The sequence below is a fragment of the Sceloporus occidentalis genome, unplaced genomic scaffold (genome assembly GCF_023333645.1).
Source record: "Sceloporus occidentalis isolate IW3139 unplaced genomic scaffold, rSceOcc1.0.p SCAF_120, whole genome shotgun sequence".
Taxonomy (NCBI): domain Eukaryota; kingdom Metazoa; phylum Chordata; class Lepidosauria; order Squamata; family Phrynosomatidae; genus Sceloporus; species Sceloporus occidentalis.
The window spans coordinates 437,004-505,687 of record NW_028317100.1 but is presented as its reverse complement, the minus strand read 5'-3'; the positions used below and the strand labels follow the sequence as shown (position 1 = coordinate 505,687).

The window sequence follows — 68,684 nt, the reverse complement described above, 5'->3', positions numbered from 1 at the left end:
AAGGAGAGGGTGCCTGTGGCCCAGTTTATCGTAGGATTATGAAGCCTCAGCCAGGATAGTCCGAGAATAATTGGGAACATAGGTGATGGGATCAAGTCAAAGTTCAGATGTTCCATATGATTATTTCCCAGTAGTACCTGGAGTCGTGGTGTTTCTTGGGTGATGGGTCCAGAGGATAGCGGAGTGCCATCTACCACTTGGATATGTATTGGAGCTGCTTTGGTCAATGTTGGTATGTGCAATTGCTTGGCAAAGTCTTGATCCATAAAGCAGCTACTGGCACCGGAGTCAATGATGGCAGACACTGTAGTAGAATTACTGGTCCACTGCAGAAACAAAGGAATGGAAAGGTGAGGAGACCCGTCTCTAGGAAAGGAACTCAAGCAAACTGTAGTATGTGTGGGCTTACCCTTAGGAGGGCGTCGAGGACAGGAGTGGATCAGATGCCCGGGTTCACCACAGTATAGGCACAGATTGTTCCTCCGACGACGGGTTTTCTCAGCTTCGGATAGTGGGCCGCGTGCCAATCCGATCTGCATCGGTTCTTCCGGAGGGGGCATGATCGCTGGTAATTGGAGAGGAGGAAGGGTAGGAGCCGTAGGAGCAGTATGAGCCACAGGAGGGAAGTGGCGTCTCGGGGCAGGAACGGCTGAAGCAGCGCGTTCCAGGCGTCTTTCCCGAAACCTGCGGTCAAGCTGGATAGTCAGATATATTAAATCCTCTAATGAATTGGGGATACCCACACGGGCCAGTTCATCCTTTAAGCTCTCGGATAAACCCAGACGGAATTGGTCCAGAAGTGCTGGTTCGTTCCATGTACTTTCAAAAGCCAGGCTCCGGAATTCTGTGACGTATTCCTCCACAGGCCTTTTGCCTTGGTGTAACGCACGTATGGCTGCTTGTGCAGAGGTGGAACGAAACGGGTCATCAAACAAGGTATCCATAGCATGACTGAAATCAGCCCAGGAATTCAGGACGGAGTTATTAGTGTGAAGCAAATGATGGGCCCACAGTTGGGGTTCACCAGAGAGCAAGGAGATCACAGTTCGTACTTTAACATGGTCAGAGGCGTACGTTCTAGGTTGTAGTGAGAACAGGATCTGGCAGGATGTCATGAATGTGCGATAACGAGTTCTGTCCCCAGAGAAACGTTCAGGTAACGGCACCTTAGGTTCAGGAGCCGTAGCACCGATTTCCTCCATCACCGGGGGCGGAGCTGTTCCCGAAGGGGATCCCCCGGAGGCAGGTAGATTTGTCTGGAGTTCCTGAAGTTGACGCTGCATGTGTGCGTGGCTAGTTTGGAGGTCTTGAAGAGAACGAGTAAGGGAGGCAATTTGTCCCGTGAGAGCCGAGAGTGCGTCAGCAATTCCTGCGGATTCCATGTTAGGCTCAGTTGTTCTGTAAGGATCGTCTTACCAGAAGGAATCCGGGATGCAGGAAAGGAACACGCTTGCTCAGTACAGGACACGCACAAGGGGCCTGAGATGGATAACAGGGCACTTGGCGGTGTTGCTGTAAGCACGGGTGATCAGGACAGCGCCGTTAAGCAGACCAGGGTCAGGATACCGGAGGTTCTCAGAGTCGTTAGGAAAGCCAGGGTCAGGATACCAGAAATACACAATAACCGTTTAGCGGACCGGGGTCAGGATGCCAGAGATACACAAGTCGTAAGAATAGCCAGGGTCAGGATTCCAGAAGTTCACGATAGCCGTTGAGTAGACCAGGGTCAGGATACCAGTAATAGTAACAAGATACAGGAAAAATACGAGGGGCTCAATAGGTACGGAAGCACCAGTACAACTGAGCACCGGTGGATAGGTTAGAGAAGTTTAAATAGCCCGGGGAGGCGTTCCCCGGCGTCCCTGACGTAACCGCGCCCACCGTCGCCATAGCGACGCAGCGGAATCCAGGCGGCGGTCAGCCGCATAAATATTCATGAAGCGGCTGCGCGTGTGAGTGGCTGCTTCATGTAGCAGGGAACGGTGCCGGCGTTTCTGCCGGGAGGATGGAGAGGAACTTCCCCGCGTCTGCCAGGTAAGTGCCTTACACTGGGGTAAAAACCCTGAAAATCTACCATTGCCTCCTTGACTCTAGGACTCTGACCTTTCACTCGGAGACCCTTAGACTGATGTAAAAACCCTAATAATCTATCTATTCCCCCCGACACACTGAAACACTGCCCTTTCTCCCTAATACCATGAGACTGGGGTAAAAACCCTAAGAACTTGAGACTTGGGTAAAAACCCTAAGAATCTGCATTCCCTGTAAGACCCTGAGATTGGGGTAAAAGCCATGAGAATCTCCTCATTCCCCCCCAAAAACCCTAAGTATCTGCCCTTTTACTCTGAGACCCTGAGACTGGTGTAAAAACTAGACTTGGGCACCAGGGGGCTGTTCGTGTTCGTCTTCGTGCTCGTCTTCGGGGGGAAAAAAACCTTCGTATACCGCGAATATTCGCCGTTCCTGTCTTCTCTTCGGGCGAATATTCGCGGACATTCTTCGTGCTCGTTTAATCTTCGTTTCCTTCCCGGTTGCCTAGCAGGGGTTAATACGGGGTTAACAACACATCGGAGCAGCAGCAGCTGCCGTGAAGGAACGTGTGTGCAACTCTATTGGTCGTTTCGGCAGGGGGCTGGTCTGGCATCAACAAGTGAATTGCAGAACGCACTTTATTCGTTGATGGCAGGCCAGCCCCCTGCCGAAACGACCAATAGAGTTGCACACACGTACTGAGGTGTACTGTACACAAAATGACCTAGAGACAAATGCTCCAAGGAACTTGGCCTCCGTTTATCATACACAGTCACACATCCATAGATGTTTAATAAAAGAATAGGGATTATTTTACATTTTTAAATTGATTTTGGACCACTTGTAATACATGCCTAACATTTGCTACCTATTCACAATGGCATACTTTGCAACAACCCAACTTTTACTGGACAGGACTGGAAAAAAGCAGGACTGTCCACCAAAATCTTAGGTGTGCTGGCAGGTATGCGGATGGAAAAATGTTGGACAAGAACTAAAAAATAGCTTAGGGTTAATGTACGGTTATGTTTAAGATTAGTAGCAGTGCACTGGTTTGGTTAAAGATGTATTATGTCTAAATAATAATTTAATTTTAATTTTAATGGGTTTTAAAAAATTAAGGGGTTTATTTAAATGTATTTTAAAGTTAGATTTATTATTTAGTACTTTATTATATTTATTTAATGTTTATACTAGTGCTACCTACCGAGCTATAACTACCAACGTGTATTTGCATACCTAGATAGCTAAATTAGATGGGACAGGACTGGAAAAAAGCAGGACTGTCCCTGAAAAAGTTGGGTCTGTTGGCAGGTATGTGGATGGAAAAATGTTATAGTATGAAGTGTGAGTTATAGCGTTAATGCTAGTGAGTGTAGAAGTGAAGGCCAGGACAAATAACAAGAGGAAAGGTCCTTGTGATTTGTGCATTGTACGTGTATGTGTTATGTGTGTTATGTGTGTTGTCACTGTGTGTTATATGTGTTATGTATTATGTCACTGTGTTATTTGTGTTATTGTGTGTTATGTTTGGTTGTTTGGTTGTGTATCAGAAGGAAAATAATGAAATGGAAATGGAAAAGGAAATGGAAAAGGCGAATGAGTGGGCAATTGGCGACCCACTCACCCGTTTCACCCCAGAGCAAAGCATCCAAACACTGTCAGTCCTAGACGTTTGGCAGCGGACTTCCAGAGCTCAGACACAAGGCCCTAGCGTAAGCTGGCCACTCCGGCGGAGGTAGCAGGCGTTGCCACACCGCAAACAGACGCAGCCAGGGGGGAGAAACTGCCCTTACCATTAGGGACATTTTGGGCATGACTCTAGCCAGGAAGCGAACTGGCACAGAAGAGATGCTGGCACCACCACAACCACCACCACCACCACCAGCAGCAGCATTGAAAAATGGGAAAGGCGAATGAGTGGGCAATTGGCGACCCACTCACCTGTTTCACCCCAGGGCAAAGCACCCAAACACTGTCAGTCTTAGACGTTTGGCAGCAGACTTCCAGAGCTCAGACACTAGGCCCTAGCGTAAGCTGGCCACTCCGGCGGAGGTAGCAGGCGTTGCCACACCGCAAACAGACGCAGCCAGGGGGGAGAAACTGCCCTTACCATTAGGGACATTTTGGGCATGACTCTAGCCAGGAAGCAAACTGGCACAGAAGAGATGCTGGCACCACCACAACCACCACCACAACCACCACCAGCAGCAGCATTGAAAAATGGGAAAGGCGAATGAGTGGGCAATTGGCGACCCACTCACCTGTTTCACCCCAGGGCAAAGCATCCAAAGACTGTCAGTCCTTGGCGTTTGGGAGCGGACTTCCAGAACTCAGACACAAGGCCCTAGCGTAAGCTGGCTACACCGGCGGAGGTAGCAGGCGTTGCCACACCGCAAACAGACGCAGCCAGGGGGGAGAAACTACCCTCTCCATTAAGGACATTTAAGGCATGACACTAGCCAGGAAGCGAACTGGCAGAGAAGAGACACTGGCACCACCACCACCAGCAGCATCAGCAGCATTGGAAAAGGCGAATGAGTGGGCAATTGGCGACCCGCTCACCTGTTTCACCCCAGGGCAAAGCATCCAAAGACTGTCAGTCCTTGGTGTTTGGGAGCGGACTTCCAGAACTCAGACACAAGGCCCTAGCGTAAGCTGGCTACACCGGCGGAGGTAGCAGGCGTTGCCACACCGCAAACAGATGCAGCCAGGGGGGAGAAACTACCCTCTCCATTAGGGACATTTAAGGCATGACACTAGCCAGGAAGCGAACTGGCAGAGAAGAGACGCTGGCACCACCACCACCAGCAGCAGCAGCATTGGGAAAGGCGAATGAGTGGGCAATTTGCGACCCGCTCACCTGTTTCACCCCAGGGCAAAGCATCCAAAGACTGTCAGTCCTTGGCGTTTGGGAGCGGACTTCCAGAACTCAGACACAAGGCCCTAGCGTAAGCTGGCTACACCGGCGGAGGTAGCAGGCGTTGCCACACCGCAAACAGACGCAGCCAGGGGGGAGAAACTACCCTCTCCATTAGGGACATTTAAGGCATGACACTAGCCAGGAAGCGAACTGGCAGAGAAGAGACACTGGCACCACCACCACCAGCAGCATCAGCAGCATTGGAAAAGGCGAATGAGTGGGCAATTGGCGACCCGCTCACCTGTTTCACCCCAGGGCAAAGCATCCAAAGACTGTCAGTCCTTGGCGTTTGGGAGCGGACTTCCAGAACTCAGACACAAGGCCCTAGCGTAAGCTGGCTACACCGGCGGAGGTAGCAGGCGTTGCCACACCGCAAACAGACGCAGCCAGGGGGGAGAAACTACCCTCTCCATTAAGGACATTTAAGGCATGACACTAGCCAGGAAGCGAACTGGCAGAGAAGAGACACTGGCACCACCACCACCAGCAGCATCAGCAGCATTGGAAAAGGCGAATGAGTGGGCAATTGGCGACCCGCTCACCTGTTTCACCCCAGGGCAAAGCATCCAAAGACTGTCAGTCCTTGGTGTTTGGGAGCGGACTTCCAGAACTCAGACACAAGGCCCTAGCGTAAGCTGGCTACACCGGCGGAGGTAGCAGGCGTTGCCACACCGCAAACAGATGCAGCCAGGGGGGAGAAACTACCCTCTCCATTAGGGACATTTAAGGCATGACACTAGCCAGGAAGCGAACTGGCAGAGAAGAGACGCTGGCACCACCACCACCAGCAGCAGCAGCATTGGGAAAGGCGAATGAGTGGGCAATTGGCGACCCGCTCACCTGTTTCACCCCAGGGCAAAGCATCCAAAGACTGTCAGTCCTTGGCGTTTGGGAGCGGACTTCCAGAACTCAGACACAAGGCCCTAGCGTAAATTGGCTACACCGGCGGAGGTAGCAGGCATTGCAACACCGCAGCAAGTGCAACCAGGGGGAGAAACTACCCTCTCCATTAGGGACATTTGAGGCATGATTTCAGCCAGGAAGCGAACTGGCAAAAGATACTGGCACCACCACCAGCAGCAGCGTTGGAAATGGAAAAAGGTGAATGAGTGGGCAATTGACGACCCGCTCACCTGTTTCACCCCAGGGCAAAGCATGAAAGTCTGTCAGTCCACGGCGTTTGGGAGCGGACTTCCAGAACTCAGACACTAGGCCCTAGCGTAAATTGGCTACACCGGCGGAGGTAGCAGACGTTGCCACACCACAAACACGTGCAACCAGGGGGAGAAACTACCTTAAACATTACAGAGAAAAAAAGCTAAGAGCTGGGTAACCCAACTTGGGCAGATTGAATTTAAGAAAGGCAATCTGCTCCATCAGATGAGGTGCCATGCGTGAGCGCTGTGGACTCAGTATGTTTCCAGTCATAGAAAACACGCGATCACTTTGAACAGTGGTTGGCGGACATGATAGTAGCTGCTGCGCAACCCATGAGAGTGCAGGCCACACACTCTTCTTTTCATCCCAGTAGCTAAGAGGATCAACATTAGGCGCAGAAGGAACTTCACAGAGGTAAAGTTTGACCATTTCAGCAGCACTACTCTCCTTTCTGCTGCTAGCTCTGTCAGATGGTCCAACTATACTCCCAAGTGCCTCTTCCCAAAACGCAGCTGCTCCACTCAGCTGTGTTGTGCTGCTTGTGGCACTGCTGCTGATGCTGCTGCTAGGAGTAGCAGACCACATCATCTCTTCCTCCTCCTGCACCTCTCCCTCCTCGGACAGCATTCCCATTTTACGCTGCCAGTCACGCACCTTGTTGACCAATTGCTCCCGGTAGCTACTGAGAACATTAAATTTCAAAGCTAGCTTTCCCTTAATTCTTGGATCGCAAAGGCACGCTAGCATCATTTCGGGACTCTCTTCCATTCGTTTGCGAAGGTGTACTTTTAGCAGATCCTTCAGCTTCCTGGCTATGGCTGCTACGTCAGGATGTAGAGTGCCACCTTGAACAGCCTCACGGTTTCCAAGGAACACATCCATCTTGCTGCCTAGATGGGAGAACACTGGGATTACCTGGGCCAGACTGGCAGTGTTTGAGCTTAAATTTTCTGTGGCATCCCTGAATGGTTTAAGGACTGCCACTAGCTGGGCTATCACTGTCCAATCCTCCCTATTCAATGGAGAGGTAATCCCAATATTGTGCTCTGAGGCAAGATTATGGATTGCCCTCTGCTGCTCCAAAATCCTCTCCAGCATGTCTAACGTGGAGTTCCACCGTGTACTGACATCCTGGCGTAGGCAGTGTACGGGAAGACCTGACCTCTCTTGCTCTTCCCTCAAAAGTTGGCTAGCCTTAACACTATGGTGAAAGTGCCCAGCGATCTTTCTGCAGCGGGACAGAACTACTGCTGCCACGTTAGTTCCTTCTGACATTGCTGCCTTCACTACAAGATGGATGATGTGGGCTGCACAGCGCACACCAACAATATGACCATCTCGCAGCGCTTTCACCATATTGGCACCTCCGTCAGTTACCACAAAACCAACTTCAACATTGGTGCCCGCCTCTGCTCCCACCCAAAGGCTAAACATTTTCCTCATTGCATGCAGAATATTTTGGGAAGTGTGCTTTTCATCCATCACTTCTGCATGGAGAAGGAAAGATCGGTAGCCTGCTGCAGCAGCTTCCTTAGACACACCGGGCTGCCACCAGTGTGCTGTCAAAGAAAGAAAGGCATGCTGGCCGCTAGGTGCACTCCACAAATCTGTAGTGAAATGAACACACTGACCAGCAGCCTTGGAAAGCTCCTCTTTCACTGCTGCAACACAGGACCGATACAATGAGGGGACAATGTTCCTGCTGAAAGTGGAACGTGACGGAACTGTATATTGTGGAGCCACAGCCGCCATCAATTGTTTGAAAGGCTCCCCTTCGATCATAGAGAAGGATGCCCCTCCAACAGCAATGAACTGACCAATCAGTCGCGTTACTTTATTTGCCTGCTGTTTGGGCATTGACCTTTTGGATTGGAATGCCACAAATTGTTCCAGGGTGGGCTGGACATGCAGTGCTCCAACCTGCCTTGGTCTCTGGCTGCCAGCACTAGCTGCTGCTGCTGCTGCTACTGCTGCTATTGGCTCAGAAGAAGAAGCTGTTGGGGTTTTTCCACGGCCACCAGCTATGCTGCCTGCACTAAGTTTTACTTCTGCATCTTTCCCCAATAGCACAGCGTTGTGTTGAGTGCTGAGGTGATGCTTCATGCTAGCACTGGTAAAATGGCCAGACACTTTCCCTCTGCTTATTAGCTTCCCACAATGTTTGCACTTTCCATAGCGCCCTTCTTCAACATTTTCAAAGTGCTCCCAAATTGGGGCGCGCATAGCCTTGGAGTGTGCCTTGGGTGCTGCTCCTACTGCTCGGGGTGGATGAACAGAGGCAGAACTAGTGGTGGTGGGACTGGTGGTAACAGTACTGGCCATAGTGGGACTGCTAAATGCTTTAGATTTGCTAGGTTTTGCTGCTGCTGCTGCTGGTGGTGGTGGTGATGGTGATGATCGTAGCGGAGAAGGTGGAGGCTCAGGGGAAAATTGTGCACTAGTCATTTGGACACTGCTCCCTGAGGAATCTCATTCCTGACCACTCATCTCCTCTACTTCCTCTGGCTCATAGTCTAGCTCTTCATTAGCCAGATCGAATGGAATTCCTGCTAGGCTGGAGCTAAGACTGATATCGTCGTGAGACTTGTGACTAGTAGTAGTGCGAGCAGGAAGAATAGACTCTGCACTTGGCCTCTCAGTCTCAGGCTCCTCTGCTACCTCGCTAGGTGGAGTCCCACTATGTGTAGCCCTCTCTCTAACTGTCTTTACAAAAATTTTGTAAGGACTTGGTGGCTTGCTAGAGGTACTAGGAGGACATGGCGTGGCGGTACCAGTGGGAACAGTAGGCGCAGCACTAGTGGTGGTAGAGGCGGTGGGGGTGGTGGCGGTGGTGGTGGTGGTTTTCCCTACAAAGGAATGAGATCGCTTTTGTTTGGGACCCCTCTGAGTCTTGCTGCTAATTTGGCTCTGCTTGGTACCTTGCATGCTGCTTGTGGATGGGGAAGATGCTGCTTGGGGCAAAAGGCACTTCTTTTTAGTCACTGGGCTGGTACTACTTGTGCTACCCTTTAACTTTGAACGTGCTTCTGGTGCTTTAGGCTTTCCGTAAAAAACCATAGAGCCTGTGGGCCTAGCCGCACTACTACTGCCTGCTTTTGGTGCCTTTCCTTTACTTGATGATCCTTCAAGCAATGCTTCCCCAAATGATAAGCGAGAGCTTGGCCTACTTGGCCGACTAGACTGACGCAAAGGCTGCATCTTAGAACTGGTGGTGGTGCTGGTGGTGGTGGTGGTGGTGGTGGTAGATGGAGCTTGTCCCTCCTTAGTCCCAAAAGGAGGATCCATTTCAAATTTTGTGTTGTGTGTGTAGTGTAGTGTAGTGTTTAAAAAACTATAAAAAAAAAAAAAAAAAAAAAAAAGGAAAAATGAATTAAAGACAAAAAAATTAGAGGAAGTTCTCTTCAGTGCTACTGCTTAAAAAGTAAAACTATGCACTACTGCACTGTGCTGTTGTGTGCAATCTGGCAAAGTGCTAAAGTTATTTAAATTATTAACTCAAGATTAACTATTTAATAACTAGCAGTATTTTATTTTTAATTTGAATTTACACGGGCCTAAGAGCTTAGCCTACTACTATGCTAGCCTAAAGCTATATTTCCTTACTATAAGTCTACCTCTAGGCAGACGCTCTCAAACCCACTAAGCTAAAGTGAGGTTAAATCAGATTCAGTATGATTTATTAATTAATATTAAGTTATATAATATTAATAGATTAGAAATAATTTACTTATATATTATGTATTATAGATAGAAGAATATAGATTATGAATTAGAATTTATATTGTTATATATGATTTATAATATATTATAGATTAAGATTAAAGAAGATTAGAATTATTTTAGTACTACAGCTAGTAGCTTGAAGCTTTGCTTAGTACAGCTCGTCACAGTCAATTTTTCTTGAAAAGAATTAGAAATAAAATAAAATGTCACAGCAAAACAGTTAGCTTCACTGCTTGCTGAACAAAAACACACAGCACTTATGCGGCTGCACTCACTAGCCCAACAAGTTCACTTCACTGATGGACTGAGGTGAGCAAAACACTAAGGGTACTTTTAATAAAATTGAAATAAAATGTAAAATAAATGAGAAAATCTTTGCAAAACAGTTAACGTCACTGCTTGCTGATCAAAAAAAAACACAGCACTTATGCGGCTGCACTCACTAGCCCAACAAGTTCACTTCACTGATGGACTGAGGTGAGCAAAACAAATGAAATAAAATGAAAGATTATTAATTAAGAAAAATTGACTTGGTCTCTTGCTGTTGCTAAAACAAAGCACAAACTATAGAGCTGCAGCACCAGTACTAATAAGATTAGCTGAACTATACGCTAGTAGTAATTAATTAATATACTTTTATTTATAGCTAATTTAATTAACTATTAAGATAAGAAAGAATTATAGAATTATTGATATTACTGATTTTAGATTAGACACTAGTAGATGTCTTGAATGTCTACAGTACACTCTACACTAGCATACTATTACTAACTATAACTGACAAATATATATATAATTTTATAATGAATTCAATTATTAATTATATTAATTAATATTACTGATTTTAAATTAGACACTAGTAGATGAATGTCTACAGTACACTCTACACTAGTATACTATAGTATATATATATACTATAGTATACTAGCGTAGAGTGTACTAGTATACTATAGTATATATATATATGACTGACAAATATATATATATATAATATTATAATGAACTATTAAATTATAGACTCTATTAAATTATTATTTATAAATTCTATTTAATTTATTTAAACAGGACAGGCAGTAGGCACTAGTGCCAGCCCAGGGCAAGGGCACCCCAGTGCCACTGAGACACTGGGTGCACTGTCAACTCAACAGCACTTACACTACAGTTGATGACAAATTAAATAAAAAAAAATTAAATTAATCAAATTATTATTATTAATTATATTAAGTAGCACTGAAGTGAGGATGAAGTACACTGTGAGAAATGGCAGGCTAAGGCTTACCAGTCTCACACAGAACAGAACAATCTCTCTGTAACGCTCGGATGCAGCACAGCAGTGTTGCCAAAGCAGTCACAGCGAAAAATGAATGGATCTCTCAGGCAAGCTCTGGTCTTATAAAGGCGCCTTCAGAATTCAAAAAACAGCAGCACAGGCATTGGACGAGACCCTTAGCGTGACGTCACAAGAGTGAGCTGATTGGACAGACGAGATCAGCTCACTCCTGTTTGAAATTTTCGATTCTTCGTGGTTGTGAGTCTTCGTCTTCTCCTACGTTTTGCCGGTACTGTATTCTCTTCGGCGTGTCTTCGGAACGAACAAAAAAACGACCTCTTCGTGCTCGTTTTCATGTTCGCCCGAAGACGAATGCGCAAGTCTAGTAAAAACCCTGAGAGTAGACAATTTATGCAGAGTAGACAAATTTCTTGATGGACGTCAAAGCATCTTCATCAATCCCAATAAAATAATTACATGATACATTAATTTTGCCTCCAAAATCATGTCTTTTATTTCCAGTTGATAACAAACGTAAAGGTGATGGCAGTTAGACATGAGGCTGAACACATTTACACCGGTAATTTGCTGATGGCATCGCTGAAAGGTTTGTTGAAAGCCAAGGCAATGCCTAGAACTATCAGGAAGATTAGGAATAAGACGATGCCAAGTATCAGTGACTCCAGAGAAGTACAGAGCCACGCTTCCCACGTGTACTGCAGCTTATGGACGATCACATTAAACCTCCCGGCCAGGCGGTGATCCACGTAACATTTGTAAATTCCGGCATCTGATTGGTTGAGATTTGGAATAAGCAAGGATCCCCCGCCGGTGGCGTTATCCAAAATATACGGGCTGCTGCCACGGAGCTGTTGTAGACGTGATATAGAAACACATTCACGCTCCCAGTAAACAGGTCTGCAAAATAATGCATAGAAAGAGTAAATAAATATCCTTCATTCCATTTTATCTGCTACTCTATACAGCGCTGGGGGGTTATATTACTGTATACAGCGCTGGGGGGGGTTATTACTGTATACAGCCCTAGGGGTTATAACTGTATACAAAGCTGGGGGGTATTACTTTATACAGCTCTTGGGGGGTTATTACTTTACACAGCGTTGGGGGACTTCCGCTTTAAACATGATGAGATATAGATCATTACCTGTAAATGGAGGCCGTGGGGCATTTGAGTAATGCGTCGGCGTGGAGGTTTGTATAAAAGTTGTCAGTCAGAAGAAGCTGAACCTCATTTTCGGAAGATGTTGGTTCCTTGCAGCTGTCTTCACACATCTCTATCCTGAGTTCAGGTTTATGAGTAGGTTGAAGTTCTTTGAAGATGGCTCTCAGGAGGCCGCACGGCCAAACCTTCTCTTCCAGATCCAAGCTGATGTTCATCCTGGCGTAGCAAAAGCCAAGCTTCTTCCTCTCTCCTTGAACCCCGCACCTGTCACAGGGCTGCCATTCCTCCCAAACCGTGAACATTTCAACCGAACCCTTATCTCCAAAGTCCAAAGTGGTATTAGGTTGCACCATCTGCCCCAGACTTGCATGAGAAATGTAAATGTCTTCTACATTCTGGACATCTAGCGCGTAATGAGCTAGAACCGCCTCTCCATATCTGCAGGTATAGATTCCGGTGTTTTTCACTTCCGGGGAGAGAATCTTCAGATCGCCGGATATCAGCGTCGGGCGTTTCATCAGTTCCAGAAGCTTTGTCGGGATGGTGGAGATCGAACCTTGACTTTGGACGAGGGTAACGGGTTTTGCGCTGGAATTGGAAATATCTACATATTGCCAATAAATGGAAGCGTCCGTGGGCCTGTTCACACAGGTTAGGATGATGGGATTATGGGAGGCAACGGCTATTTTACAGGGAATTTGGGCAGAACAGGCCACAGTGATCCCTTCCTCACCAAGTGAGATAGTGGCTTGTGCTAGAAGCACCAAGCCCATCACAAACGTGATGTGTGACACCCGAATCATGGCGTCACCCGATAGTTAGTTTTCTTGTTTCTTTCTCGAAAGAAGAACCGCAGAAAAAAATCAGACCAACTCCTAGACTCCTCTCGCTTGTCTGTTAGCCGGTTTCTCAATTACCGGGGGATTTATAGACTTGTACCTATGATGTCATAAACAACACAAACATTCTAGAATGTTACCCTCGATGATGTCATAAACAATACATGCCACTCTTCAATGTTACCATCTATCATATCATGAATAATACACATCTCTGTACAATATCACCATCGATGATGTCATAAGGAATCCAAAGCTTTCTAGAATGTTACCATGTAGAAAGATACCAAATAAGTACCATCTTAATTTTCCCAAATATATGAGATGAAATGACCTGTATTCAAGCAGGGTTTCCAGCTGTGATATCGCAGTGAGAAAATGCAGCAATTGTGATGTTTAAATATAATTCAATCAGAGGAGCAAATGAAGTGATCGGCTACAGACTGTGTTACCCAGAGAAACTGCCCCTTAACCCCGACACCCTGAGAGTTTCCATATGTGGTTATATATATAATGTGTTTTGCAAAATAACCAATTGGTGCAATCTCCATAGCAACCAACAGAACCAATTTCTGGACTTGTGAGAACAAATCTAAAATGACATTAATTCTTAAAGACTGAATTGCAGAATTTAGGGGTTTAAAAAGCATTTTCTGTCTGCATATCTGTGCTGGATATTCTGGAGGGGGAGGTTGTGTGGAATATGGGGCCATTTGCTCCATTTTAATAAACAGGTTGTATGGTATTCAGCATTTTCAAGGGTCTTTTGGGGTCTTTTTGCTCTTCTATATAATGTTCTATTGATGCCCCTTAATGATTAGAAAATTAATTTCCATTGATGGGCTTTAAATCTTCTGGCTGTTGAAGAACCTGAGAGAACGTCTTGAGTCGACCCGATGGAGATACGAGTCCTCCTCTTGGTAGCCCAGCAGATATATGGACAGTGATGGTGAATGGGGATGCGGTATGGATCCTGTAATGACTTTCTGGATGTTTTTGGTTAAGGAAATTATACATTATTTACTTCAATGTCTCTTACTACAAATTATTATTATTAATTATTGTGTTATATAGGGCCATCGTATTCCGTAGCGCTGTACAATGAGTATCTCTCCTTGTTTAGAGGTGGCACAGGCGAGGTGTCTACAGTTCTGTACTGATTGGCCCCCAGGCTAGGGGCCACTGATTTCTAATGTTCCCTCTTATTCCAAAAATATTTTTTTTCTACCAATGAGAAATTGCGCAAGACGAAGCAGTAAATCTGTAAATTGGGTTTTTTTTAAACAGTTTTTGCCTGAAGGTCAATTTTTGAAGACACGTTTCACGGGTAAATATAAAAGTGTATGCAGACGGACAGAGAAAAGTGTATTATTCATATATATATATATATATATATATATATATATATATATATATATATATATATATATATTTATATATATAGCATATATTTTATTTTATATTTTTCTCTATATATATTTTTTGTGCAGTAAAGCATTGTGTGGTTGGACCTGGCCTCAGAAACCCTAGGATCCCGTGGAATGTTCTGCAGCTCGTGTGTTTGTTCACTTTATATAGAATGTATCATTTCTTTATTTACATTGAAGTTACTTTATTGCATCAAAGTTTTTTTTTTACTCCAGAACAACATTTCTTTTCCTTCTGAGTCTATGGGAGAACATCAGGCAAGTCAATTGGAAAATACTTTAGAGATGCGATTGAAATGGATGGCCTCTTGCTCCGTTGGGCGTACGCTGGTCTGGTTTCCAGTTTCATCTGCCCCTTCAGGTGCCGGGGTTGGTGGTTCCACTCTGCTGATGGTAAAAGTCAGAGCGGCTGTAAAGGGAGAAACCAGATTGTTTGGTGGAGGAGAGACAGTGATGAGCAAACTGGCCATGGTAGGGTGAAGGCCCAGGCATGCATGGGCCAAACCCTTGCTTTGCAGAGCTCCCCGATGAATCTGCCCATTTCCCCTGTGATTGGGGTAAAAACCCTAAGAATCTGCCCATTCACCCCAGGACTCTAAAACTGGGGAAAAACCCTGAGACTCTTCCCGTCAACTGCGAGGCCCTCAGACTTGGGTAAAAAGCCTAACAACTTGTCCATTCACCCTAAGACTCTGAGACTGGGGTAAAAACCCTGAAAATCTACCATTGCCTCCTTGACTCTAGGACTCTGACCTTTCACTCGGAGACCCTTAGACTGGTGTAAAAACCCTAATAATCCATCTATTCCCCCCGACACACTGAAACACTGCCCTTTCTCCCTAATACCATGAGACTGGGGTAAAAACCCTAAGAACTTGAGACTTGGGTAAAAACCCTAAGAATCTGCATTCCCTGTAAAACCCTGAGATTGGGGTAAAAGCCATGAGAATCTCCTCATTCCCCCCCAGAAACCCTAAGTATCTGCCCTTTTACTCTGAGACCCTGAGACTGGTGTAAAAACCCTGAGAGTAGACAATTTATGCAGAGTAGACAAATTTCTTGATGGACGTCAAAGCATCTTCATCAATCCCAATAAAATAATTACATGATACATTAATTTTGCCTCCAAAATCATGTCTTTTATTTCCAGTTGATAACAAACGTAAAGGTGATGGCAGTTAGACATGAGGCTGAACACATTTACACCGGTAATTTGCTGATGGCATCGCTGAAAGGTTTGTTGAAAGCCAAGGCAATGCCTAGAACTATCAGGAAGATTAGGAATAAGACGATGCCAAGTATCAGTGACTCCAGAGAAGTACAGAGCCACGCTTCCCACGTGTACTGCAGCTTATGGACGATCACATTAAACCTCCCGGCCAGGCGGTGATCCACGTAACATTTGTAAATTCCGGCATCTGATTGGTTGAGATTTGGAATAAGCAAGGATCCCCCGCCGGTGGCGTTATCCAAAATATACGGGCTGCTGCCACGGAGCTGTTGTAGACGTGATATAGAAACACATTCACGCTCCCAGTAAACAGGTCTGCAAAATAATGCATAGAAAGAGTAAATAAATATCCTTCATTCCATTTTATCTGCTACTCTATACAGCGCTGGGGGGTTATATTACTGTATACAGCGCTGGGGGGGGTTATTACTGTATACAGCCCTAGGGGTTATAACTGTATACAAAGCTGGGGGGTATTACTTTATACAGCTCTTGGGGGGTTATTACTTTACACAGCGTTGGGGGACTTCCGCTTTAAACATGATGAGATATAGATCATTACCTGTAAATGGAGGCCGTGGGGCATTTGAGTAATGCGTCGGCGTGGAGGTTTGTATAAAAGTTGTCAGTCAGAAGAAGCTGAACCTCATTTTCGGAAGATGTTGGTTCCTTGCAGCTGTCTTCACACATCTCTATCCTGAGTTCAGGTTTATGAGTAGGTTGAAGTTCTTTGAAGATGGCTCTCAGGAGGCCGCACGGCCAAACCTTCTCTTCCAGATCCAAGCTGATGTTCATCCTGGCGTAGCAAAAGCCAAGCTTCTTCCTCTCTCCTTGAACCCCGCACCTGTCACAGGGCTGCCATTCCTCCCAAACCGTGAACATTTCAACCGAACCCTTATCTCCAAAGTCCAAAGTGGTATTAGGTTGCACCATCTGCCCCAGACTTGCATGAGAAATGTAAATGTCTTCTACATTCTGGACATCTAGCGCGTAATGAGCTAGAACCGCCTCTCCATATCTGCAGGTATAGATTCCGGTGTTTTTCACTTCCGGGGAGAGAATCTTCAGATCGCCGGATATCAGCGTCGGGCGTTTCATCAGTTCCAGAAGCTTTGTCGGGATGGTGGAGATCGAACCTTGACTTTGGACGAGGGTAACGGGTTTTGCGCTGGAATTGGAAATATCTACATATTGCCAATAAATGGAAGCGTCCGTGGGCCTGTTCACACAGGTTAGGATGATGGGATTATGGGAGGCAACGGCTATTTTACAGGGAATTTGGGCAGAACAGGCCACAGTGATCCCTTCCTCACCAAGTGAGATAGTGGCTTGTGCTAGAAGCACCAAGCCCATCACAAACGTGATGTGTGACACCCGAATCATGGCGTCACCCGATAGTTAGTTTTCTTGTTTCTTTCTCGAAAGAAGAACCGCAGAAAAAAATCAGACCAACTCCTAGACTCCTCTCGCTTGTCTGTTAGCCGGTTTCTCAATTACCGGGGGATTTATAGACTTGTACCTATGATGTCATAAACAACACAAACATTCTAGAATGTTACCCTCGATGATGTCATAAACAATACATGCCACTCTTCAATGTTACCATCTATCATATCATGAATAATACACATCTCTGTACAATATCACCATCGATGATGTCATAAGGAATCCAAAGCTTTCTAGAATGTTACCATGTAGAAAGATACCAAATAAGTACCATCTTAATTTTCCCAAATATATGAGATGAAATGACCTGTATTCAAGCAGGGTTTCCAGCTGTGATATCGCAGTGAGAAAATGCAGCAATTGTGATGTTTAAATATAATTCAATCAGAGGAGCAAATGAAGTGATCGGCTACAGACTGTGTTACCCAGAGAAACTGCCCCTTAACCCCGACACCCTGAGAGTTTCCATATGTGGTTATATATATAATGTGTTTTGCAAAATAACCAATTGGTGCAATCTCCATAGCAACCAACAGAACCAATTTCTGGACTTGTGAGAACAAATCTAAAATGACATTAATTCTTAAAGACTGAATTGCAGAATTTAGGGGTTTAAAAAGCATTTTCTGTCTGCATATCTGTGCTGGATATTCTGGAGGGGGAGGTTGTGTGGAATATGGGGCCATTTGCTCCATTTTAATAAACAGGTTGTATGGTATTCAGCATTTTCAAGGGTCTTTTGGGGTCTTTTTGCTCTTCTATATAATGTTCTATTGATGCCCCTTAATGATTAGAAAATTAATTTCCATTGATGGGCTTTAAATCTTCTGGCTGTTGAAGAACCTGAGAGAACGTCTTGAGTCGACCCGATGGAGATACGAGTCCTCCTCTTGGTAGCCCAGCAGATATATGGACAGTGATGGTGAATGGGGATGCGGTATGGATCCTGTAATGACTTTCTGGATGTTTTTGGTTAAGGAAATTATACATTATTTACTTCAATGTCTCTTACTACAAATTATTATTATTAATTATTGTGTTATATAGGGCCATCGTATTCCGTAGCGCTGTACAATGAGTATCTCTCCTTGTTTAGAGGTGGCACAGGCGAGGTGTCTACAGTTCTGTACTGATTGGCCCCCAGGCTAGGGGCCACTGATTTCTAATGTTCCCTCTTATTCCAAAAATATTTTTTTTCTACCAATGAGAAATTGCGCAAGACGAAGCAGTAAATCTGTAAATTGGGTTTTTTTTAAACAGTTTTTGCCTGAAGGTCAATTTTTGAAGACACGTTTCACGGGTAAATATAAAAGTGTATGCAGACGGACAGAGAAAAGTGTATTATTCATATATATATATATATATATATATATATATATATATATATATATATAGCATATATTTTATTTTATATTTTTCTCTATATATATTTTTTGTGCAGTAAAGCATTGTGTGGTTGGACCTGGCCTCAGAAACCCTAGGATCCCGTGGAATGTTCTGCAGCTCGTGTGTTTGTTCACTTTATATAGAATGTATCATTTCTTTATTTACATTGAAGTTACTTTATTGCATCAAAGTTTTTTTTTTACTCCAGAACAACATTTCTTTTCCTTCTGAGTCTATGGGAGAACATCAGGCAAGTCAATTGGAAAATACTTTAGAGATGCGATTGAAATGGATGGCCTCTTGCTCCGTTGGGCGTACGCTGGTCTGGTTTCCAGTTTCATCTGCCCCTTCAGGTGCCGGGGTTGGTGGTTCCACTCTGCTGATGGTAAAAGTCAGAGCGGCTGTAAAGGGAGAAACCAGATTGTTTGGTGGAGGAGAGACAGTGATGAGCAAACTGGCCATGGTAGGGTGAAGGCCCAGGCACGCATGGGCCAAACCCTTGCTTTGCAGAGCTCCCCGATGAATCTGCCCATTTCCCCTGTGATTGGGGTAAAAACCCTAAGAATCTGCCCATTCACCCCAGGACTCTAAAACTGGGGAAAAACCCTGAGACTCTTCCCGTCAACTGCGAGGCCCTCAGACTTGGGTAAAAAGCCTAACAACTTGTCCATTCACCCTAAGACTCTGAGACTGGGGTAAAAACCCTGAAAATCTACCATTGCCTCCTTGACTCTAGGACTCTGACCTTTCACTCGGAGACCCTTAGACTGGTGTAAAAACCCTAATAATCCATCTATTCCCCCCGACACACTGAAACACTGCCCTTTCTCCCTAATACCATGAGACTGGGGTAAAAACCCTAAGAACTTGAGACTTGGGTAAAAACCCTAAGAATCTGCATTCCCTGTAAAACCCTGAGATTGGGGTAAAAGCCATGAGAATCTCCTCATTCCCCCCCAGAAACCCTAAGTATCTGCCCTTTTACTCTGAGACCCTGAGACTGGTGTAAAAACCCTGAGAGTAGACAATTTATGCAGAGTAGACAAATTTCTTGATGGACGTCAAAGCATCTTCATCAATCCCAATAAAATAATTACATGATACATTAATTTTGCCTCCAAAATCATGTCTTTTATTTCCAGTTGATAACAAACGTAAAGGTGATGGCAGTTAGACATGAGGCTGAAAACATTTACACCGGTAATTTGCTGATGGCATCGCTGAAAGGTTTGTTGAAAGCCAAGGCAATGCCTAGAACTATCAGGAAGATTAGGAATAAGACGATGCCAAGTATCAGTGACTCCAGAGAAGTATAGAGCCACGCTTCCCACGTGTACTGCAGCTTATGGACGATCACATTAAACCTCCCGGCCAGGCGGTGATCCACGTAACATTTGTAAATTCCGGCATCTGATTGGTTGAGATTTGGAATAAGCAAGGATCCCCCGCCGGTGGCGTTATCCAAAATATACGGGCTGCTGCCACGGAGCTGTTGTAGACGTGATATAGAAACACATTCACGCTCCCAGTAAACAGGTCTGCAAAATAATGCATAGAAAGAGTAAATAAATATCCTTCATTCCATTTTATCTGCTACTCTATACAGCGCTGGGGGGTTATATTACTGTATACAGCGCTGGGGGGGGTTATTACTGTATACAGCCCTAGGGGTTATAACTGTATACAAAGCTGGGGGGTATTACTTTATACAGCTCTTGGGGGGTTATTACTTTACACAGCGTTGGGGGACTTCCGCTTTAAACATGATGAGATATAGATCATTACCTGTAAATGGAGGCCGTGGGGCATTTGAGTAATGCGTCGGCGTGGAGGTTTGTATAAAAGTTGTCAGTCAGAAGAAGCTGAACCTCATTTTCGGAAGATGTTGGTTCCTTGCAGCTGTCTTCACACATCTCTATCCTGAGTTCAGGTTTATGAGTAGGTTGAAGTTCTTTGAAGATGGCTCTCAGGAGGCCGCACGGCCAAACCTTCTCTTCCAGATCCAAGCTGATGTTCATCCTGGCGTAGCAAAAGCCAAGCTTCTTCCTCTCTCCTTGAACCCCGCACCTGTCACAGGGCTGCCATTCCTCCCAAACCGTGAACATTTCAACCGAACCCTTATCTCCAAAGTCCAAAGTGGTATTAGGTTGCACCATCTGCCCCAGACTTGCATGAGAAATGTAAATGTCTTCTACATTCTGGACATCTAGCGCGTAATGAGCTAGAACCGCCTCTCCATATCTGCAGGTATAGATTCCGGTGTTTTTCACTTCCGGGGAGAGAATCTTCAGATCGCCGGATATCAGCGTCGGGCGTTTCATCAGTTCCAGAAGCTTTGTCGGGATGGTGGAGATCGAACCTTGACTTTGGACGAGGGTAACGGGTTTTGCGCTGGAATTGGAAATATCTACATATTGCCAATAAATGGAAGCGTCCGTGGGCCTGTTCACACAGGTTAGGATGATGGGATTATGGGAGGCAACGGCTATTTTACAGGGAATTTGGGCAGAACAGGCCACAGTGATCCCTTCCTCACCAAGTGAGATAGTGGCTTGTGCTAGAAGCACCAAGCCCATCACAAACGTGATGTGTGACACCCGAATCATGGCGTCACCCGATAGTTAGTTTTCTTGTTTCTTTCTCGAAAGAAGAACCGCAGAAAAAAATCAGACCAACTCCTAGACTCCTCTCGCTTGTCTGTTAGCCGGTTTCTCAATTACCGGGGGATTTATAGACTTGTACCTATGATGTCATAAACAACACAAACATTCTAGAATGTTACCCTCGATGATGTCATAAACAATACATGCCACTCTTCAATGTTACCATCTATCATATCATGAATAATACACATCTCTGTACAATATCACCATCGATGATGTCATAAGGAATCCAAAGCTTTCTAGAATGTTACCATGTAGAAAGATACCAAATAAGTACCATCTTAATTTTCCCAAATATATGAGATGAAATGACCTGTATTCAAGCAGGGTTTCCAGCTGTGATATCGCAGTGAGAAAATGCAGCAATTGTGATGTTTAAATATAATTCAATCAGAGGAGCAAATGAAGTGATCGGCTACAGACTGTGTTACCCAGAGAAACTGCCCCTTAACCCCGACACCCTGAGAGTTTCCATATGTGGTTATATATATAATGTGTTTTGCAAAATAACCAATTGGTGCAATCTCCATAGCAACCAACAGAACCAATTTCTGGACTTGTGAGAACAAATCTAAAATGACATTAATTCTTAAAGACTGAATTGCAGAATTTAGGGGTTTAAAAAGCATTTTCTGTCTGCATATCTGTGCTGGATATTCTGGAGGGGGAGGTTGTGTGGAATATGGGGCCATTTGCTCCATTTTAATAAACAGGTTGTATGGTATTCAGCATTTTCAAGGGTCTTTTGGGGTCTTTTTGCTCTTCTATATAATGTTCTATTGATGCCCCTTAATGATTAGAAAATTAATTTCCATTGATGGGCTTTAAATCTTCTGGCTGTTGAAGAACCTGAGAGAACGTCTTGAGTCGACCCGATGGAGATACGAGTCCTCCTCTTGGTAGCCCAGCAGATATATGGACAGTGATGGTGAATGGGGATGCGGTATGGATCCTGTAATGACTTTCTGGATGTTTTTGGTTAAGGAAATTATACATTATTTACTTCAATGTCTCTTACTACAAATTATTATTATTAATTATTGTGTTATATAGGGCCATCGTATTCCGTAGCGCTGTACAATGAGTATCTCTCCTTGTTTAGAGGTGGCACAGGCGAGGTGTCTACAGTTCTGTACTGATTGGCCCCCAGGCTAGGGGCCACTGATTTCTAATGTTCCCTCTTATTCCAAAAATATTTTTTTTCTACCAATGAGAAATTGCGCAAGACGAAGCAGTAAATCTGTAAATTGGGTTTTTTTTAAACAGTTTTTGCCTGAAGGTCAATTTTTGAAGACACGTTTCACGGGTAAATATAAAAGTGTATGCAGACGGACAGAGAAAAGTGTATTATTCATATATATATATATATATATATATATATATATATATATATATATATATATATATATATATATATATATATATAGCATATATTTTATTTTATATTTTTCTCTATATATATTTTTTGTGCAGTAAAGCATTGTGTGGTTGGACCTGGCCTCAGAAACCCTAGGATCCCGTGGAATGTTCTGCAGCTCGTGTGTTTGTTCACTTTATATAGAATGTATCATTTCTTTATTTACATTGAAGTTACTTTATTGCATCAAAGTTTTTTTTTTACTCCAGAACAACATTTCTTTTCCTTCTGAGTCTATGGGAGAACATCAGGCAAGTCAATTGGAAAATACTTTAGAGATGCGATTGAAATGGATGGCCTCTTGCTCCGTTGGGCGTACGCTGGTCTGGTTTCCAGTTTCATCTGCCCCTTCAGGTGCCGGGGTTGGTGGTTCCACTCTGCTGATGGTAAAAGTCAGAGCGGCTGTAAAGGGAGAAACCAGATTGTTTGGTGGAGGAGAGACAGTGATGAGCAAACTGGCCATGGTAGGGTGAAGGCCCAGGCATGCATGGGCCAAACCCTTGCTTTGCAGAGCTCCCCGATGAATCTGCCCATTTCCCCTGTGATTGGGGTAAAAACCCTAAGAATCTGCCCATTCACCCCAGGACTCTAAAACTGGGGAAAAACCCTGAGACTCTTCCCGTCAACTGCGAGGCCCTCAGACTTGGGTAAAAAGCCTAACAACTTGTCCATTCACCCTAAGACTCTGAGACTGGGGTAAAAACCCTGAAAATCTACCATTGCCTCCTTGACTCTAGGACTCTGACCTTTCACTCGGAGACCCTTAGACTGGTGTAAAAACCCTAATAATCCATCTATTCCCCCCGACACACTGAAACACTGCCCTTTCTCCCTAATACCATGAGACTGGGGTAAAAACCCTAAGAACTTGAGACTTGGGTAAAAACCCTAAGAATCTGCATTCCCTGTAAAACCCTGAGATTGGGGTAAAAGCCATGAGAATCTCCTCATTCCCCCCCAGAAACCCTAAGTATCTGCCCTTTTACTCTGAGACCCTGAGACTGGTGTAAAAACCCTGAGAGTAGACAATTTATGCAGAGTAGACAAATTTCTTGATGGACGTCAAAGCATCTTCATCAATCCCAATAAAATAATTACATGATACATTAATTTTGCCTCCAAAATCATGTCTTTTATTTCCAGTTGATAACAAACGTAAAGGTGATGGCAGTTAGACATGAGGCTGAAAACATTTACACCGGTAATTTGCTGATGGCATCGCTGAAAGGTTTGTTGAAAGCCAAGGCAATGCCTAGAACTATCAGGAAGATTAGGAATAAGACGATGCCAAGTATCAGTGACTCCAGAGAAGTATAGAGCCACGCTTCCCACGTGTACTGCAGCTTATGGACGATCACATTAAACCTCCCGGCCAGGCGGTGATCCACGTAACATTTGTAAATTCCGGCATCTGATTGGTTGAGATTTGGAATAAGCAAGGATCCCCCGCCGGTGGCGTTATCCAAAATATACGGGCTGCTGCCACGGAGCTGTTGTAGACGTGATATAGAAACACATTCACGCTCCCAGTAAACAGGTCTGCAAAATAATGCATAGAAAGAGTAAATAAATATCCTTCATTCCATTTTATCTGCTACTCTATACAGCGCTGGGGGGTTATATTACTGTATACAGCGCTGGGGGGGTTATTACTGTATACAGCCCTAGGGGTTATAACTGTATACAAAGCTGGGGGGTATTACTTTATACAGCTCTTGGGGGGTTATTACTTTACACAGCGTTGGGGGACTTCCGCTTTAAACATGATGAGATATAGATCATTACCTGTAAATGGAGGCCGTGGGGCATTTGAGTAATGCGTCGGCGTGGAGGTTTGTATAAAAGTTGTCAGTCAGAAGAAGCTGAACCTCATTTTCGGAAGATGTTGGTTCCTTGCAGCTGTCTTCACACATCTCTATCCTGAGTTCAGGTTTATGAGTAGGTTGAAGTTCTTTGAAGATGGCTCTCAGGAGGCCGCACGGCCAAACCTTCTCTTCCAGATCCAAGCTGATGTTCATCCTGGCGTAGCAAAAGCCAAGCTTCTTCCTCTCTCCTTGAACCCCGCACCTGTCACAGGGCTGCCATTCCTCCCAAACCGTGAACATTTCAACCGAACCCTTATCTCCAAAGTCCAAAGTGGTATTAGGTTGCACCATCTGCCCCAGACTTGCATGAGAAATGTAAATGTCTTCTACATTCTGGACATCTAGCGCGTAATGAGCTAGAACCGCCTCTCCATATCTGCAGGTATAGATTCCGGTGTTTTTCACTTCCGGGGAGAGAATCTTCAGATCGCCGGATATCAGCGTCGGGCGTTTCATCAGTTCCAGAAGCTTTGTCGGGATGGTGGAGATCGAACCTTGACTTTGGACGAGGGTAACGGGTTTTGCGCTGGAATTGGAAATATCTACATATTGCCAATAAATGGAAGCGTCCGTGGGCCTGTTCACACAGGTTAGGATGATGGGATTATGGGAGGCAACGGCTATTTTACAGGGAATTTGGGCAGAACAGGCCACAGTGATCCCTTCCTCACCAAGTGAGATAGTGGCTTGTGCTAGAAGCACCAAGCCCATCACAAACGTGATGTGTGACACCCGAATCATGGCGTCACCCGATAGTTAGTTTTCTTGTTTCTTTCTCGAAAGAAGAACCGCAGAAAAAAATCAGACCAACTCCTAGACTCCTCTCGCTTGTCTGTTAGCCGGTTTCTCAATTACCGGGGGATTTATAGACTTGTACCTATGATGTCATAAACAACACAAACATTCTAGAATGTTACCCTCGATGATGTCATAAACAATACATGCCACTCTTCAATGTTACCATCTATCATATCATGAATAATACACATCTCTGTACAATATCACCATCGATGATGTCATAAGGAATCCAAAGCTTTCTAGAATGTTACCATGTAGAAAGATACCAAATAAGTACCATCTTAATTTTCCCAAATATATGAGATGAAATGACCTGTATTCAAGCAGGGTTTCCAGCTGTGATATCGCAGTGAGAAAATGCAGCAATTGTGATGTTTAAATATAATTCAATCAGAGGAGCAAATGAAGTGATCGGCTACAGACTGTGTTACCCAGAGAAACTGCCCCTTAACCCCGACACCCTGAGAGTTTCCATATGTGGTTATATATATAATGTGTTTTGCAAAATAACCAATTGGTGCAATCTCCATAGCAACCAACAGAACCAATTTCTGGACTTGTGAGAACAAATCTAAAATGACATTAATTCTTAAAGACTGAATTGCAGAATTTAGGGGTTTAAAAAGCATTTTCTGTCTGCATATCTGTGCTGGATATTCTGGAGGGGGAGGTTGTGTGGAATATGGGGCCATTTGCTCCATTTTAATAAACAGGTTGTATGGTATTCAGCATTTTCAAGGGTCTTTTGGGGTCTTTTTGCTCTTCTATATAATGTTCTATTGATGCCCCTTAATGATTAGAAAATTAATTTCCATTGATGGGCTTTAAATCTTCTGGCTGTTGAAGAACCTGAGAGAACGTCTTGAGTCGACCCGATGGAGATACGAGTCCTCCTCTTGGTAGCCCAGCAGATATATGGACAGTGATGGTGAATGGGGATGCGGTATGGATCCTGTAATGACTTTCTGGATGTTTTTGGTTAAGGAAATTATACATTATTTACTTCAATGTCTCTTACTACAAATTATTATTATTAATTATTGTGTTATATAGGGCCATCGTATTCCGTAGCGCTGTACAATGAGTATCTCTCCTTGTTTAGAGGTGGCACAGGCGAGGTGTCTACAGTTCTGTACTGATTGGCCCCCAGGCTAGGGGCCACTGATTTCTAATGTTCCCTCTTATTCCAAAAATATTTTTTTTCTACCAATGAGAAATTGCGCAAGACGAAGCAGTAAATCTGTAAATTGGGTTTTTTTTAAACAGTTTTTGCCTGAAGGTCAATTTTTGAAGACACGTTTCACGGGTAAATATAAAAGTGTATGCAGACGGACAGAGAAAAGTGTATTATTCATATATATATATATATATATATATATATATATATATATATAGCATATATTTTATTTTATATTTTTCTCTCTATATATTTTTTGTGCAGTAAAGCATTGTGTGGTTGGACCTGGCCTCAGAAACCCTAGGATCCCGTGGAATGTTCTGCAGCTCGTGTGTTTGTTCACTTTATATAGAATGTATCATTTCTTTATTTACATTGAAGTTACTTTATTGCATCAAAGTTTTTTTTTTACTCCAGAACAACATTTCTTTTCCTTCTGAGTCTATGGGAGAACATCAGGCAAGTCAATTGGAAAATACTTTAGAGATGCGATTGAAATGGATGGCCTCTTGCTCCGTTGGGCGTACGCTGGTCTGGTTTCCAGTTTCATCTGCCCCTTCAGGTGCCGGGGTTGGTGGTTCCACTCTGCTGATGGTAAAAGTCAGAGCGGCTGTAAAGGGAGAAACCAGATTGTTTGGTGGAGGAGAGACAGTGATGAGCAAACTGGCCATGGTAGGGTGAAGGCCCAGGCACGCATGGGCCAAACCCTTGCTTTGCAGAGCTCCCCGATGAATCTGCCCATTTCCCCTGTGATTGGGGTAAAAACCCTAAGAATCTGCCCATTCACCCCAGGACTCTAAAACTGGGGAAAAACCCTGAGACTCTTCCCGTCAACTGCGAGGCCCTCAGACTTGGGTAAAAAGCCTAACAACTTGTCCATTCACCCTAAGACTCTGAGACTGGGGTAAAAACCCTGAAAATCTACCATTGCCTCCTTGGCTCTAGGACTCTGACCTTTCACTCGGAGACCCTTAGACTGGTGTAAAAACCCTAATAATCCATCTATTCCCCCCGACACACTGAAACACTGCCCTTTCTCCCTAATACCATGAGACTGGGGTAAAAACCCTAAGAACTTGAGACTTGGGTAAAAACCCTAAGAATCTGCATTCCCTGTAAAACCCTGAGATTGGGGTAAAAGCCATGAGAATCTCCTCATTCCCCCCCAGAAACCCTAAGTATCTGCCCTTTTACTCTGAGACCCTGAGACTGGTGTAAAAACCCTGAGAGTAGACAATTTATGCAGAGTAGACAAATTTCTTGATGGACGTCAAAGCATCTTCATCAATCCCAATAAAATAATTACATGATACATTAATTTTGCCTCCAAAATCATGTCTTTTATTTCCAGTTGATAACAAACGTAAAGGTGATGGCAGTTAGACATGAGGCTGAAAACATTTACACCGGTAATTTGCTGATGGCATCGCTGAAAGGTTTGTTGAAAGCCAAGGCAATGCCTAGAACTATCAGGAAGATTAGGAATAAGACGATGCCAAGTATCAGTGACTCCAGAGAAGTATAGAGCCACGCTTCCCACGTGTACTGCAGCTTATGGACGATCACATTAAACCTCCCGGCCAGGCGGTGATCCACGTAACATTTGTAAATTCCGGCATCTGATTGGTTGAGATTTGGAATAAGCAAGGATCCCCCGCCGGTGGCGTTATCCAAAATATACGGGCTGCTGCCACGGAGCTGTTGTAGACGTGATATAGAAACACATTCACGCTCCCAGTAAACAGGTCTGCAAAATAATGCATAGAAAGAGTAAATAAATATCCTTCATTCCATTTTATCTGCTACTCTATACAGCGCTGGGGGGTTATATTACTGTATACAGCGCTGGGGGGGGTTATTACTGTATACAGCCCTAGGGGTTATAACTGTATACAAAGCTGGGGGGTATTACTTTATACAGCTCTTGGGGGGTTATTACTTTACACAGCGTTGGGGGACTTCCGCTTTAAACATGATGAGATATAGATCATTACCTGTAAATGGAGGCCGTGGGGCATTTGAGTAATGCGTCGGCGTGGAGGTTTGTATAAAAGTTGTCAGTCAGAAGAAGCTGAACCTCATTTTCGGAAGATGTTGGTTCCTTGCAGCTGTCTTCACACATCTCTATCCTGAGTTCAGGTTTATGAGTAGGTTGAAGTTCTTTGAAGATGGCTCTCAGGAGGCCGCACGGCCAAACCTTCTCTTCCAGATCCAAGCTGATGTTCATCCTGGCGTAGCAAAAGCCAAGCTTCTTCCTCTCTCCTTGAACCCCGCACCTGTCACAGGGCTGCCATTCCTCCCAAACCGTGAACATTTCAACCGAACCCTTATCTCCAAAGTCCAAAGTGGTATTAGGTTGCACCATCTGCCCCAGACTTGCATGAGAAATGTAAATGTCTTCTACATTCTGGACATCTAGCGCGTAATGAGCTAGAACCGCCTCTCCATATCTGCAGGTATAGATTCCGGTGTTTTTCACTTCCGGGGAGAGAATCTTCAGATCGCCGGATATCAGCGTCGGGCGTTTCATCAGTTCCAGAAGCTTTGTCGGGATGGTGGAGATCGAACCTTGACTTTGGACGAGGGTAACGGGTTTTGCGCTGGAATTGGAAATATCTACATATTGCCAATAAATGGAAGCGTCCGTGGGCCTGTTCACACAGGTTAGGATGATGGGATTATGGGAGGCAACGGCTATTTTACAGGGAATTTGGGCAGAACAGGCCACAGTGATCCCTTCCTCACCAAGTGAGATAGTGGCTTGTGCTAGAAGCACCAAGCCCATCACAAACGTGATGTGTGACACCCGAATCATGGCGTCACCCGATAGTTAGTTTTCTTGTTTCTTTCTCGAAAGAAGAACCGCAGAAAAAAATCAGACCAACTCCTAGACTCCTCTCGCTTGTCTGTTAGCCGGTTTCTCAATTACCGGGGGATTTATAGACTTGTACCTATGATGTCATAAACAACACAAACATTCTAGAATGTTACCCTCGATGATGTCATAAACAATACATGCCACTCTTCAATGTTACCATCTATCATATCATGAATAATACACATCTCTGTACAATATCACCATCGATGATGTCATAAGGAATCCAAAGCTTTCTAGAATGTTACCATGTAGAAAGATACCAAATAAGTACCATCTTAATTTTCCCAAATATATGAGATGAAATGACCTGTATTCAAGCAGGGTTTCCAGCTGTGATATCGCAGTGAGAAAATGCAGCAATTGTGATGTTTAAATATAATTCAATCAGAGGAGCAAATGAAGTGATCGGCTACAGACTGTGTTACCCAGAGAAACTGCCCCTTAACCCCGACACCCTGAGAGTTTCCATATGTGGTTATATATATAATGTGTTTTGCAAAATAACCAATTGGTGCAATCTCCATAGCAACCAACAGAACCAATTTCTGGACTTGTGAGAACAAATCTAAAATGACATTAATTCTTAAAGACTGAATTGCAGAATTTAGGGGTTTAAAAAGCATTTTCTGTCTGCATATCTGTGCTGGATATTCTGGAGGGGGAGGTTGTGTGGAATATGGGGCCATTTGCTCCATTTTAATAAACAGGTTGTATGGTATTCAGCATTTTCAAGGGTCTTTTGGGGTCTTTTTGCTCTTCTATATAATGTTCTATTGATGCCCCTTAATGATTAGAAAATTAATTTCCATTGATGGGCTTTAAATCTTCTGGCTGTTGAAGAACCTGAGAGAACGTCTTGAGTCGACCCGATGGAGATACGAGTCCTCCTCTTGGTAGCCCAGCAGATATATGGACAGTGATGGTGAATGGGGATGCGGTATGGATCCTGTAATGACTTTCTGGATGTTTTTGGTTAAGGAAATTATACATTATTTACTTCAATGTCTCTTACTACAAATTATTATTATTAATTATTGTGTTATATAGGGCCATCGTATTCCGTAGCGCTGTACAATGAGTATCTCTCCTTGTTTAGAGGTGGCACAGGCGAGGTGTCTACAGTTCTGTACTGATTGGCCCCCAGGCTAGGGGCCACTGATTTCTAATGTTCCCTCTTATTCCAAAAATATTTTTTTTCTACCAATGAGAAATTGCGCAAGACGAAGCAGTAAATCTGTAAATTGGGTTTTTTTTAAACAGTTTTTGCCTGAAGGTCAATTTTTGAAGACACGTTTCACGGGTAAATATAAAAGTGTATGCAGACGGACAGAGAAAAGTGTATTATTCATATATATATATATATATATATATATATATATATATATATAGCATATATTTTATTTTATATTTTTCTCTCTATATATTTTTTGTGCAGTAAAGCATTGTGTGGTTGGACCTGGCCTCAGAAACCCTAGGATCCCGTGGAATGTTCTGCAGCTCGTGTGTTTGTTCACTTTATATAGAATGTATCATTTCTTTATTTACATTGAAGTTACTTTATTGCATCAAAGTTTTTTTTTTACTCCAGAACAACATTTCTTTTCCTTCTGAGTCTATGGGAGAACATCAGGCAAGTCAATTGGAAAATACTTTAGAGATGCGATTGAAATGGATGGCCTCTTGCTCCGTTGGGCGTACGCTGGTCTGGTTTCCAGTTTCATCTGCCCCTTCAGGTGCCGGGGTTGGTGGTTCCACTCTGCTGATGGTAAAAGTCAGAGCGGCTGTAAAGGGAGAAACCAGATTGTTTGGTGGAGGAGAGACAGTGATGAGCAAACTGGCCATGGTAGGGTGAAGGCCCAGGCACGCATGGGCCAAACCCTTGCTTTGCAGAGCTCCCCGATGAATCTGCCCATTTCCCCTGTGATTGGGGTAAAAACCCTAAGAATCTGCCCATTCACCCCAGGACTCTAAAACTGGGGAAAAACCCTGAGACTCTTCCCGTCAACTGCGAGGCCCTCAGACTTGGGTAAAAAGCCTAACAACTTGTCCATTCACCCTAAGACTCTGAGACTGGGGTAAAAACCCTGAAAATCTACCATTGCCTCCTTGGCTCTAGGACTCTGACCTTTCACTCGGAGACCCTTAGACTGGTGTAAAAACCCTAATAATCCATCTATTCCCCCCGACACACTGAAACACTGCCCTTTCTCCCTAATACCATGAGACTGGGGTAAAAACCCTAAGAACTTGAGACTTGGGTAAAAACCCTAAGAATCTGCATTCCCTGTAAAACCCTGAGATTGGGGTAAAAGCCATGAGAATCTCCTCATTCCCCCCCAGAAACCCTAAGTATCTGCCCTTTTACTCTGAGACCCTGAGACTGGTGTAAAAACCCTGAGAGTAGACAATTTATGCAGAGTAGACAAATTTCTTGATGGACGTCAAAGCATCTTCATCAATCCCAATAAAATAATTACATGATACATTAATTTTGCCTCCAAAATCATGTCTTTTATTTCCAGTTGATAACAAACGTAAAGGTGATGGCAGTTAGACATGAGGCTGAAAACATTTACACCGGTAATTTGCTGATGGCATCGCTGAAAGGTTTGTTGAAAGCCAAGGCAATGCCTAGAACTATCAGGAAGATTAGGAATAAGACGATGCCAAGTATCAGTGACTCCAGAGAAGTATAGAGCCACGCTTCCCACGTGTACTGCAGCTTATGGACGATCACATTAAACCTCCCGGCCAGGCGGTGATCCACGTAACATTTGTAAATTCCGGCATCTGATTGGTTGAGATTTGGAATAAGCAAGGATCCCCCGCCGGTGGCGTTATCCAAAATATACGGGCTGCTGCCACGGAGCTGTTGTAGACGTGATATAGAAACACATTCACGCTCCCAGTAAACAGGTCTGCAAAATAATGCATAGAAAGAGTAAATAAATATCCTTCATTCCATTTTATCTGCTACTCTATACAGCGCTGGGGGGTTATATTACTGTATACAGCGCTGGGGGGGGTTATTACTGTATACAGCCCTAGGGGTTATAACTGTATACAAAGCTGGGGGGTATTACTTTATACAGCTCTTGGGGGGTTATTACTTTACACAGCGTTGGGGGACTTCCGCTTTAAACATGATGAGATATAGATCATTACCTGTAAATGGAGGCCGTGGGGCATTTGAGTAATGCGTCGGCGTGGAGGTTTGTATAAAAGTTGTCAGTCAGAAGAAGCTGAACCTCATTTTCGGAAGATGTTGGTTCCTTGCAGCTGTCTTCACACATCTCTATCCTGAGTTCAGGTTTATGAGTAGGTTGAAGTTCTTTGAAGATGGCTCTCAGGAGGCCGCACGGCCAAACCTTCTCTTCCAGATCCAAGCTGATGTTCATCCTGGCGTAGCAAAAGCCAAGCTTCTTCCTCTCTCCTTGAACCCCGCACCTGTCACAGGGCTGCCATTCCTCCCAAACCGTGAACATTTCAACCGAACCCTTATCTCCAAAGTCCAAAGTGGTATTAGGTTGCACCATCTGCCCCAGACTTGCATGAGAAATGTAAATGTCTTCTACATTCTGGACATCTAGCGCGTAATGAGCTAGAACCGCCTCTCCATATCTGCAGGTATAGATTCCGGTGTTTTTCACTTCCGGGGAGAGAATCTTCAGATCGCCGGATATCAGCGTCGGGCGTTTCATCAGTTCCAGAAGCTTTGTCGGGATGGTGGAGATCGAACCTTGACTTTGGACGAGGGTAACGGGTTTTGCGCTGGAATTGGAAATATCTACATATTGCCAATAAATGGAAGCGTCCGTGGGCCTGTTCACACAGGTTAGGATGATGGGATTATGGGAGGCAACGGCTATTTTACAGGGAATTTGGGCAGAACAGGCCACAGTGATCCCTTCCTCACCAAGTGAGATAGTGGCTTGTGCTAGAAGCACCAAGCCCATCACAAACGTGATGTGTGACACCCGAATCATGGCGTCACCCGATAGTTAGTTTTCTTGTTTCTTTCTCGAAAGAAGAACCGCAGAAAAAAATCAGACCAACTCCTAGACTCCTCTCGCTTGTCTGTTAGCCGGTTTCTCAATTACCGGGGGATTTATAGACTTGTACCTATGATGTCATAAACAACACAAACATTCTAGAATGTTACCCTCGATGATGTCATAAACAATACATGCCACTCTTCAATGTTACCATCTATCATATCATGAATAATACACATCTCTGTACAATATCACCATCGATGATGTCATAAGGAATCCAAAGCTTTCTAGAATGTTACCATGTAGAAAGATACCAAATAAGTACCATCTTAATTTTCCCAAATATATGAGATGAAATGACCTGTATTCAAGCAGGGTTTCCAGCTGTGATATCGCAGTGAGAAAATGCAGCAATTGTGATGTTTAAATATAATTCAATCAGAGGAGCAAATGAAGTGATCGGCTACAGACTGTGTTACCCAGAGAAACTGCCCCTTAACCCCGACACCCTGAGAGTTTCCATATGTGGTTATATATATAATGTGTTTTGCAAAATAACCAATTGGTGCAATCTCCATAGCAACCAACAGAACCAATTTCTGGACTTGTGAGAACAAATCTAAAATGACATTAATTCTTAAAGACTGAATTGCAGAATTTAGGGGTTTAAAAAGCATTTTCTGTCTGCATATCTGTGCTGGATATTCTGGAGGGGGAGGTTGTGTGGAATATGGGGCCATTTGCTCCATTTTAATAAACAGGTTGTATGGTATTCAGCATTTTCAAGGGTCTTTTGGGGTCTTTTTGCTCTTCTATATAATGTTCTATTGATGCCCCTTAATGATTAGAAAATTAATTTCCATTGATGGGCTTTAAATCTTCTGGCTGTTGAAGAACCTGAGAGAACGTCTTGAGTCGACCCAATGGAGATACGAGTCCTCCTCTTGGTAGCCCAGCAGATATATGGACAGTGATGGTGAATGGGGATGCGGTATGGATCCTGTAATGACTTTCTGGATGTTTTTGGTTAAGGAAATTATACATTATTTACTTCAATGTCTCTTACTACAAATTATTATTATTAATTATTGTGTTATATAGGGCCATCGTATTCCGTAGCGCTGTACAATGAGTATCTCTCCTTGTTTAGAGGTGGCACAGGCGAGGTGTCTACAGTTCTGTACCGATTGGCCCCCAGGCTAGGGGCCACTGATTTCTAATGTTCCCTCTTATTCCAAAAATATTTTTTTTCTACCAATGAGAAATTGCGTAAGACGAAGCAGTAAATCTGTAAATTGGGTTTTTTTTAAACAGTTTTTGCCTGAAGGTCAATTTTTGAAGACACGTTTCACGGGTAAATATAAAAGTGTATGCAGACGGACAGAGAAAAGTGTATTATTCATATATATATATATATATATATATATATATATATATATATATAGCATATATTTTATTTTATATTTTTCTATATATATATTTTTTGTGCAGTAAAGCATTGTGTGGTTGGACCTGGCCTCAGAAACCCTAGGATCCCGTGGAATGTTCTGCAGCTCGTGTGTTTGTTCACTTTATATAGAATGTATCATTTCTTTATTTACATTGAAGTTACTTTATTGCATCAAAGTTTTTTTTTTTACTCCAGAACAACATTTCTTTTCCTTCTGAGTCTATGGGAGAACATCAGGCAAGTCAATGGGAAAATACTTTAGAGATGCGATTGAAATGGATGGCCTCTTGCTCCGTTGGGCGTACGCTGGTCTGGTTTCCAGTTTCATCTGCCCCTTCAGGTGCCGGGGTTGGTGGTTCCACTCTGCTGATGGTAAAAGTCAGAGCGGCTGTGTGACGGATCGTCCTGTGCCCCAGACTGGACACATCCGCCCGTCAGCTCCTTCCCTCTCCCAGTAAGCGGACACGCTGTGGCTGTCCGAAGAAAGCAGTCACAGACCAGCACTTCCCTCAATCATGAGACAGGACTTCATGCTTTGAGGTTAAAAACAGAACTCTCTTTATTACAAACACACAGAACTTATATACAATCTACATTCACTGTGCACCGAACCCAACCCCCAATCCTATCAGCCACATCCCCTCACAAATCCCATCAGCCACATCCCCTCACAAATCCCATCGGTATACAGGGGATGTATCAGGTGAGGGGATTAAGGGATACAATGGGTTCCCCCACCTGTGTTATCCCCCCTGTAGTGCGGGTGCCGTCTGGGCAGACAGGGCTGTGTTGGCTGATTAAGAGCCCCAGCCAGATTATAGGATCATCTCTTTGAAGGCTGGAGCTGCAGCCACATTCAAACGGTACAAATAAATATAATAATAATAATAACAGTGAAGATCAGACATAGGTTCTTCACATTACTCCCCTCTTGTGCAAACGTCCGGCAGACACAGCCAGATCCCTAACGGATCGGCTTGGGGATGACCGGGCCTCTACTGTCTCTAGTCCTGCGGGGTAGGGAGAGCGGGCGTGCGGCTTCTGGGGCACCCTGGCAGCCCCATGTCAGTCACCCGGGCTCCTAGGCCTGGCCCGTAGTCAAAGGGTAAGAGGCCAGCCCAGAAGCCTCTCCAGTGGGCAGCCCTCTTTAGTCTCCTCTGCAGGCATGGGAGACCTTTCTCCAGGGCTTCCTTTCCCCTCTGGGCACTCAGCCCAGACTCGGCTCCCTCCCAACCTGATGGAACCCTCCCATGGTTACCCTGACTACGGGCTTGTCCCGAGTCAGCTCCACATTCCCCCACCCAAACAACAAGAGCCCACTCCAAAGCAGCAGCAGTTTCACTTACCCCTACCTGGCTCTCCGAGCTGGGGCTCGTTTTGCCCACTGGACCATGCCGCTGGGGAGGAGTGCCGGTTTCCCTTCCTCCCATAATTGGTGACAGCCGCTGGGGAGGGTCGCCGCCTGCGCCCCCTCCCGGATGCTCGTGCTGGGGAGCGCCAGATAATGGGGGTGTAAGCAGTGCAGGGCAGAGGTCAGCGACTCTCTGCCCGGTTGCCAGTGCTTCTGCTGGTGCAGGGAACGGTGCTGGGCAGAGAACAGCGTCACTCTGCCTTGTAGCCAGCGCTTCCGCTGGTGGTTCCCTGCTAGCAGGTGGGGACCCTTCGCTGTGGGGCGGGCAGAGGCCAGCAGCACTCTGCCCTGTTGCCGGCGTTTCAGCCAGAGCGAGGATTGCTGGTGCAGGACAGAGGTCAGTGACGCTCTGCCCGGTTGCCAGTGCTTCTGCTGGTGCAGGGAACGTTGCTGGGCAGAGAACAGCGTCACCCTGCCTTGTGGCCAGCTCTTCCGCTGGTGGTTCCATGCTAGCAGGTTGGGACCCTTCGCTGTGGGGCGGGCAGAGGCCAGCAGCACTCTGCCCTGTTGCTGGCGTTTCAGCCAGAGCGAGGATTGCTGGTGCAGGACAGAGGTCAGCGACTCTCTCTCCGGGTGCCAGCACTTCTGGTTGGTCCTCGTTAGCCGGCGGGTACACTGTGCTGGGGGATGAGCAGAGGCCAGCAGCACTCTGCCCCGTGGCCGGCTCTTCTGCCGGTCTGGCATTTTGCGGTGCTGGGCAGAGGATCGCGTCGCACTGCTCTGGTGGGTCCCTGCTAGCAGGCAGGGACTTTTCACTGTGGGGGGGGCAGAGGCCAGTGGCACTCTGCCCCGCTGCCGGTGCTTCAGCCGGAGCAGGAGGGGCGCATGGTGCTGGGCAGAGAACAGCGTCCCTCTGCCCTGTTGTTGGCGCTTCTGCCGCCTCTAGTGGAAACCCATAGACTGCTGCCTCAAATTCCGGCGACTGCATGCGGTCCATAATCGCCCGGAAGACTTCCTCCCAAAAGTGATTGCCCACTTTCACCTCTTTGGGCTCTGGCTGCAATACCAGGGGCAGAGTGGCTGAACCTTCAAGTCCGGAGCGGCCTCCGGAGCTCGCTCTGTGACATCTGTCGGCTCACACTGCAGGGCGTAGCGCCCCTCGAACAGCGCCAAGTATTCTGCCTCAAGGCACCATTCTCTGTCTACTAGTCTCTCAAGGTCTTGGCTGAGTTCACTTGTTGCAGTGGGCGGCAGGGCTCTCCGGCGCTTGTCACTAATGTCCCACCATCGGTCCATGTTGCCATTGCCAAAGACATCCCTTTCCTCGAAAGCCTCCCACAACAGGCCAGGCCCGCCAACATCCATCCCTTCCAGAGAATGGGGCTTTCTGGATTTTCGCTGTGGGCCTCGGGCTTCCCAGTATATGGCTCGGTACTCCTCTTTGAGCCCAATCTCCTGTCGGATCAGCTTCTCTAGCTCTGCAACCTCACCTGGAGACGCAGGTCCCCCGAACAAGTAGAGCCTCCCATTCACCTGGTCCCTGATTCGTTGTTCTAGGGTGGGCAGATGTGTACCTTGGTGGGCGCTCCACTTTTCTAGGGCCGCTCTCCATCCCACGAGCCGGGCTCGGGTCCGTCTCTCAAACTCCCATACTGGAGTCTCCGATTCGAGGGTCTCATCTCCCCTCCAAGTCACCCCGCATCCCGGTGACTGTTCAATCCACTCCATCTGTGGATCCGTTTGGCTCTTCCTCGCCAGGGTATAACTTTGTTCTGCGGCTAGTTGCTTTGGTCCGCTCTGGTCTGGAAGGAGTAGATCCCACCGCTGCCACCAATGTGACGGATCGTCTTGTGCCCCAGACTGGACACATCCGCCCGTCAGCTCCTTCCCTCTCCCAGTAAGCGGACACGCTGTGGCTGTCCGAAGAAAGCAGTCACAGACCAGCACTTCCCTCAATCATGAGACAGGACTTCATGCTTTGAGGTTAAAAACAGAACTCTCTTTATTACAAACACACAGAACTTATATACAATCTACATTCACTGTGCACCGAACCCAACCCCCAATCCTATCAGCCACATCCCCTCACAAATCCCATCAGCCACATCCCCTCACAAATCCCATCGGTATACAGGGGATGTATCAGGTGAGGGGATTAAGGGATACAATGGGTTCCCCCACCTGTGTTATCCCCCCTGTAGTGCGGGTGCCGTCTGGGCAGACAGGGCTGTGTTGGCTGATTAAGAGCCCCAGCCAGATTATAGGATCATCTCTTTGAAGGCTGGAGCTGCAGCCACATTCAAACGGTACAAATAAATATAATAATAATAATAACAGTGAAGATCAGACATAGGTTCTTCACATTACTCCCCTCTTGTGCAAACGTCCGGCAGACACAGCCAGATCCCTAACGGATCGGCTTGGGGATGACCGGGCCTCTACTGTCTCTAGTCCTGCGGGGTAGGGAGAGCGGGCGTGCGGCTTCTGGGGCACCCTGGCAGCCCCATGTCAGTCACCCGGGCTCCTAGGCCTGGCCCGTAGTCAAAGGGTAAGAGGCCAGCCCAGAAGCCTCTCCAGTGGGCAGCCCTCTTTAGTCTCCTCTGCAGGCATGGGAGACCTTTCTCCAGGGCTTCCTTTCCCCTCTGGGCACTCAGCCCAGACTCGGCTCCCTCCCAACCTGATGGAACCCTCCCATGGTTACCCTGACTACGGGCTTGTCCCGAGTCAGCTCCACATTCCCCCACCCAAACAACAAGAGCCCACTCCAAAGCAGCAGCAGTTTCACTTACCCCTACCTGGCTCTCCGAGCTGGGGCTCGTTTTGCCCACTGGACCATGCCGCTGGGGAGGAGTGCCGGTTTCCCTTCCTCCCATAATTGGTGACAGCCGCTGGGGAGGGTCGCCGCCTGCGCCCCCTCCCGGATGCTCGTGCTGGGGAGCGCCAGATAATGGGGGTGTAAGCAGTGCAGGGCAGAGGTCAGCGACTCTCTGCCCGGTTGCCAGTGCTTCTGCTGGTGCAGGGAACGGTGCTGGGCAGAGAACAGCGTCACTCTGCCTTGTAGCCAGCGCTTCCGCTGGTGGTTCCCTGCTAGCAGGTGGGGACCCTTCGCTGTGGGGCGGGCAGAGGCCAGCAGCACTCTGCCCTGTTGCCGGCGTTTCAGCCAGAGCGAGGATTGCTGGTGCAGGACAGAGGTCAGTGACGCTCTGCCCGGTTGCCAGTGCTTCTGCTGGTGCAGGGAACGTTGCTGGGCAGAGAACAGCGTCACCCTGCCTTGTGGCCAGCTCTTCCGCTGGTGGTTCCATGCTAGCAGGTTGGGACCCTTCGCTGTGGGGCGGGCAGAGGCCAGCAGCACTCTGCCCTGTTGCTGGCGTTTCAGCCAGAGCGAGGATTGCTGGTGCAGGACAGAGGTCAGCGACTCTCTCTCCGGGTGCCAGCACTTCTGGTTGGTCCTCGTTAGCCGGCGGGTACACTGTGCTGGGGGATGAGCAGAGGCCAGCAGCACTCTGCCCCGTGGCCGGCTCTTCTGCCGGTCTGGCATTTTGCGGTGCTGGGCAGAGGATCGCGTCGCACTGCTCTGGTGGGTCCCTGCTAGCAGGCAGGGACTTTTCACTGTGGGGGGGGCAGAGGCCAGTGGCACTCTGCCCCGCTGCCGGTGCTTCAGCCGGAGCAGGAGGGGCGCATGGTGCTGGGCAGAGAACAGCGTCCCTCTGCCCTGTTGTTGGCGCTTCTGCCGCCTCTAGTGGAAACCCATAGACTGCTGCCTCAAATTCCGGCGACTGCATGCGGTCCATAATCGCCCGGAAGACTTCCTCCCAAAAGTGATTGCCCACTTTCACCTCTTTGGGCTCTGGCTGCAATACCAGGGGCAGAGTGGCTGAACCTTCAAGTCCGGAGGCTTGCCAATTACAGTGAGCGGCCTCCGGAGCTCGCTCTGTGACATCTGTCGGCTCACACTGCAGGGCGTAGCGCCCCTCGAACAGCGCCAAGTATTCTGCCTCAAGGCACCATTCTCTGTCTACTAGTCTCTCAAGGTCTTGGCTGAGTTCACTTGTTGCAGTGGGCGGCAGGGCTCTCCGGCGCTTGTCACTAATGTCCCACCATCGGTCCATGTTGCCATTGCCAAAGACATCCCTTTCCTCGAAAGCCTCCCACAACAGGCCAGGCCCGCCAACATCCATCACTTCCAGAGAATGGGGCTTTCTGGATTTTCGCTGTGGGCCTCGGGCTTCCCAGTATATGGCTCGGTACTCCTCTTTGAGCCCAATCTCCTGTCGGATCAGCTTCTCTAGCTCTGCAACCTCACCTGGAGACGCAGGTCCCCCGAACAAGTAGAGCCTCCCATTCACCTGGTCCCTGATTCGTTGTTCTAGGGTGGGCAGATGTGTACCTTGGTGGGCGCTCCACTTTTCTAGGGCCGCTCTCCATCCCACGAGCCGGGCTCGGGTCCGTCTCTCAAACTCCCATACTGGAGTCTCCGATTCGAGGGTCTCATCTCCCCTCCAAGTCACCCCGCATCCCGGTGACTGTTCAATCCACTCCATCTGTGGATCCGTTTGGCTCTTCCTCGCCAGGGTATAACTTTGTTCTGCGGCTAGTTGCTTTGGTCCGCTCTGGTCTGGAAGGAGTAGATCCCACCGCTGCCACCAATGTGACGGATCGTCTTGTGCCCCAGACTGGACACATCCGCCCGTCAGCTCCTTCCCTCTCCCAGTAAGCGGACACGCTGTGGCTGTCCGAAGAAAGCAGTCACAGACCAGCACTTCCCTCAATCATGAGACAGGACTTCATTCTTTGAGGTTAAAAACAGAACTCCCTTTATTACAAACACACAGAACTTATATACAATCTACATTCACTGTGCACCGAACCCAACCCCCAATCCTATCAGCCACATCCCCTCACAAATCCCATCAGCCACATCCCCTCACAAATCCCATCGGTATACAGGGGATGTATCAGGTGAGGGGATTAAGGGATACAATGGGTTCCCCCACCTGTGTTATCCCCCCTGTAGTGCGGGTGCCGTCTGGGCAGACAGGGCTGTGTTGGCTGATTAAGAGCCCCAGCCAGATTATAGGATCGTCTCTTTGAAGGCTGGAGCTGCAGCCACATTCAAACGGTACAAATAAATATAATAATAATAATAACAGTGAAGATCAGACATAGGTTCTTCACAGGCTGTAAAGGGAGAAACCAGATTGTTTGGTGGAGGAGAGACAGTGATGAGCAAACTGGCCATGGTAGGGTGAAGGCCCAGGCACGCATGGGCCAAACCCTTGCTTTGCAGAGCTCCCCCGATGAATCTGCCCATTTCCCCTGTGATTGGGGTAAAAACCCTAAGAATCTGCCCATTCACCCCAGGACTCTAAAACTGGGGAAAAACCCTGAGACTCTTCCCGTCAACTGCGAGGCCCTCAGACTTGGGTAAAAAGCCTAACAACTTGTCCATTCACCCTAAGACTCTGAGACTGGGGTAAAAACCCTGAAAATCTACCATTGCCTCCTTGACTCTAGGACTCTGACCTTTCACTCGGAGACCCTTAGACTGATGTAAAAACCCTAATAATCTATCTATTCCCCCCGACACACTGAAACACTGCCCTTTCTCCCTAATACCATGAGACTGGGGTAAAAACCCTAAGAACTTGAGACTTGGGTAAAAACCCTAAGAATCTGCATTCCCTGTAAGACCCTGAGATTGGGGTAAAAGCCATGAGAATCTCCTCATTCCCCCCCAAAAATCCTAAATATCTGCCCTTTTACTCTGAGACCCTGAGACTGGTGTAAAAACCCTGAGAGTAGACAATTTATGCAGAGTAGACAAATTTCTTGATGGACGTCAAAGCATCTTCATCAATCCCAATAAAATAATTACATGATACATTAATTTTGCCTCCAAAATCATGTCTTTTATTTCCAGTTGATAACAAACGTAAAGGTGCTGGCAGTTAGACATGAGGCTGAACACATTTACACCGGTAATTTGCTGATGGCATCGCTGAAAGGTTTGTTGAAAGCCAAGGCAATGCCTAGAACTATCAGGAAGATTAGGAATAAGACGATGCCAAGTATCAGTGACTCCAGAGAAGTATAGAGCCACGCTTCCCACGTGTACTGCAGCTTATGGACGATCACATTAAAGCTCCCGGCCAGGCGGTGATCCACGTAACATTTGTAAATTCCGGCATCTGATTGGTTGAGATTTGGAATAAGCAAGGATCCCCCGCCGGTGGCGTTATCCAAAATATACGGGCTGCTGCCACGGAGCTGTTGTAGACGTGATATAGAAACACATTCACGCTCCCAGTAAACAGGTCTGCAAAATAATGCATAGAAAGAGTAAATAACTATCCTTCATTCCATTTTATCTGCTACTCTATACAGCGCTGGGGGGTTATATTACTGTATACAGCGCTGGGGGGGTTATTACTGTGTACAGCCCTAGGGTTTATAACTGTATACAAAGCTGGGGGGTATTACTTTATACAGCTCTTGGGGGGTTATTACTTTACACAGCGTTGGGGGACTTCCGCTTTAAATTTGATGAGATATAGATCATTACCTGTAAATGGAGGCCGTGGGGCATTTGAGTAATGCGTCGGCGTGGAGGTTTGTATAAAAGTTGTCAGTCAGAAGAAGCTGAACCTCATTTTCGGAAGATGTTGGTTCCTTGCAGCTGTCTTCACACATCTCTATCCTGAGTTCAGGTTTATGAGTAGGTTGAAGTTCTTTGAAGATGGCTCTCAGGAGGCCGCACGGCCAAACCTTCTCTTCCAGATCCAAGCTGATGTTCATCCTGGCGTAGCAAAAGCCAAGCTTCTTCCTCTCTCCTTGAACCCCGCGCCTGTCACAGGGCTGCCATTCCTCCCAAACCGTGAACATTTCAACCGAACCCTTATCTCCAAAGTCCAAAGTGGTATTAGGTTGCACCATCTGCCCCAGACTTGCATGAGAAATGTAAATGTCTTCTACATTCTGGACATCTAGCGCGTAATGAGCTAGAACCGCCTCTCCATATCTGCAGGTATAGATTCCGGTGTTTTTCACTTCCGGGGAGAGAATCTTCAGATCGCCGGATATCAGCGTCGGGCGTTTCATCAGTTCCAGAAGCTTTGTCGGGATGGTGGAGATCGAACCTTGACTTTGGACGAGGGTAACGGGTTTTGCGCTGGAATTGGAAATATCTACATATTGCCAATAAATGGAAGCGTCCGTGGGCCTGTTCACACAGGTTAGGATGATGGGATTAAGGGAGGCAACGGCTATTTTACAGGGAATTTGGGCAGAACAGGCCACAGTGATCCCTTCCTCACCAAGTGAGATAGTGGCTTGTGCTAGAAGCACCAAGCCCATCACAAACGTGATGTGTGACACCCGAATCATGGCGTCACCCGATAGTTAGTTTTCTTGTTTCTTTCTCGAAAGAAGAACCGCAGAAAAAAATCAGACCAACTCCTAGACTCCTCTCGCTTGTCTGTTAGCCGGTTTCTCAATTACCGGGGGATTTATAGACTTGTACCTATGATGTCATAAACAACACAAACATTCTAGAATGTTACCCTCGATGATGTCATAAACAATACATGCCACTCTTCAATGTTACCATCTATCATATCATGAATAATACACATCTCTGTACAATATCACCATCGATGATGTCATAAGGAATCCAAAGCTTTCTAGAATGTTACCATGTAGAAAGATACCAAATAAGTACCATCTTAATTTTCCCAAATATATGAGATGAAATGACCTGTATTCAAGCAGGGTTTCCAGCTGTGATATCGCAGTGAGAAAATGCAGCAATTGTGATGTTTAAATATAATTCAATCAGAGGAGCAAATGAAGTGATCGGCTACAGACTGTGTTACCCAGAGAAACTGCCCCTTAACCCCGACACCCTGAGAGTTTCCATATGTGGTTATATATATAATGTGTTTTGCAAAATAACCAATTGGTGCAATCTCCATAGCAACCAACAGAACCAATTTCTGGACTTGTGAGAACAAATCTAAAATGACATTAATTCTTAAAGACTGAATTGCAGAATTTAGGGGTTTAAAAAGCATTTTCTGTCTGCATATCTGTGCTGGATATTCTGGAGGGGGAGGTTGTGTGGAATATGGGGCCATTTGCTCCATTTTAATAAACAGGTTGTATGGTATTCAGCATTTTCAAGGGTCTTTTGGGGTCTTTTTGCTCTTCTATATAATGTTCTATTGATGCCCCTTAATGATTAGAAAATTAATTTCCATTGATGGGCTTTAAATCTTCTGGCTGTTGAAGAACCTGAGAGAACGTCTTGAGTCGACCCGATGGAGATACGAGTCCTCCTCTTGGTAGCCCAGCAGATATATGGACAGTGATGGTGAATGGGGATGCGGTATGGATCCTGTAATGACTTTCTGGATGTTTTTGGTTAAGGAAATTATACATTATTTACTTCAATGTCTCTTACTACAAATTATTATTATTAATTATTGTGTTATATAGGGCCATCGTATTCCGTAGCGCTGTACAATGAGTATCTCTCCTTGTTTAGAGGTGGCACAGGCGAGGTGTCTACAGTTCTGTACCGATTGGCCCCCAGGCTAGGGGCCACTGATTTCTAATGTTCCCTCTTATTCCAAAAATATTTTTTTTCTACCAATGAGAAATTGCGTAAGACGAAGCAGTAAATCTGTAAATTGGGTTTTTTTTAAACAGTTTTTGCCTGAAGGTCAATTTTTGAAGACACGTTTCACGGGTAAATATAAAAGTGTATGCAGACGGACAGAGAAAAGTGTATTATTCATATATATATATATATATATATATATATATATATATATATATATATATATATATATATATATAGCATATATTTTATTTTATATTTTTCTATATATATATTTTTTGTGCAGTAAAGCATTGTGTGGTTGGACCTGGCCTCAGAAACCCTAGGATCCCGTGGAATGTTCTGCAGCTCGTGTGTTTGTTCACTTTATATAGAATGTATCATTTCTTTATTTACATTGAAGTTACTTTATTGCATCAAAGTTTTTTTTTTTACTCCAGAACAACATTTCTTTTCCTTCTGAGTCTATGGGAGAACATCAGGCAAGTCAATGGGAAAATACTTTAGAGATGCGATTGAAATGGATGGCCTCTTGCTCCGTTGGGCGTACGCTGGTCTGGTTTCCAGTTTCATCTGCCCCTTCAGGTGCCGGGGTTGGTGGTTCCACTCTGCTGATGGTAAAAGTCAGAGCGGCTGTGTGACGGATCGTCCTGTGCCCCAGACTGGACACATCCGCCCGTCAGCTCCTTCCCTCTCCCAGTAAGCGGACACGCTGTGGCTGTCCGAAGAAAGCAGTCACAGACCAGCACTTCCCTCAATCATGAGACAGGACTTCATGCTTTGAGGTTAAAAACAGAACTCTCTTTATTACAAACACACAGAACTTATATACAATCTACATTCACTGTGCACCGAACCCAACCCCCAATCCTATCAGCCACATCCCCTCACAAATCCCATCAGCCACATCCCCTCACAAATCCCATCGGTATACAGGGGATGTATCAGGTGAGGGGATTAAGGGATACAATGGGTTCCCCCACCTGTGTTATCCCCCCTGTAGTGCGGGTGCCGTCTGGGCAGACAGGGCTGTGTTGGCTGATTAAGAGCCCCAGCCAGATTATAGGATCATCTCTTTGAAGGCTGGAGCTGCAGCCACATTCAAACGGTACAAATAAATATAATAATAATAATAACAGTGAAGATCAGACATAGGTTCTTCACATTACTCCCCTCTTGTGCAAACGTCCGGCAGACACAGCCAGATCCCTAACGGATCGGCTTGGGGATGACCGGGCCTCTACTGTCTCTAGTCCTGCGGGGTAGGGAGAGCGGGCGTGCGGCTTCTGGGGCACCCTGGCAGCCCCATGTCAGTCACCCGGGCTCCTAGGCCTGGCCCGTAGTCAAAGGGTAAGAGGCCAGCCCAGAAGCCTCTCCAGTGGGCAGCCCTCTTTAGTCTCCTCTGCAGGCATGGGAGACCTTTCTCCAGGGCTTCCTTTCCCCTCTGGGCACTCAGCCCAGACTCGGCTCCCTCCCAACCTGATGGAACCCTCCCATGGTTACCCTGACTACGGGCTTGTCCCGAGTCAGCTCCACATTCCCCCACCCAAACAACAAGAGCCCACTCCAAAGCAGCAGCAGTTTCACTTACCCCTACCTGGCTCTCCGAGCTGGGGCTCGTTTTGCCCACTGGACCATGCCGCTGGGGAGGAGTGCCGGTTTCCCTTCCTCCCATAATTGGTGACAGCCGCTGGGGAGGGTTGCCGCCTGCGCCCCCTCCCGGATGCTCGTGCTGGGGAGCGCCAGATAATGGGGGTGTAAGCAGTGCAGGGCAGAGGTCAGCGACTCTCTGCCCGGTTGCCAGTGCTTCTGCTGGTGCAGGGAACGGTGCTGGGCAGAGAACAGCGTCACTCTGCCTTGTAGCCAGCGCTTCCGCTGGTGGTTCCCTGCTAGCAGGTGGGGACCCTTCGCTGTGGGGCGGGCAGAGGCCAGCAGCACTCTGCCCTGTTGCCGGCGTTTCAGCCAGAGCGAGGATTGCTGGTGCAGGACAGAGGTCAGTGACGCTCTGCCCGGTTGCCAGTGCTTCTGCTGGTGCAGGGAACGTTGCTGGGCAGAGAACAGCGTCACCCTGCCTTGTGGCCAGCTCTTCCGCTGGTGGTTCCATGCTAGCAGGTTGGGACCCTTCGCTGTGGGGCGGGCAGAGGCCAGCAGCACTCTGCCCTGTTGCTGGCGTTTCAGCCAGAGCGAGGATTGCTGGTGCAGGACAGAGGTCAGCGACTCTCTCTCCGGGTGCCAGCACTTCTGGTTGGTCCTCGTTAGCCGGCGGGTACACTGTGCTGGGGGATGAGCAGAGGCCAGCAGCACTCTGCCCCGTGGCCGGCTCTTCTGCCGGTCTGGCATTTTGCGGTGCTGGGCAGAGGATCGCGTCGCACTGCTCTGGTGGGTCCCTGCTAGCAGGCAGGGACTTTTCACTGTGGGGGGGGCAGAGGCCAGTGGCACTCTGCCCCGCTGCCGGTGCTTCAGCCGGAGCAGGAGGGGCGCATGGTGCTGGGCAGAGAACAGCGTCCCTCTGCCCTGTTGTTGGCGCTTCTGCCGCCTCTAGTGGAAACCCATAGACTGCTGCCTCAAATTCCGGCGACTGCATGCGGTCCATAATCGCCCGGAAGACTTCCTCCCAAAAGTGATTGCCCACTTTCACCTCTTTGGGCTCTGGCTGCAATACCAGGGGCAGAGTGGCTGAACCTTCAAGTCCGGAGCGGCCTCCGGAGCTCGCTCTGTGACATCTGTCGGCTCACACTGCAGGGCGTAGCGCCCCTCGAACAGCGCCAAGTATTCTGCCTCAAGGCACCATTCTCTGTCTACTAGTCTCTCAAGGTCTTGGCTGAGTTCACTTGTTGCAGTGGGCGGCAGGGCTCTCCGGCGCTTGTCACTAATGTCCCACCATCGGTCCATGTTGCCATTGCCAAAGACATCCCTTTCCTCGAAAGCCTCCCACAACAGGCCAGGCCCGCCAACATCCATCCCTTCCAGAGAATGGGGCTTTCTGGATTTTCGCTGTGGGCCTCGGGCTTCCCAGTATATGGCTCGGTACTCCTCTTTGAGCCCAATCTCCTGTCGGATCAGCTTCTCTAGCTCTGCAACCTCACCTGGAGACGCAGGTCCCCCGAACAAGTAGAGCCTCCCATTCACCTGGTCCCTGATTCGTTGTTCTAGGGTGGGCAGATGTGTACCTTGGTGGGCGCTCCACTTTTCTAGGGCCGCTCTCCATCCCACGAGCCGGGCTCGGGTCCGTCTCTCAAACTCCCATACTGGAGTCTCCGATTCGAGGGTCTCATCTCCCCTCCAAGTCACCCCGCATCCCGGTGACTGTTCAATCCACTCCATCTGTGGATCCGTTTGGCTCTTCCTCGCCAGGGTATAACTTTGTTCTGCGGCTAGTTGCTTTGGTCCGCTCTGGTCTGGAAGGAGTAGATCCCACCGCTGCCACCAATGTGACGGATCGTCTTGTGCCCCAGACTGGACACATCCGCCCGTCAGCTCCTTCCCTCTCCCAGTAAGCGGACACGCTGTGGCTGTCCGAAGAAAGCAGTCACAGACCAGCACTTCCCTCAATCATGAGACAGGACTTCATTCTTTGAGGTTAAAAACAGAACTCCCTTTATTACAAACACACAGAACTTATATACAATCTACATTCACTGTGCACCGAACCCAACCCCCAATCCTATCAGCCACATCCCCTCACAAATCCCATCAGCCACATCCCCTCACAAATCCCATCGGTATACAGGGGATGTATCAGGTGAGGGGATTAAGGGATACAATGGGTTCCCCCACCTGTGTTATCCCCCCTGTAGTGCGGGTGCCGTCTGGGCAGACAGGGCTGTGTTGGCTGATTAAGAGCCCCAGCCAGATTATAGGATCGTCTCTTTGAAGGCTGGAGCTGCAGCCACATTCAAACGGTACAAATAAATATAATAATAATAATAACAGTGAAGATCAGACATAGGTTCTTCACAGGCTGTAAAGGGAGAAACCAGATTGTTTGGTGGAGGAGAGACAGTGATGAGCAAACTGGCCATGGTAGGGTGAAGGCCCAGGCACGCATGGGCCAAACCCTTGCTTTGCAGAGCTCCCCCGATGAATCTGCCCATTTCCCCTGTGATTGGGGTAAAAACCCTAAGAATCTGCCCATTCACCCCAGGACTCTAAAACTGGGGAAAAACCCTGAGACTCTTCCCGTCAACTGCGAGGCCCTCAGACTTGGGTAAAAAGCCTAACAACTTGTCCATTCACCCTAAGACTCTGAGACTGGGGTAAAAACCCTGAAAATCTACCATTGCCTCCTTGACTCTAGGACTCTGACCTTTCACTCGGAGACCCTTAGACTGATGTAAAAACCCTAATAATCTATCTATTCCCCCCGACACACTGAAACACTGCCCTTTCTCCCTAATACCATGAGACTGGGGTAAAAACCCTAAGAACTTGAGACTTGGGTAAAAACCCTAAGAATCTGCATTCCCTGTAAGACCCTGAGATTGGGGTAAAAGCCATGAGAATCTCCTCATTCCCCCCCAAAAATCCTAAATATCTGCCCTTTTACTCTGAGACCCTGAGACTGGTGTAAAAACCCTGAGAGTAGACAATTTATGCAGAGTAGACAAATTTCTTGATGGACGTCAAAGCATCTTCATCAATCCCAATAAAATAATTACATGATACATTAATTTTGCCTCCAAAATCATGTCTTTTATTTCCAGTTGATAACAAACGTAAAGGTGCTGGCAGTTAGACATGAGGCTGAACACATTTACACCGGTAATTTGCTGATGGCATCGCTGAAAGGTTTGTTGAAAGCCAAGGCAATGCCTAGAACTATCAGGAAGATTAGGAATAAGACGATGCCAAGTATCAGTGACTCCAGAGAAGTATAGAGCCACGCTTCCCACGTGTACTGCAGCTTATGGACGATCACATTAAAGCTCCCGGCCAGGCGGTGATCCACGTAACATTTGTAAATTCCGGCATCTGATTGGTTGAGATTTGGAATAAGCAAGGATCCCCCGCCGGTGGCGTTATCCAAAATATACGGGCTGCTGCCACGGAGCTGTTGTAGACGTGATATAGAAACACATTCACGCTCCCAGTAAACAGGTCTGCAAAATAATGCATAGAAAGAGTAAATAACTATCCTTCATTCCATTTTATCTGCTACTCTATACAGCGCTGGGGGGTTATATTACTGTATACAGCGCTGGGGGGGTTATTACTGTGTACAGCCCTAGGGTTTATAACTGTATACAAAGCTGGGGGGTATTACTTTATACAGCTCTTGGGGGGTTATTACTTTACACAGCGTTGGGGGACTTCCGCTTTAAATTTGATGAGATATAGATCATTACCTGTAAATGGAGGCCGTGGGGCATTTGAGTAATGCGTCGGCGTGGAGGTTTGTATAAAAGTTGTCAGTCAGAAGAAGCTGAACCTCATTTTCGGAAGATGTTGGTTCCTTGCAGCTGTCTTCACACATCTCTATCCTGAGTTCAGGTTTATGAGTAGGTTGAAGTTCTTTGAAGATGGCTCTCAGGAGGCCGCACGGCCAAACCTTCTCTTCCAGATCCAAGCTGATGTTCATCCTGGCGTAGCAAAAGCCAAGCTTCTTCCTCTCTCCTTGAACCCCGCGCCTGTCACAGGGCTGCCATTCCTCCCAAACCGTGAACATTTCAACCGAACCCTTATCTCCAAAGTCCAAAGTGGTATTAGGTTGCACCATCTGCCCCAGACTTGCATGAGAAATGTAAATGTCTTCTACATTCTGGACATCTAGCGCGTAATGAGCTAGAACCGCCTCTCCATATCTGCAGGTATAGATTCCGGTGTTTTTCACTTCCGGGGAGAGAATCTTCAGATCGCCGGATATCAGCGTCGGGCGTTTCATCAGTTCCAGAAGCTTTGTCGGGATGGTGGAGATCGAACCTTGACTTTGGACGAGGGTAACGGGTTTTGCGCTGGAATTGGAAATATCTACATATTGCCAATAAATGGAAGCGTCCGTGGGCCTGTTCACACAGGTTAGGATGATGGGATTAAGGGAGGCAACGGCTATTTTACAGGGAATTTGGGCAGAACAGGCCACAGTGATCCCTTCCTCACCAAGTGAGATAGTGGCTTGTGCTAGAAGCACCAAGCCCATCACAAACGTGATGTGTGACACCCGAATCATGGCGTCACCCGATAGTTAGTTTTCTTGTTTCTTTCTCGAAAGAAGAACCGCAGAAAAAAATCAGACCAACTCCTAGACTCCTCTCGCTTGTCTGTTAGCCGGTTTCTCAATTACCGGGGGATTTATAGACTTGTACCTATGATGTCATAAACAACACAAACATTCTAGAATGTTACCCTCGATGATGTCATAAACAATACATGCCACTCTTCAATGTTACCATCTATCATATCATGAATAATACACATCTCTGTACAATATCACCATCGATGATGTCATAAGGAATCCAAAGCTTTCTAGAATGTTACCATGTAGAAAGATACCAAATAAGTACCATCTTAATTTTCCCAAATATATGAGATGAAATGACCTGTATTCAAGCAGGGTTTCCAGCTGTGATATCGCAGTGAGAAAATGCAGCAATTGTGATGTTTAAATATAATTCAATCAGAGGAGCAAATGAAGTGATCGGCTACAGACTGTGTTACCCAGAGAAACTGCCCCTTAACCCCGACACCCTGAGAGTTTCCATATGTGGTTATATATATAATGTGTTTTGCAAAATAACCAATTGGTGCAATCTCCATAGCAACCAACAGAACCAATTTCTGGACTTGTGAGAACAAATCTAAAATGACATTAATTCTTAAAGACTGAATTGCAGAATTTAGGGGTTTAAAAAGCATTTTCTGTCTGCATATCTGTGCTGGATATTCTGGAGGGGGAGGTTGTGTGGAATATGGGGCCATTTGCTCCATTTTAATAAACAGGTTGTATGGTATTCAGCATTTTCAAGGGTCTTTTGGGGTCTTTTTGCTCTTCTATATAATGTTCTATTGATGCCCCTTAATGATTAGAAAATTAATTTCCATTGATGGGCTTTAAATCTTCTGGCTGTTGAAGAACCTGAGAGAACGTCTTGAGTCGACCCGATGGAGATACGAGTCCTCCTCTTGGTAGCCCAGCAGATATATGGACAGTGATGGTGAATGGGGATGCGGTATGGATCCTGTAATGACTTTCTGGATGTTTTTGGTTAAGGAAATTATACATTATTTACTTCAATGTCTCTTACTACAAATTATTATTATTAATTATTGTGTTATATAGGGCCATCGTATTCCGTAGCGCTGTACAATGAGTATCTCTCCTTGTTTAGAGGTGGCACAGGCGAGGTGTCTACAGTTCTGTACCGATTGGCCCCCAGGCTAGGGGCCACTGATTTCTAATGTTCCCTCTTATTCCAAAAATATTTTTTTTCTACCAATGAGAAATTGCGTAAGACGAAGCAGTAAATCTGTAAATTGGGTTTTTTTTAAACAGTTTTTGCCTGAAGGTCAATTTTTGAAGACACGTTTCACGGGTAAATATAAAAGTGTATGCAGACGGACAGAGAAAAGTGTATTATTCATATATATATATATATATATATATATATATATATATATATATATATATATATATAGCATATATTTTATTTTATATTTTTCTATATATATATTTTTTGTGCAGTAAAGCATTGTGTGGTTGGACCTGGCCTCAGAAACCCTAGGATCCCGTGGAATGTTCTGCAGCTCGTGTGTTTGTTCACTTTATATAGAATGTATCATTTCTTTATTTACATTGAAGTTACTTTATTGCATCAAAGTTTTTTTTTTTACTCCAGAACAACATTTCTTTTCCTTCTGAGTCTATGGGAGAACATCAGGCAAGTCAATGGGAAAATACTTTAGAGATGCGATTGAAATGGATGGCCTCTTGCTCCGTTGGGCGTACGCTGGTCTGGTTTCCAGTTTCATCTGCCCCTTCAGGTGCCGGGGTTGGTGGTTCCACTCTGCTGATGGTAAAAGTCAGAGCGGCTGTGTGACGGATCGTCCTGTGCCCCAGACTGGACACATCCGCCCGTCAGCTCCTTCCCTCTCCCAGTAAGCGGACACGCTGTGGCTGTCCGAAGAAAGCAGTCACAGACCAGCACTTCCCTCAATCATGAGACAGGACTTCATGCTTTGAGGTTAAAAACAGAACTCTCTTTATTACAAACACACAGAACTTATATACAATCTACATTCACTGTGCACCGAACCCAACCCCCAATCCTATCAGCCACATCCCCTCACAAATCCCATCAGCCACATCCCCTCACAAATCCCATCGGTATACAGGGGATGTATCAGGTGAGGGGATTAAGGGATACAATGGGTTCCCCCACCTGTGTTATCCCCCCTGTAGTGCGGGTGCCGTCTGGGCAGACAGGGCTGTGTTGGCTGATTAAGAGCCCCAGCCAGATTATAGGATCATCTCTTTGAAGGCTGGAGCTGCAGCCACATTCAAACGGTACAAATAAATATAATAATAATAATAACAGTGAAGATCAGACATAGGTTCTTCACATTACTCCCCTCTTGTGCAAACGTCCGGCAGACACAGCCAGATCCCTAACGGATCGGCTTGGGGATGACCGGGCCTCTACTGTCTCTAGTCCTGCGGGGTAGGGAGAGCGGGCGTGCGGCTTCTGGGGCACCCTGGCAGCCCCATGTCAGTCACCCGGGCTCCTAGGCCTGGCCCGTAGTCAAAGGGTAAGAGGCAAGCCCAGAAGCCTCTCCAGTGGGCAGCCCTCTTTAGTCTCCTCTGCAGGCATGGGAGACCTTTCTCCAGGGCTTCCTTTCCCCTCTGGGCACTCAGCCCAGACTCGGCTCCCTCCCAACCTGATGGAACCCTCCCATGGTTACCCTGACTACGGGCTTGTCCCGAGTCAGCTCCACATTCCCCCACCCAAACAACAAGAGCCCACTCCAAAGCAGCAGCAGTTTCACTTACCCCTACCTGGCTCTCCGAGCTGGGGCTCGTTTTGCCCACTGGACCATGCCGCTGGGGAGGAGTGCCGGTTTCCCTTCCTCCCATAATTGGTGACAGCCGCTGGGGAGGGTCGCCGCCTGCGCCCCCTCCCGGATGCTCGTGCTGGGGAGCGCCAGATAATGGGGGTGTAAGCAGTGCAGGGCAGAGGTCAGCGACTCTCTGCCCGGTTGCCAGTGCTTCTGCTGGTGCAGGGAACGGTGCTGGGCAGAGAACAGCGTCACTCTGCCTTGTAGCCAGCGCTTCCGCTGGTGGTTCCCTGCTAGCAGGTGGGGACCCTTCGCTGTGGGGCGGGCAGAGGCCAGCAGCACTCTGCCCTGTTGCCGGCGTTTCAGCCAGAGCGAGGATTGCTGGTGCAGGACAGAGGTCAGTGACGCTCTGCCCGGTTGCCAGTGCTTCTGCTGGTGCAGGGAACGTTGCTGGGCAGAGAACAGCGTCACCCTGCCTTGTGGCCAGCTCTTCCGCTGGTGGTTCCATGCTAGCAGGTTGGGACCCTTCGCTGTGGGGCGGGCAGAGGCCAGCAGCACTCTGCCCTGTTGCTGGCGTTTCAGCCAGAGCGAGGATTGCTGGTGCAGGACAGAGGTCAGCGACTCTCTCTCCGGGTGCCAGCACTTCTGGTTGGTCCTCGTTAGCCGGCGGGTACACTGTGCTGGGGGATGAGCAGAGGCCAGCAGCACTCTGCCCCGTGGCCGGCTCTTCTGCCGGTCTGGCATTTTGCGGTGCTGGGCAGAGGATCGCGTCGCACTGCTCTGGTGGGTCCCTGCTAGCAGGCAGGGACCTTTCACTGTGGGGGGGGCAGAGGCCAGTGGCACTCTGCCCCGCTGCCGGTGCTTCAGCCGGAGCAGGAGGGGCGCATGGTGCTGGGCAGAGAACAGCGTCCCTCTGCCCTGTTGTTGGCGCTTCTGCCGCCTCTAGTGGAAACCCATAGACTGCTGCCTCAAATTCCGGCGACTGCATGCGGTCCATAATCGCCCGGAAGACTTCCTCCCAAAAGTGATTGCCCACTTTCACCTCTTTGGGCTCTGGCTGCAATACCAGGGGCAGAGTGGCTGAACCTTCAAGTCCGGAGGCTTGCCAATTACAGTGAGCGGCCTCCGGAGCTCGCTCTGTGACATCTGTCGGCTCACACTGCAGGGCGTAGCGCCCCTCGAACAGCGCCAAGTATTCTGCCTCAAGGCACCATTCTCTGTCTACTAGTCTCTCAAGGTCTTGGCTGAGTTCACTTGTTGCAGTGGGCGGCAGGGCTCTCCGGCGCTTGTCACTAATGTCCCACCATCGGTCCATGTTGCCATTGCCAAAGACATCCCTTTCCTCGAAAGCCTCCCACAACAGGCCAGGCCCGCCAACATCCATCCCTTCCAGAGAATGGGGCTTTCTGGATTTTCGCTGTGGGCCTCGGGCTTCCCAGTATATGGCTCGGTACTCCTCTTTGAGCCCAATCTCCTGTCGGATCAGCTTCTCTAGCTCTGCAACCTCACCTGGAGACGCAGGTCCCCCGAACAAGTAGAGCCTCCCATTCACCTGGTCCCTGATTCGTTGTTCTAGGGTGGGCAGATGTGTACCTTGGTGGGCGCTCCACTTTTCTAGGGCCGCTCTCCATCCCACGAGCCGGGCTCGGGTCCGTCTCTCAAACTCCCATACTGGAGTCTCCGATTCGAGGGTCTCATCTCCCCTCCAAGTCACCCCGCATCCCGGTGACTGTTCAATCCACTCCATCTGTGGATCCGTTTGGCTCTTCCTCGCCAGGGTATAACTTTGTTCTGCGGCTAGTTGCTTTGGTCCGCTCTGGTCTGGAAGGAGTAGATCCCACCGCTGCCACCAATGTGACGGATCGTCTTGTGCCCCAGACTGGACACATCCGCCCGTCAGCTCCTTCCCTCTCCCAGTAAGCGGACACGCTGTGGCTGTCCGAAGAAAGCAGTCACAGACCAGCACTTCCCTCAATCATGAGACAGGACTTCATTCTTTGAGGTTAAAAACAGAACTCCCTTTATTACAAACACACAGAACTTATATACAATCTACATTCACTGTGCACCGAACCCAACCCCCAATCCTATCAGCCACATCCCCTCACAAATCCCATCAGCCACATCCCCTCACAAATCCCATCGGTATACAGGGGATGTATCAGGTGAGGGGATTAAGGGATACAATGGGTTCCCCCACCTGTGTTATCCCCCCTGTAGTGCGGGTGCCGTCTGGGCAGACAGGGCTGTGTTGGCTGATTAAGAGCCCCAGCCAGATTATAGGATCGTCTCTTTGAAGGCTGGAGCTGCAGCCACATTCAAACGGTACAAATAAATATAATAATAATAATAACAGTGAAGATCAGACATAGGTTCTTCACAGGCTGTAAAGGGAGAAACCAGATTGTTTGGTGGAGGAGAGACAGTGATGAGCAAACTGGCCATGGTAGGGTGAAGGCCCAGGCACGCATGGGCCAAACCCTTGCTTTGCAGAGCTCCCCCGATGAATCTGCCCATTTCCCCTGTGATTGGGGTAAAAACCCTAAGAATCTGCCCATTCACCCCAGGACTCTAAAACTGGGGAAAAACCCTGAGACTCTTCCCGTCAACTGCGAGGCCCTCAGACTTGGGTAAAAAGCCTAACAACTTGTCCATTCACCCTAAGACTCTGAGACTGGGGTAAAAACCCTGAAAATCTACCATTGCCTCCTTGACTCTAGGACTCTGACCTTTCACTCGGAGACCCTTAGACTGATGTAAAAACCCTAATAATCTATCTATTCCCCCCGACACACTGAAACACTGCCCTTTCTCCCTAATACCATGAGACTGGGGTAAAAACCCTAAGAACTTGAGACTTGGGTAAAAACCCTAAGAATCTGCATTCCCTGTAAGACCCTGAGATTGGGGTAAAAGCCATGAGAATCTCCTCATTCCCCCCCAAAAATCCTAAATATCTGCCCTTTTACTCTGAGACCCTGAGACTGGTGTAAAAACCCTGAGAGTAGACAATTTATGCAGAGTAGACAAATTTCTTGATGGACGTCAAAGCATCTTCATCAATCCCAATAAAATAATTACATGATACATTAATTTTGCCTCCAAAATCATGTCTTTTATTTCCAGTTGATAACAAACGTAAAGGTGCTGGCAGTTAGACATGAGGCTGAACACATTTACACCGGTAATTTGCTGATGGCATCGCTGAAAGGTTTGTTGAAAGCCAAGGCAATGCCTAGAACTATCAGGAAGATTAGGAATAAGACGATGCCAAGTATCAGTGACTCCAGAGAAGTATAGAGCCACGCTTCCCACGTGTACTGCAGCTTATGGACGATCACATTAAAGCTCCCGGCCAGGCGGTGATCCACGTAACATTTGTAAATTCCGGCATCTGATTGGTTGAGATTTGGAATAAGCAAGGATCCCCCGCCGGTGGCGTTATCCAAAATATACGGGCTGCTGCCACGGAGCTGTTGTAGACGTGATATAGAAACACATTCACGCTCCCAGTAAACAGGTCTGCAAAATAATGCATAGAAAGAGTAAATAACTATCCTTCATTCCATTTTATCTGCTACTCTATACAGCGCTGGGGGGTTATATTACTGTATACAGCGCTGGGGGGGTTATTACTGTGTACAGCCCTAGGGGTTATAACTGTATACAAAGCTGGGGGGTATTACTTTATACAGCTCTTGGGGGGTTATTACTTTACACAGCGTTGGGGGACTTCCGCTTTAAATTTGATGAGATATAGATCATTACCTGTAAATGGAGGCCGTGGGGCATTTGAGTAATGCGTCGGCGTGGAGGTTTGTATAAAAGTTGTCAGTCAGAAGAAGCTGAACCTCATTTTCGGAAGATGTTGGTTCCTTGCAGCTGTCTTCACACATCTCTATCCTGAGTTCAGGTTTATGAGTAGGTTGAAGTTCTTTGAAGATGGCTCTCAGGAGGCCGCACGGCCAAACCTTCTCTTCCAGATCCAAGCTGATGTTCATCCTGGCGTAGCAAAAGCCAAGCTTCTTCCTCTCTCCTTGAACCCCGCGCCTGTCACAGGGCTGCCATTCCTCCCAAACCGTGAACATTTCAACCGAACCCTTATCTCCAAAGTCCAAAGTGGTATTAGGTTGCACCATCTGCCCCAGACTTGCATGAGAAATGTAAATGTCTTCTACATTCTGGACATCTAGCGCGTAATGAGCTAGAACCGCCTCTCCATATCTGCAGGTATAGATTCCGGTGTTTTTCACTTCCGGGGAGAGAATCTTCAGATCGCCGGATATCAGCGTCGGGCGTTTCATCAGTTCCAGAAGCTTTGTCGGGATGGTGGAGATCGAACCTTGACTTTGGACGAGGGTAACGGGTTTTGCGCTGGAATTGGAAATATCTACATATTGCCAATAAATGGAAGCGTCCGTGGGCCTGTTCACACAGGTTAGGATGATGGGATTAAGGGAGGCAACGGCTATTTTACAGGGAATTTGGGCAGAACAGGCCACAGTGATCCCTTCCTCACCAAGTGAGATAGTGGCTTGTGCTAGAAGCACCAAGCCCATCACAAACGTGATGTGTGACACCCGAATCATGGCGTCACCCGATAGTTAGTTTTCTTGTTTCTTTCTCGAAAGAAGAACCGCAGAAAAAAATCAGACCAACTCCTAGACTCCTCTCGCTTGTCTGTTAGCCGGTTTCTCAATTACCGGGGGATTTATAGACTTGTACCTATGATGTCATAAACAACACAAACATTCTAGAATGTTACCCTCGATGATGTCATAAACAATACATGCCACTCTTCAATGTTACCATCTATCATATCATGAATAATACACATCTCTGTACAATATCACCATCGATGATGTCATAAGGAATCCAAAGCTTTCTAGAATGTTACCATGTAGAAAGATACCAAATAAGTACCATCTTAATTTTCCCAAATATATGAGATGAAATGACCTGTATTCAAGCAGGGTTTCCAGCTGTGATATCGCAGTGAGAAAATGCAGCAATTGTGATGTTTAAATATAATTCAATCAGAGGAGCAAATGAAGTGATCGGCTACAGACTGTGTTACCCAGAGAAACTGCCCCTTAACCCCGACACCCTGAGAGTTTCCATATGTGGTTATATATATAATGTGTTTTGCAAAATAACCAATTGGTGCAATCTCCATAGCAACCAACAGAACCAATTTCTGGACTTGTGAGAACAAATCTAAAATGACATTAATTCTTAAAGACTGAATTGCAGAATTTAGGGGTTTAAAAAGCATTTTCTGTCTGCATATCTGTGCTGGATATTCTGGAGGGGGAGGTTGTGTGGAATATGGGGCCATTTGCTCCATTTTAATAAACAGGTTGTATGGTATTCAGCATTTTCAAGGGTCTTTTGGGGTCTTTTTGCTCTTCTATATAATGTTCTATTGATGCCCCTTAATGATTAGAAAATTAATTTCCATTGATGGGCTTTAAATCTTCTGGCTGTTGAAGAACCTGAGAGAACGTCTTGAGTCGACCCGATGGAGATACGAGTCCTCCTCTTGGTAGCCCAGCAGATATATGGACAGTGATGGTGAATGGGGATGCGGTATGGATCCTGTAATGACTTTCTGGATGTTTTTGGTTAAGGAAATTATACATTATTTACTTCAATGTCTCTTACTACAAATTATTATTATTAATTATTGTGTTATATAGGGCCATCGTATTCCGTAGCGCTGTACAATGAGTATCTCTCCTTGTTTAGAGGTGGCACAGGCGAGGTGTCTACAGTTCTGTACCGATTGGCCCCCAGGCTAGGGGCCACTGATTTCTAATGTTCCCTCTTATTCCAAAAATATTTTTTTTCTACCAATGAGAAATTGCGCAAGACGAAGCAGTAAATCTGTAAATTGGGTTTTTTTTAAACAGTTTTTGCCTGAAGGTCAATTTTTGAAGACACGTTTCACGGGTAAATATAAAAGTGTATGCAGACGGACAGAGAAAAGTGTATTATTCATATATATATATATATATATATATATATATATATATATATATATATATATAGCATATATTTTATTTTATATTTTTCTATATATATATTTTTTGTGCAGTAAAGCATTGTGTGGTTGGACCTGGCCTCAGAAACCCTAGGATCCCGTGGAATGTTCTGCAGCTCGTGTGTTTGTTCACTTTATATAGAATGTATCATTTCTTTATTTACATTGAAGTTACTTTATTGCATCAAAGTTTTTTTTTTTACTCCAGAACAACATTTCTTTTCCTTCTGAGTCTATGGGAGAACATCAGGCAAGTCAATGGGAAAATACTTTAGAGATGCGATTGAAATGGATGGCCTCTTGCTCCGTTGGGCGTACGCTGGTCTGGTTTCCAGTTTCATCTGCCCCTTCAGGTGCCGGGGTTGGTGGTTCCACTCTGCTGATGGTAAAAGTCAGAGCGGCTGTGTGACGGATCGTCCTGTGCCCCAGACTGGACACATCCGCCCGTCAGCTCCTTCCCTCTCCCAGTAAGCGGACACGCTGTGGCTGTCCGAAGAAAGCAGTCACAGACCAGCACTTCCCTCAATCATGAGACAGGACTTCATGCTTTGAGGTTAAAAACAGAACTCTCTTTATTACAAACACACAGAACTTATATACAATCTACATTCACTGTGCACCGAACCCAACCCCCAATCCTATCAGCCACATCCCCTCACAAATCCCATCAGCCACATCCCCTCACAAATCCCATCGGTATACAGGGGATGTATCAGGTGAGGGGATTAAGGGATACAATGGGTTCCCCCACCTGTGTTATCCCCCCTGTAGTGCGGGTGCCGTCTGGGCAGACAGGGCTGTGTTGGCTGATTAAGAGCCCCAGCCAGATTATAGGATCATCTCTTTGAAGGCTGGAGCTGCAGCCACATTCAAACGGTACAAATAAATATAATAATAATAATAACAGTGAAGATCAGACATAGGTTCTTCACATTACTCCCCTCTTGTGCAAACGTCCGGCAGACACAGCCAGATCCCTAACGGATCGGCTTGGGGATGACCGGGCCTCTACTGTCTCTAGTCCTGCGGGGTAGGGAGAGCGGGCGTGCGGCTTCTGGGGCACCCTGGCAGCCCCATGTCAGTCACCCGGGCTCCTAGGCCTGGCCCGTAGTCAAAGGGTAAGAGGCCAGCCCAGAAGCCTCTCCAGTGGGCAGCCCTCTTTAGTCTCCTCTGCAGGCATGGGAGACCTTTCTCCAGGGCTTCCTTTCCCCTCTGGGCACTCAGCCCAGACTCGGCTCCCTCCCAACCTGATGGAACCCTCCCATGGTTACCCTGACTACGGGCTTGTCCCGAGTCAGCTCCACATTCCCCCACCCAAACAACAAGAGCCCACTCCAAAGCAGCAGCAGTTTCACTTACCCCTACCTGGCTCTCCGAGCTGGGGCTCGTTTTGCCCACTGGACCATGCCGCTGGGGAGGAGTGCCGGTTTCCCTTCCTCCCATAATTGGTGACAGCCGCTGGGGAGGGTCGCCGCCTGCGCCCCCTCCCGGATGCTCGTGCTGGGGAGCGCCAGATAATGGGGGTGTAAGCAGTGCAGGGCAGAGGTCAGCGACTCTCTGCCCGGTTGCCAGTGCTTCTGCTGGTGCAGGGAACGGTGCTGGGCAGAGAACAGCGTCACTTTGCCTTGTAGCCAGCGCTTCCGCTGGTGGTTCCCTGCTAGCAGGTGGGGACCCTTCGCTGTGGGGCGGGCAGAGGCCAGCAGCACTCTGCCCTGTTGCCGGCGTTTCAGCCAGAGCGAGGATTGCTGGTGCAGGACAGAGGTCAGTGACGCTCTGCCCGGTTGCCAGTGCTTCTGCTGGTGCAGGGAACGTTGCTGGGCAGAGAACAGCGTCACCCTGCCTTGTGGCCAGCTCTTCCGCTGGTGGTTCCATGCTAGCAGGTTGGGACCCTTCGCTGTGGGGCGGGCAGAGGCCAGCAGCACTCTGCCCTGTTGCTGGCGTTTCAGCCAGAGCGAGGATTGCTGGTGCAGGACAGAGGTCAGCGACTCTCTCTCCGGGTGCCAGCACTTCTGGTTGGTCCTCGTTAGCCGGCGGGTACACTGTGCTGGGGGATGAGCAGAGGCCAGCAGCACTCTGCCCCGTGGCCGGCTCTTCTGCCGGTCTGGCATTTTGCGGTGCTGGGCAGAGGATCGCGTCGCACTGCTCTGGTGGGTCCCTGCTAGCAGGCAGGGACCTTTCACTGTGGGGGGGGCAGAGGCCAGTGGCACTCTGCCCCGCTGCCGGTGCTTCAGCCGGAGCAGGAGGGGCGCATGGTGCTGGGCAGAGAACAGCGTCCCTCTGCCCTGTTGTTGGCGCTTCTGCCGCCTCTAGTGGAAACCCATAGACTGCTGCCTCAAATTCCGGCGACTGCATGCGGTCCATAATCGCCCGGAAGACTTCCTCCCAAAAGTGATTGCCCACTTTCACCTCTTTGGGCTCTGGCTGCAATACCAGGGGCAGAGTGGCTGAACCTTCAAGTCCGGAGGCTTGCCAATTACAGTGAGCGGCCTCCGGAGCTCGCTCTGTGACATCTGTCGGCTCACACTGCAGGGCGTAGCGCCCCTCGAACAGCGCCAAGTATTCTGCCTCAAGGCACCATTCTCTGTCTACTAGTCTCTCAAGGTCTTGGCTGAGTTCACTTGTTGCAGTGGGCGGCAGGGCTCTCCGGCGCTTGTCACTAATGTCCCACCATCGGTCCATGTTGCCATTGCCAAAGACATCCCTTTCCTCGAAAGCCTCCCACAACAGGCCAGGCCCGCCAACATCCATCCCTTCCAGAGAATGGGGCTTTCTGGATTTTCGCTGTGGGCCTCGGGCTTCCCAGTATATGGCTCGGTACTCCTCTTTGAGCCCAATCTCCTGTCGGATCAGCTTCTCTAGCTCTGCAACCTCACCTGGAGACGCAGGTCCCCCGAACAAGTAGAGCCTCCCATTCACCTGGTCCCTGATTCGTTGTTCTAGGGTGGGCAGATGTGTACCTTGGTGGGCGCTCCACTTTTCTAGGGCCGCTCTCCATCCCACGAGCCGGGCTCGGGTCCGTCTCTCAAACTCCCATACTGGAGTCTCCGATTCGAGGGTCTCATCTCCCCTCCAAGTCACCCCGCATCCCGGTGACTGTTCAATCCACTCCATCTGTGGATCCGTTTGGCTCTTCCTCGCCAGGGTATAACTTTGTTCTGCGGCTAGTTGCTTTGGTCCGCTCTGGTCTGGAAGGAGTAGATCCCACCGCTGCCACCAATGTGACGGATCGTCTTCTGCCCCAGACTGGACACATCCGCCCGTCAGCTCCTTCCCTCTCCCAGTAAGCGGACACGCTGTGGCTGTCCGAAGAAAGCAGTCACAGACCAGCACTTCCCTCAATCATGAGACAGGACTTCATTCTTTGAGGTTAAAAACAGAACTCCCTTTATTACAAACACACAGAACTTATATACAATCTACATTCACTGTGCACCGAACCCAACCCCCAATCCTATCAGCCACATCCCCTCACAAATCCCATCAGCCACATCCCCTCACAAATCCCATCGGTATACAGGGGATGTATCAGGTGAGGGGATTAAGGGATACAATGGGTTCCCCCACCTGTGTTATCCCCCCTGTAGTGCGGGTGCCGTCTGGGCAGACAGGGCTGTGTTGGCTGATTAAGAGCCCCAGCCAGATTATAGGATCGTCTCTTTGAAGGCTGGAGCTGCAGCCACATTCAAACGGTACAAATAAATATAATAATAATAATAACAGTGAAGATCAGACATAGGTTCTTCACAGGCTGTAAAGGGAGAAACCAGATTGTTTGGTGGAGGAGAGACAGTGATGAGCAAACTGGCCATGGTAGGGTGAAGGCCCAGGCACGCATGGGCCAAACCCTTGCTTTGCAGAGCTCCCCCGATGAATCTGCCCATTTCCCCTGTGATTGGGGTAAAAACCCTAAGAATCTGCCCATTCACCCCAGGACTCTAAAACTGGGGAAAAACCCCGAGACTCTTCCCGTCAACTGCGAGGCCCTCAGACTTGGGTAAAAAGCCTAACAACTTGTCCATTCACCCTAAGACTCTGAGACTGGGGTAAAAACCCTGAAAATCTACCATTGCCTCCTTGACTCTAGGACTCTGACCTTTCACTCGGAGACCCTTAGACTGATGTAAAAACCCTAATAATCTATCTATTCCCCCCGACACACTGAAACACTGCCCTTTCTCCCTAATACCATGAGACTGGGGTAAAAACCCTAAGAACTTGAGACTTGGGTAAAAACCCTAAGAATCTGCATTCCCTGTAAGACCCTGAGATTGGGGTAAAAGCCATGAGAATCTCCTCATTCCCCCCCAAAAATCCTAAATATCTGCCCTTTTACTCTGAGACCCTGAGACTGGTGTAAAAACCCTGAGAGTAGACAATTTATGCAGAGTAGACAAATTTCTTGATGGACGTCAAAGCATCTTCATCAATCCCAATAAAATAATTACATGATACATTAATTTTGCCTCCAAAATCATGTCTTTTATTTCCAGTTGATAACAAACGTAAAGGTGCTGGCAGTTAGACATGAGGCTGAACACATTTACACCGGTAATTTGCTGATGGCATCGCTGAAAGGTTTGTTGAAAGCCAAGGCAATGCCTAGAACTATCAGGAAGATTAGGAATAAGACGATGCCAAGTATCAGTGACTCCAGAGAAGTATAGAGCCACGCTTCCCACGTGTACTGCAGCTTATGGACGATCACATTAAAGCTCCCGGCCAGGCGGTGATCCACGTAACATTTGTAAATTCCGGCATCTGATTGGTTGAGATTTGGAATAAGCAAGGATCCCCCGCCGGTGGCGTTATCCAAAATATACGGGCTGCTGCCACGGAGCTGTTGTAGACGTGATATAGAAACACATTCACGCTCCCAGTAAACAGGTCTGCAAAATAATGCATAGAAAGAGTAAATAACTATCCTTCATTCCATTTTATCTGCTACTCTATACAGCGCTGGGGGGTTATATTACTGTATACAGCGCTGGGGGGGGTTATTACTGTGTACAGCCCTAGGGGTTATAACTGTATACAAAGCTGGGGGGTATTACTTTATACAGCTCTTGGGGGGTTATTACTTTACACAGCGTTGGGGGACTTCCGCTTTAAATTTGATGAGATATAGATCATTACCTGTAAATGGAGGCCGTGGGGCATTTGAGTAATGCGTCGGCGTGGAGGTTTGTATAAAAGTTGTCAGTCAGAAGAAGCTGAACCTCATTTTCGGAAGATGTTGGTTCCTTGCAGCTGTCTTCACACATCTCTATCCTGAGTTCAGGTTTATGAGTAGGTTGAAGTTCTTTGAAGATGGCTCTCAGGAGGCCGCACGGCCAAACCTTCTCTTCCAGATCCAAGCTGATGTTCATCCTGGCGTAGCAAAAGCCAAGCTTCTTCCTCTCTCCTTGAACCCCGCGCCTGTCACAGGGCTGCCATTCCTCCCAAACCGTGAACATTTCAACCGAACCCTTATCTCCAAAGTCCAAAGTGGTATTAGGTTGCACCATCTGCCCCAGACTTGCATGAGAAATGTAAATGTCTTCTACATTCTGGACATCTAGCGCGTAATGAGCTAGAACCGCCTCTCCATATCTGCAGGTATAGATTCCGGTGTTTTTCACTTCCGGGGAGAGAATCTTCAGATCGCCGGATATCAGCGTCGGGCGTTTCATCAGTTCCAGAAGCTTTGTCGGGATGGTGGAGATCGAACCTTGACTTTGGACGAGGGTAACGGGTTTTGCGCTGGAATTGGAAATATCTACATATTGCCAATAAATGGAAGCGTCCGTGGGCCTGTTCACACAGGTTAGGATGATGGGATTATGGGAGGCAACGGCTATTTTACAGGGAATTTGGGCAGAACAGGCCACAGTGATCCCTTCCTCACCAAGTGAGATAGTGGCTTGTGCTAGAAGCACCAAGCCCATCACAAACGTGATGTGTGACACCCGAATCATGGCGTCACCCGATAGTTAGTTTTCTTGTTTCTTTCTCGAAAGAAGAACCGCAGAAAAAAATCAGACCAACTCCTAGACTCCTCTCGCTTGTCTGTTAGCCGGTTTCTCAATTACCGGGGGATTTATAGACTTGTACCTATGATGTCATAAACAACACAAACATTCTAGAATGTTACCCTCGATGATGTCATAAACAATACATGCCACTCTTCAATGTTACCATCTATCATATCATGAATAATACACATCTCTGTACAATATCACCATCGATGATGTCATAAGGAATCCAAAGCTTTCTAGAATGTTACCATGTAGAAAGATACCAAATAAGTACCATCTTAATTTTCCCAAATATATGAGATGAAATGACCTGTATTCAAGCAGGGTTTCCAGCTGTGATATCGCAGTGAGAAAATGCAGCAATTGTGATGTTTAAATATAATTCAATCAGAGGAGCAAATGAAGTGATCGGCTACAGACTGTGTTACCCAGAGAAACTGCCCCTTAACCCCGACACCCTGAGAGTTTCCATATGTGGTTATATATATAATGTGTTTTGCAAAATAACCAATTGGTGCAATCTCCATAGCAACCAACAGAACCAATTTCTGGACTTGTGAGAACAAATCTAAAATGACATTAATTCTTAAAGACTGAATTGCAGAATTTAGGGGTTTAAAAAGCATTTTCTGTCTGCATATCTGTGCTGGATATTCTGGAGGGGGAGGTTGTGTGGAATATGGGGCCATTTGCTCCATTTTAATAAACAGGTTGTATGGTATTCAGCATTTTCAAGGGTCTTTTGGGGTCTTTTTGCTCTTCTATATAATGTTCTATTGATGCCCCTTAATGATTAGAAAATTACCGTATTTGCTCGATTATAAGACGAGGTTTTTTTCAGAGCAAATGCTCTGAAAAATACCCCTCGTCTTCTCAAATAGACTCAAATAGAGTCTGATTAGGAGACTAAGATCCAGATCCCCCGCACCGCTGCAGGGGACCTGGATCCTCCTGTCTCACCCCCCCCCCCCCCATCATACACACTTACCGGTGCTTCCTGCTGTATTGCCGGGGCAGCGGGTTGACGTCTACGCGATCCGCGTAGACAACGTCCGCTGCAGCCGGAAGGAGGTGTGGCTAGCAGCGGGGGTTGTCTGCGTCCGTCGCGTAGACCTTCCCCGACTGTCAGAGATCTCTGATCTCTGACAGCCGGGGAAAGTATACGCGACGGACGCATACAAACCCCCGCTGCCAACTCCACCTCCTTCCGGCTGCAGCAGAAGGCGACGTCAACCCGCTGCCCCGGCTGGAAGCACCGGTAAGAGAGGGCTGAGAGGGGAGAGAGGGGAGAGAGGAGAGAGGAGAGGAGAGGGGAGGAGATTGGAGGAGAGGGGAGGAGAGGGGAGGGGGGGGAGAGAGTGTGTGTGTGTGTGTGTTAGTTAAATGGGGGCATAGGGCATTTCTGGAGTGGCGTTAAGGGGGCATTTAATAGAGCACTCTGCCTCCTGAAATGCCTTATACCTCCCTATATGCCACTCTGCCCCATAATATGCCAGAGTGGCATATAGGGGTATAAGGCATTTCTGGAGGCAGAGTGCTCTATACAATGCCTTTTAACTCCCTTAATACCACTCTGCCTCCTGAAATGCCTTATACCTCCCTATATGCCACTCTGCCCCATAATATGCATTTTAACCCCCTAAATGCCAGAATGGGATATAGGGGTATAAGGCATTTCTGGAGGCAGAGTGGCATATAGGGGGTCAAAAGGCATACCATGGGGCACAGTGGCATATAGAGGGTTAAAAGGCATATCATGGGCCACAGTGCCATATTGGTGTGGCAAGCCTGGGGGCAGATGTGCGTAACTGGGGGACAGGCTGGAAAATACAAGAAATAAAAACAAAAAAAATATTTTTCTCAATCATAGCTTTTATTAAAAAAAATAGTTTACATGAATTAACATTTACTGGTAAAACTTTTTTCCTTTAGGGTCGTCTTATATTCAGGCTTTTTCTTTTTTCCTAAGTTAATATTCAGATTTTGGGGGGTCGTCTTATAATCAGGGTCGTCTTATAATCGAGCAAATACGGTAATTTCCATTGATGGGCTTTAAATCTTCTGGCTGTTGAAGAACCTGAGAGAACGTCTTGAGTCGACCCGATGGAGATACGAGTCCTCCTCTTGGTAGCCCAGCAGATATATGGACAGTGATGGTGAATGGGGATGCGGTATGGATCCTGTAATGACTTTCTGGATGTTTTTGGTTAAGGAAATTATACATTATTTACTTCAATGTCTCTTACTACAAATTATTATTATTAATTATTGTGTTATATAGGGCCATCGTATTCCGTAGCGCTGTACAATGAGTATCTCTCCTTGTTTAGAGGTGGCACAGGCGAGGTGTCTACAGTTCTGTACTGATTGGCCCCCAGGCTAGGGGCCACTGATTTCTAATGTTCCCTCTTATTCCAAAAATATTTTTTTCTACCAATGAGAAATTGCGCAAGACGAAGCAGTAAATCTGTAAATTGGGGTTTTTTTAAACAGTTTTTGCCTGAAGGTCAATTTTTGAAGACACGTTTCATGGGTAAATATAAAAGTGTATGCAGACGGACAGAGAAAAGTGTATTATTCATATATATATATATATATATATATATATATATATATATATATAGCATATATTTTATTTTATATTTTTCTCTATATATATTTTTTGTGCAGTAAAGCATTGTGTGGTTGGACCTGGCCTCAGAAACCCTAGGATCCCGTGGAATGTTCTGCAGCTCGTGTGTTTGTTCACTTTATATAGAATGTATCATTTCTTTATTTACATTGAAGTTACTTTATTGCATCAAAGTTTTT

General features: G+C 46.9%; 10 protein-coding genes across 10 annotated transcripts; all 10 read right to left on the bottom strand.

Annotated features, from left to right (window-relative positions):
• Positions 1-11,677: 11,677 nt before the first annotated feature.
• LOC149282233 (protein FAM187B-like) lies at positions 11,678-13,091 on the bottom strand. Its single transcript, XM_089498420.1, has 2 exons — positions 12,271-13,091; positions 11,678-12,023 (listed from the first exon to the last, which is right to left on the bottom strand). The coding sequence occupies exons 1-2, from the start codon at positions 13,089-13,091 to the stop codon at positions 11,678-11,680; spliced, it is 1,167 nt and encodes a 388-aa protein (XP_089354546.1).
• Positions 13,092-15,754: 2,663 nt separating this feature from the next.
• LOC149282232 (protein FAM187B-like) lies at positions 15,755-17,168 on the bottom strand. The gene is made up of 2 exons (XM_089498419.1): positions 16,348-17,168; positions 15,755-16,100 (listed from the first exon to the last, which is right to left on the bottom strand). The coding sequence occupies exons 1-2, from the start codon at positions 17,166-17,168 to the stop codon at positions 15,755-15,757; spliced, it is 1,167 nt and encodes a 388-aa protein (XP_089354545.1).
• Positions 17,169-19,809: 2,641 nt separating this feature from the next.
• Positions 19,810-21,223, bottom strand: LOC149282231 (protein FAM187B-like). Its single transcript, XM_089498418.1, has 2 exons — positions 20,403-21,223; positions 19,810-20,155 (listed from the first exon to the last, which is right to left on the bottom strand). The coding sequence occupies exons 1-2, from the start codon at positions 21,221-21,223 to the stop codon at positions 19,810-19,812; spliced, it is 1,167 nt and encodes a 388-aa protein (XP_089354544.1).
• A 2,667-nt stretch (positions 21,224-23,890) lies between these two features.
• On the bottom strand, positions 23,891-25,303 carry LOC149282230 (protein FAM187B-like). The gene is made up of 2 exons (XM_089498417.1): positions 24,483-25,303; positions 23,891-24,236 (listed from the first exon to the last, which is right to left on the bottom strand). The coding sequence occupies exons 1-2, from the start codon at positions 25,301-25,303 to the stop codon at positions 23,891-23,893; spliced, it is 1,167 nt and encodes a 388-aa protein (XP_089354543.1).
• A 2,635-nt stretch (positions 25,304-27,938) lies between these two features.
• LOC149282229 (protein FAM187B-like) lies at positions 27,939-29,352 on the bottom strand. Its single transcript, XM_089498416.1, has 2 exons — positions 28,532-29,352; positions 27,939-28,284 (listed from the first exon to the last, which is right to left on the bottom strand). The coding sequence occupies exons 1-2, from the start codon at positions 29,350-29,352 to the stop codon at positions 27,939-27,941; spliced, it is 1,167 nt and encodes a 388-aa protein (XP_089354542.1).
• A 2,635-nt stretch (positions 29,353-31,987) lies between these two features.
• On the bottom strand, positions 31,988-33,401 carry LOC149282228 (protein FAM187B-like). The gene is made up of 2 exons (XM_089498415.1): positions 32,581-33,401; positions 31,988-32,333 (listed from the first exon to the last, which is right to left on the bottom strand). The coding sequence occupies exons 1-2, from the start codon at positions 33,399-33,401 to the stop codon at positions 31,988-31,990; spliced, it is 1,167 nt and encodes a 388-aa protein (XP_089354541.1).
• An 8,780-nt stretch (positions 33,402-42,181) lies between these two features.
• LOC149282227 (protein FAM187B-like) lies at positions 42,182-43,594 on the bottom strand. Its single transcript, XM_089498413.1, has 2 exons — positions 42,774-43,594; positions 42,182-42,527 (listed from the first exon to the last, which is right to left on the bottom strand). Exons 1-2 carry the CDS (start codon positions 43,592-43,594, stop codon positions 42,182-42,184), a joined length of 1,167 nt encoding a protein of 388 aa, XP_089354539.1.
• Positions 43,595-49,581: 5,987 nt separating this feature from the next.
• LOC149282226 (protein FAM187B-like) lies at positions 49,582-50,994 on the bottom strand. The gene is made up of 2 exons (XM_089498412.1): positions 50,174-50,994; positions 49,582-49,927 (listed from the first exon to the last, which is right to left on the bottom strand). Exons 1-2 carry the CDS (start codon positions 50,992-50,994, stop codon positions 49,582-49,584), a joined length of 1,167 nt encoding a protein of 388 aa, XP_089354538.1.
• Positions 50,995-56,992: 5,998 nt separating this feature from the next.
• Positions 56,993-58,405, bottom strand: LOC149282225 (protein FAM187B-like). Its single transcript, XM_089498411.1, has 2 exons — positions 57,585-58,405; positions 56,993-57,338 (listed from the first exon to the last, which is right to left on the bottom strand). Exons 1-2 carry the CDS (start codon positions 58,403-58,405, stop codon positions 56,993-56,995), a joined length of 1,167 nt encoding a protein of 388 aa, XP_089354537.1.
• Positions 58,406-64,399: 5,994 nt separating this feature from the next.
• On the bottom strand, positions 64,400-65,813 carry LOC149282224 (protein FAM187B-like). Its single transcript, XM_089498410.1, has 2 exons — positions 64,993-65,813; positions 64,400-64,745 (listed from the first exon to the last, which is right to left on the bottom strand). The coding sequence occupies exons 1-2, from the start codon at positions 65,811-65,813 to the stop codon at positions 64,400-64,402; spliced, it is 1,167 nt and encodes a 388-aa protein (XP_089354536.1).
• Positions 65,814-68,684: the final 2,871 nt, after the last annotated feature.

What these genes read in the sequence shown, in the direction of transcription:
- LOC149282233 (XM_089498420.1), bottom strand. Translation starts at nt 13,091, where the DNA reads ATGATTCGGGTGTCACACATCACGTTTGTGATGGGCTTGGTGCTTCTA. An exon ending in CCCACGGCCTCCATTTACAG is followed by an intron (nt 12,024 to 12,270) that starts GTAATGATCTAT and finishes ATTATTTTGCAG; the next exon opens with ACCTGTTTACTGGGAGCGTG.
- LOC149282228 (XM_089498415.1), bottom strand. Translation starts at nt 33,401, where the DNA reads ATGATTCGGGTGTCACACATCACGTTTGTGATGGGCTTGGTGCTTCTA. An exon ending in CCCACGGCCTCCATTTACAG is followed by an intron (nt 32,334 to 32,580) that starts GTAATGATCTAT and finishes ATTATTTTGCAG; the next exon opens with ACCTGTTTACTGGGAGCGTG.
- LOC149282227 (XM_089498413.1), bottom strand. Translation starts at nt 43,594, where the DNA reads ATGATTCGGGTGTCACACATCACGTTTGTGATGGGCTTGGTGCTTCTA. An exon ending in CCCACGGCCTCCATTTACAG is followed by an intron (nt 42,528 to 42,773) that starts GTAATGATCTAT and finishes ATTATTTTGCAG; the next exon opens with ACCTGTTTACTGGGAGCGTG.
- LOC149282231 (XM_089498418.1), bottom strand. Translation starts at nt 21,223, where the DNA reads ATGATTCGGGTGTCACACATCACGTTTGTGATGGGCTTGGTGCTTCTA. An exon ending in CCCACGGCCTCCATTTACAG is followed by an intron (nt 20,156 to 20,402) that starts GTAATGATCTAT and finishes ATTATTTTGCAG; the next exon opens with ACCTGTTTACTGGGAGCGTG.
- LOC149282232 (XM_089498419.1), bottom strand. Translation starts at nt 17,168, where the DNA reads ATGATTCGGGTGTCACACATCACGTTTGTGATGGGCTTGGTGCTTCTA. An exon ending in CCCACGGCCTCCATTTACAG is followed by an intron (nt 16,101 to 16,347) that starts GTAATGATCTAT and finishes ATTATTTTGCAG; the next exon opens with ACCTGTTTACTGGGAGCGTG.
- LOC149282230 (XM_089498417.1), bottom strand. Translation starts at nt 25,303, where the DNA reads ATGATTCGGGTGTCACACATCACGTTTGTGATGGGCTTGGTGCTTCTA. An exon ending in CCCACGGCCTCCATTTACAG is followed by an intron (nt 24,237 to 24,482) that starts GTAATGATCTAT and finishes ATTATTTTGCAG; the next exon opens with ACCTGTTTACTGGGAGCGTG.
- LOC149282229 (XM_089498416.1), bottom strand. Translation starts at nt 29,352, where the DNA reads ATGATTCGGGTGTCACACATCACGTTTGTGATGGGCTTGGTGCTTCTA. An exon ending in CCCACGGCCTCCATTTACAG is followed by an intron (nt 28,285 to 28,531) that starts GTAATGATCTAT and finishes ATTATTTTGCAG; the next exon opens with ACCTGTTTACTGGGAGCGTG.
- LOC149282224 (XM_089498410.1), bottom strand. Translation starts at nt 65,813, where the DNA reads ATGATTCGGGTGTCACACATCACGTTTGTGATGGGCTTGGTGCTTCTA. An exon ending in CCCACGGCCTCCATTTACAG is followed by an intron (nt 64,746 to 64,992) that starts GTAATGATCTAT and finishes ATTATTTTGCAG; the next exon opens with ACCTGTTTACTGGGAGCGTG.
- LOC149282226 (XM_089498412.1), bottom strand. Translation starts at nt 50,994, where the DNA reads ATGATTCGGGTGTCACACATCACGTTTGTGATGGGCTTGGTGCTTCTA. An exon ending in CCCACGGCCTCCATTTACAG is followed by an intron (nt 49,928 to 50,173) that starts GTAATGATCTAT and finishes ATTATTTTGCAG; the next exon opens with ACCTGTTTACTGGGAGCGTG.
- LOC149282225 (XM_089498411.1), bottom strand. Translation starts at nt 58,405, where the DNA reads ATGATTCGGGTGTCACACATCACGTTTGTGATGGGCTTGGTGCTTCTA. An exon ending in CCCACGGCCTCCATTTACAG is followed by an intron (nt 57,339 to 57,584) that starts GTAATGATCTAT and finishes ATTATTTTGCAG; the next exon opens with ACCTGTTTACTGGGAGCGTG.